Genomic DNA, 72,089 nt, shown 5'->3' with positions numbered 1-72,089 from the left:
TTTATCTGGAGTAAGGATTTAGGGACAGGGGTCTGGGGTTGAGGCTTCTAGGGCTGAGCTTCTCTGAGAGTATCTCAGGAGGCTTCTTAGGCAAAGCCCTACTCAGTTCTCCAGGGTCTTTCTCAGGGTCAAGTTTATGAAGAGAGCATGAGGTTCTTGGCTGAGACTGATCTCCTCCTGCTGAGCACCTCCCCCATCAGACTGTCCTTCCTGTGCAGCAAGTGTCTGCAGGCTCTGGAGGCAGGAAAGGAATTCTGATCTGTTGAGGTTTGTCTCCTCTGTGTGTGTCCTGCACTAAATGCCGAAACGCCAACATGGGACATAATGCAGAGAGGGACACAGGCACAGCCTAGGCCTGACCATCCTGTGTGTGCAAAGTAGAAGTGACCCCCACCCCCCAACACCCAGGGATCATGTGGAATCACTCACGGTATAAGGTGAAATGTCCAGTTACTCCTTTAATCTTATCACCTCGCTTTATAATTTCTATGGTGTAGGATCCTGTGTCATTCTGGGTGACATTCTGGATCAGCAGGGATGCATTGGAATATACTGTTTCTCGTCCACTGTATGCAGGCCCAAATATAATTGTTTCAGTGTCTATCGTATACGCTGTAATGAATTGGTGGAGGTCCATTATTTGCCCTTTGAACCAGACGTAGCCAGTAAGATTCTGGGGCAAATTCTGGACAAGTAGAAGAACATCCTTCCCCTCGTAAATTTTGGTTGGCTGAGCTTCAATCGTGACTTGGGCAGTGGTGGGCGGGTTCCAGAAGATGAAAAGTAATCCTAGGAGTTGGAGAGAACATCAGTCAATATTGAGACCTATGTATTGGGGTGAAAAGATGGGGCCTTGGGTCCTGAGAAGATCTCTTCAATCATCAGCCTTGAAGACACACACAAACACACATACACACACACAGAGGCCCCTTTTGTGTGTGTGTGTGATTGTGTGTTTGTGTCCTACTGTCCTACTGAGTCAAGGTCAGTGGCACGACCCTCATTCCTTCAACGCTTCTGACCTCGGCATTTTTCTCTTTGGAATCCTCTTCCCCAGAGGTCTGCACGGCTCCCTCCACACTGCCCTCAGGTCCTGCTCACATCAGGGCATCCTTAGACTTCTTTCCTGACACCTCCTTCAGAGACCCTGGGTCTTCCCTTTCTGACTTTTCCCTGCTCTGCTCCCTCCGGAACTCTGGTCAACACCTGACCTCACATTCTAGATCATTTGCATGTCTGTCTTCCTGCCCATGAGAGCATGAGTTCCGTGAGGACAGGGACTTTTGTGATCATGGTTGCACCCCAGTGCTTCAGAGAGGCTGTAGACTCCTGTACATGTGAGAGTTCCCAGGGCCCTCCATGCCCGGGGTGTTTTGTTTGTTGTTTTTTTTTTTTTTTCTTTCCCCAATTGTTGAGGTTTTTTGCTGAGGGTAATGTTTCATGCCCTGCTTATATTTTCATTTGAAGTGTCATCTGATAATAGTTATTATTATCATTTTTCAAAATGTGGTGACCAGTGATGATCAACCAGCAAAACAGAACACTGGAGATTTTCCTACCTCTTACCAATACCAGTTCAATGTGATTTTCCTGTTCTGACCCCTGTCTCTCTCTGGTATATTTTCCCCTATCCAGGCTCCAACAGAGCCTTCTTTACTTTTTTTTTTTGAGACAGAGTCCCGTACTGTCACCCAGGCTGGCATGCAGTTGTGCGATCTCGGCTCACTGCAATCTCTGCCTCTCAGGTTCATGCAATTCTCCTGCCTCAAACTCCCGAGTAGCTAGGATTACAGAAGCACACCCCCACACCTGCTAATTTCTTGTATTTTTTGTAGAGACTGGGCTTCACTGTGTTGAGCAGACTGCCCTTGAACTCCTGACCTCATGATCCGCCCACCTCAGCCTCCCAAAGTGCTGGCTTAGTTTGTTTTTTGGAACCCCATCCTCTCCAGGAGACCCCATCCAATCATTCTGCTTCCTCCTCCTGTCCTCTCCCAGGAAGTTCTCTCCTCACCTGTGAGCAGGAGCTCCTTCCAGGTGATGTGCAGTGTGTAGGGAGGGGCTGAGAGGGGCCCCATGGCCTGTGCTGCCTGCATGTTCTCCTCTGTGGAGATGAGCCTGGGATCCAGAAACTTTCTGAGCACAGCTGTCAGCTGTGCTGTCCTTCCTCCTTCTGTGCTGAGCCTCTTCCCGGGGCAGGAGCACTTCTCAGGCTCATGGGTGGGATCTGTGTCCAGAGCATCTTTCTATCCCCTCCCCTCTCAGTCCTGCCTCCTTGTCCTTCCTTCTCTTTTTTCTTTTGTCTGTGTGTCAGGTCCCTGGGAATTGTGGAAGCCTCTGTCTTTTTCAGCACTGATTCTGTCACCAAACCTCGGCACATACTATGTGTAGAAACACAAACACACACACAAAAGAGACACGCACAGACACACACAGTCACACACATACCCTGTAGGTTGGGCAAGCACATTCCTGGGCCTCAGCCTCCTGCTGTCCCCATGGCTCTGGGTTGGGTGGACATTCACGCCCTTTGCCCTCTTTCATCCCCATCTGGCTCTCCCCTTCAGTGCAGGAGGCTGGAGCTGTACCAGGTCCCTGTCACAGGGACACCCCATTGTGCTGTGGGTGAACTGTGTGTCGTCTGATGAGAGGGACCCTTGCTTTCTCTAATTATGTCTAGTTTGGCTGCAGCTTCCAAGGATGGACATTCAGGACCTGGATGTCCCAGAGGAAAGTGTCCTTCCTGGAGGTGTGCAGGGTGAGTCTCTCATGCCTCTTGGGAGGAGAGGCCTGTGATGGTTGCTCGGTGGGGGCTCTGAGTCCCACAGTCAAAGGGACAATTCTAAGTCACTCTATTGCTCCCTGGGGTCTGGTGGCTGAGCTGGGGCTCAGGGTTTCTCATTTCTTCCTGACCATCTTTGGTGTCCTCTCTTCTCTGCCCATCTGATTGTCCTGTGGTCACCACACCTTCCCCGTGGTGGTGCAGGAGGAAGTGGGGAGATACCCAGGAACCCCATGGAACATGGCTCCTTGAGATACAGGAAGGGGAGACTAGGACAGAGCAGGGGTTCAGAGCTGGAGAGATTCATCCCGACTTACTCCGTGGTCGTGATGGGCTCAGCCCTCCATGTGCTGACATACCCAGGGGTCTGTCCTGAGGGTTTTCACCTGACCAAGCTGCTCTCTGTAGACGAGGAACAGGCAGTCACCAGAGAGCCTGTCTGGAGGGACGTTGCTCACACCTGAGAAGGCGGGTGGGGGTGAGTTGTGTCTCGGAGCAAAGAGCAATAATACCCCCTTCTCCTGGCAGAGACACAGGAGAAGTCTGTCTTCCCAAGGGACAGCCGGGGGTAGGTGGACACATCGTATGTGGTGCCTGTGTGTGACCATCACACGCGCTCTGAGCCCCACGGGGTGCAGCGGGCAGGCAGGTCACAGGGTGCCTCACTGATTCCCGGGGAGGCTGTGGGCCCTCAGGCAGCCACTGTCCTATGTCAGCGCTAGGCTTGGCCTAGGATGCCCCACAGAACAGGACAGATGGAGCAGAGGCGGGCATTTAGGGAGCAGTGACAGAAACAGTTGATGAGGATGGAGGGAGGTCACGAGGGGAAAGCGCGCAGTGTGGCGTCGCGTGCACCAGAGTTGCCCTGGGAGATGTCTTTTTAACTGAGCCCAGGGAAGGAGCAGGTGTGTGGGGCAGGAGCTGCCTGCAGAGGGAGTGGTGTTAGGTTGGCGGCCACCAAGTCAGGGAGGAGCTGACAGGGTCCGTGTGGGGAGCATGGAGGACGTTGAGGACTTGGGCCGAGGTGACCCTGGTGAGGGTGGACACTGCTTGGCTATGGGTTCTCCTGAGGGAGGTCGGCAATCCTTGGGAAGACTCCAGGCTGGAGGGACTCTGCCGCCCTCTGGTGGACTGGAAGGGAAGTGTGGGTGGCCGAAGTCCCAGGCCAGGCTGTGTGTTATTCCACAAGGATTTGCACGTTTCAAACGAGGTCACATATGTGCTATATTACAGCTCCATCACCTTCCAGCCCTGTAAGTCCCAGTCTCTGTGGCTCTACGTTCACTGTTCTCCCTCTTTCACGATCGGATGTCCCGAACGCAGATTTTCGTCACCTTCTGTGAGTTTGTGTGTGTGTGCAGTAGGCGACACTGTGTATGCCCTGGGGGCAGTGATGTCTGGGGCTGAGCACTGCACATGGGCTTGGGAACAGAAGACGGAGCAGCAGGGCGGGAGGATCAATGCCAGGGGAGCAGGGACAAGTCCTTTTCATTTTCTCACTCCCAGGGACCAGAACCCAGGATTCTGACTCCAGGGCGCAGTACCACACCCTGCTGGTGTCCCTGGATGTCATGAGTGCTCATAGTGTCATGTTGCCTTGGCATTCATTTTTTAAGGTGTAAATTTATTTGTCTCACATCAGAGACAGGCCTTGCTCACCATGGCACTTTTCAATACTGTATCTGGTTCAAGTGGCTGCAGTTGGTGGCCAGCGATAAAATCTAAGAGGCATCTCTCTTGCTTGGTGTACTGGGCTCCTCTCTCTCCATCTACTTTCTTTAAGGTGATATTCTGACATTTGCCCTTACATTTAAAGTGACCACTTCTCAATCACAGCATGATCTCCTGGTCCCAGTGTTTGCTACTTGCTTTAAACACATCCATTAAAGCTCCCTGCTGGAAACCTGTCAGATAACACCTGGACTTACTAAAGACATTGGCTTACCATTCTCTTCTCTCCTCCCTGCCTGGGCTCACTGACCTCTGTATCTGTGGTCTCCAGGTGTGCCGAGTGCTCCACAGTGTCTATAAGTACTAAAAACACTTACACATTGTGGTCATATCATTATAGCCTCACATGCCATCCAGGGCCTGACATCGAGGCTGCCCTGTGGGACCTGTGCTCATTGAACCCCTGCTGGGGCTCTTGTTTTGGGACCTGCAGTTCTTCTGGGGACAGGAGCTTCCAGCTAAGTTGACTGAAAAAGTGATATGTTTCATGGAAAACACTGGGTCAGATGATGTATTCATGGACTTCAGCTGCCATAACAAACACCTTAGCCTGGGTCAATTAAATAATAGAAATCTATTTTTCACAGTTCTGTGAATAATGTGCTATTTTAACCACTTTAAAATGTGCAATCAAATGCAATTAACCACAAACACAGTGTTAAGTTACCATCACCACTATTTTTCCTAGAAAATTTTTATCATTTTAAACTGAAACTTTGTATCTTTGAAACTATAGTAACTCCCTGTATTTTCCACCCTAGACCTTGATCATCTCTACTCTGTCTCTGTGAATTTGCCTATTCTTGATGTTTCATATAAATGGAATTATATGTATATGTTATTTAGTTCTGACATATTTCACTTAGCATAAATGTTTCCAAAGCCCATGCATCTTCCAGCGGATGTCAGAGCTTCATTCCTCTTTATGGCAGATTAACATTCTGTTGAATGTGTGACCACATTTGTTTATTCATGTGCTGATGAACACTTGGATTGTTTTCATATTTTCTCTTTTGTGAGTAATGCTACAATCAACATTCCCATGCGAGTATCTGTTTCAGTCCCAGGATTCAATTCTTTGGGAATATACCTAGGAATGGATGCTGTTACACATGAGAATTCTAAGATTAGCTTCTTGAGGAACAGCACAACTATTTCACCTAGTGACTGCACAGTTTTATAATCTCACCAGCAATGTATGAGGATTCCAAATTCTATATAAGGCTTTCAATTGTTATTTAACATTTTAAAAGAATGGTAGCCATATTTGTAGGTTTAGTGTGGGATCCCATTGTGGCTTTAACTTTGTATTTTCCTAATGACTAATGATGTTGAGTTTTTTTTCATGTCCCTCTTGATGATTTGCATATCTTCTTTGAAGAAATGTCTATTTGCGTCCTTTTCCCATTTATATAAATTGGGTGGTTTGTCTCTTTGTTATTGAGTTGTAGCAGTTCTTTATATATTCTGGGCATGAAACCATTGTCTCTGTGATTTGCAACTGTTATGTCTCATTCTGTGTTTGGTCTTTTTATTTTCTTGATAATATCCTTTGATGCACAAAAGGATTGCATCTTTAGCCCAATTTATCCATTTTTCCTTTTTCTTTCTCATGCATTTGGGTCATTCCTGAGAATCCATTGCACATTTGAGGTCATTAAGTTTTTCCCCTATGTCTTTTTCTAAGATGTTTTTGTGGTTTAGATCTTATAATTAACTCACTCATCCCTTTTTAGATAATTTTTTGATATGGTTGGAAGTATAGTTCTCTAAGTTTATTGTTTTGCATGTGGTTATCTAGTTGTTTCTGCACCATTAATTGAGAGGATGATTGTTCCTCCATTAAATTATCTTGACACCCTTATGCAAGAGCAATGAACTATAAGGGTAAGGGTTTATTTCTGGACTCTCAATTCTATCCCTTTGGTCCCTATTTGTATTCTTATGCCAGCAGTTTCTGTTTTTAGTACTTGTAATGTTTTGTGAGATTTCAAATAAGAAAGTTCAAGTTCTGCAATTTATTTTGGCAAAATTGTTTTGGGTCTTTCGGGGTACTTTTTTAACAGCAAGGAGGCCAATGATTTGCAATTGGAAAGCTTTTTCTGTCGTATTTCGGAGGGGAATTTTGCAGTCTAGGGATCTTTTCAGGAACTTTATCACAAGTAGGTAAATTATCACCACTTCCTTTGCTGAGGTACTGAGTTAAAATGTGTGTTGCCTCCCGTTGAGGAATTGAGAGACCCTGGAAACACTTGCCTATGTGGTGAGAGACAGTGAGCTCCTTAATGAGGGGCACAGAAGACATTGTCCGGGAGCTGTGTGCCTCTCTACTTCTTTATTTTTTTGTGCAGTTTAGATTTCTGCTGGACACACTAGATATTGAAATCTTTGTTGATTCTCTTGGTTCTGGTTTGGCTGACCTGTCAGCTGGAGCTGGAGGACATGCCTGGAAGGGGAGTGACCCCCACGGGAAAGAGCAGGGCTCAGCAGAGTGAAAGCAGCTGGGACCCAGAAAAGCCAGTAAGGTCTGACTCTTAAAAGCCAAAGACCAGCAGGTGGGTGTCCTCAGGGGCAAATGGACTGCATTGGTACCCATTCAAGCGGACTGGAGAAAGGTAAGAGGCTTTGGATATTCCATTTTCTCTCTCAGCTCTTCAGCAGGAGATTTAGGCCCTGGGCTGGTACTGTCCTGCAGCAGGGGCACGGTGGACAGAAATGGCTGCATATCAGGCCTAAGTCCATGTCATCCTCTCAGGCATTGCCCCTGAAGATGGAGGATTTTGTTCAGAGTCCCAGCCTGGGCACATGGGAGGAACCACCTTATTAAAATTAATTTAAGAAAATAGTATGCATGCTTTATTCTTCTAGAATAATTATTAATGTCATGTTTTACTATATATCTCTTACAGGAATGGTGAGAATCATCTACACAATGTATGTTTTACGTGGTCTTTTCTATAATTGCAGCTTTCACATGTTCTTATAGAATCCATTTCCTTTGGGAACACACAGGCAGTATCTCTGTGTTGATTTCTACTGGGAAACCTTTATGCAGGGTGGAGAGAGTCACATTTCCTAATGAGAGTTGGAAAGCATCTGATTACCAGAAAAAGTGTCCAAATTCTGCTGGTATGATCATGGTGCTGCGGGTGGAGGTCAGTTTAAGGAGGATTCAGGCAAAGCAATTTTGAAAGTCTTCTTCATTGTTTCTGTTTGTTTGTTTTTTGTTTTGTTTTTTGTTTTTTACAAAACCATGGGCAGAAGCCACCACCTGGACCCACCACACGTTGGAATGGATGAGGGACAGAAATGGAGCTCAGTAAATTGAGAATGAAATTCAGGAGTGGGGAAGAGGTTTGAGAGGTCAACAGGTGTGAGAGTTGAATGGGTGAATGATGAGAATGTTCAAAACATCTTCTTTCTCCTATAAAGTTGTAGGAAATAGTCACAAACCTTGGAACCTGGGGGTTTGCATAGCTTCAATTAAAAAGTTTGGCTGAAGGTAACTGAATTATCTTAGAAGCTTAGGGCATAGATACACAAGAATGTAGAGGAGTTTATCTAAATAACTTGTTTACTCAGGCGGTCCTAAAGCCAACATTTAATCTTATGCTGGGGGAAATACTCTTGGGGAGGTCGGCAATGTCAATTACCTTCTGGTGGTGTTTACTCAAGACCTTTGTTATTTAATCTGTGCTAAATAAATGCGAATTTCACTGGCAGATCAGGGCCACTGCTGTTAACTCTTTAACTGGCCCTTCTAGGTATCTGTGAGTTACTTGGCCACCTAGCCTGCTCTTTCACTGGATATTAGTGTCTGTGTGTATTTGTTCATCCATTGCTGGGTCAGGGTCTGCCGGTTGGACCCAGACAGTTGGTGCCCCATGTGAGGACCTGGCATGTTGGTGCCCAGGTCTGAGGTATACCTGCAAATAATTGCGACAGAACCTCTGAAAACTAAGGAGAAGACTGTGCGGTTGGTAAGCCAGTAAGTCGATAAGTCAGTAAGTCAGTAGGTCATCGGTGCCTGCTTGGGATCTCCAATTTCGAGGGAATTGTTCAGGGTAGGCTTTTATCACAGGACAACAGTTATCAGCACAACAGGAGCAGTATCTAAAAGTATTCAAACAGCTGCTTCAAGCCACTGGCGCCTTGGTTTTGCAGGCTTAATTAAGGGACCTAATGCAAATTGTATCACTTAACCCATGGTTCCCAGAAGAAGGTAAGCTAGACATAGAGCTTTGGAAACAAGGGGGGAGAAATCTTTTTGTTTTGTTTTGTTTTGAGAGAGACACAAGAAACAGAAAAGGGGGAGATGTGGGAGTTCAGTCAGGGTGGTGGAAACGATTTTAGAGGAAAAATTATAAAGATAGTTATAGGAAATAGTCACAAACCTTCTTGGAAGGCCGGGGAGGTTGCATAGCTTCAGTAAAACATTTGGCTGAAGGCAGCTGAATTCTCTTAAAAGGTATAGATACAAAGGATTGTAGAGGAGTTTACTCAGGTGATCTTAAGAACAACCTTTGATTATCTGCAGGTGTATAATTGCTCTCTACTCGGGAGGTCGGTAATGTCAATTACGCTCTAGTGGTCATATGTCCTTGAGGACTTGATTTGTGACCAAATCAGAGCACTCACTCTTGGTCTCCACCATCAGGGGGAGGAATCATTTTTGAGTCACTTTAGGTGACCAGCCTTAACATGGCTGAGAACCTGAGGTTTTTTATTTTTTCTTTTGTTTTCCAAATGTGTTAAGCTCCCAGGAGGGCTTGTCATAAGAAATCCCATCCATCTTGGACTTTGGTGATCCCAAGTCTTTTTGCTTGGATAGGGCTGTGGCAACAGGAGTCTTTTGCTTTCCTAAGCCTGTTCCTGAGAGTACATATTTTATTTTGTTGGGGTGGGGGAAAAGATCATTGGGGTTGGTTTTTCACCAAGAGGCTGTTGGATTGAGTCACTTAGAATCAATACATCACTGGAAATTCTAATTGTCCATGACCAGAAGAAGGATTCTTTAAATTTGGACTTCTAAGTTAAAAAATATTTTAGAGCTCTCTTGTTCCAAACGGTTGATCAGAGGATTCAATTTCAAAGAAAGATACCTACCTAATAGTGTTATGGCTAGCCTTAAATTTTCTTTTAACGAAATTACAGAGCAAAAATCTGACCTAAAACAAAGTTAATTGTTTTTGTAAACTCAAACTGCTTGCCTTAGAACCTATGAGAAAAAAAGAATAAAATCCACTTTACCTTATCATCAAACAGTTAACAATTTTATGCTTTTACTGCTGTATCCTGGATTTAATTTCAGATGAAGGAACCAGCCTTATTTGTTTTGATATTTGTGTGATTTTTGAGTTTTTGAAGTGCTCCTTCACCTCTTTGGAGATGCCTCATAGATGCTTGGCTAAGCCGTAATCTTGGTTAAGGCTTATTAGTTTCATTTGGGAACTAATACTTTTGGTTAAAAAAAAAAAAATGAAAAGCCAGAAATATCAGCTGTTTGTCCTACCTAAAATCTGATAATAAGAAATCTGAGGCCGGGTGCAGTGGCTCATGCCTGTAATCCCAGCACTTGGGGAGGCCGAGGCGGGCGGATCACTAGGTCTGGAGATCGAGACCATCCTGGTCAACACAGTGAAACCCGGTCTCTGTTAAAAATACAAAAAATTAGCCGGGCATAGTGGCACACACCTGTAGTCCCAGCTACAGGGGAGACTGAGGCAGGAGAATGGTGTGAATCCGGGAGGAAGAGGTTGCGGTGAGTTGAGATTGCGCCACTAAATTCCAGCCTGGGTGAGAGAGAGAGACTCCATCTTAAAAAAAAAAAAAAAATCTGAAAGTGTTGCAGTAAGTAGCTGGTCATACATGAGCAGGGCAGGAGAGATCCTTCCACCTCCACACACTAGAAATGTCAAGTGTTCATCACCAGGTGATGGTCAAGTAAAGTGGTTGTTAATTCTAAAGTAATATTGGTTGCAGTTAGGTACAGGGAGATATAGTCTCACAATAGATAGAAAACACCTGAAACACGTGATCAGCAGCTTCCTGATAAGTTCTCAGAAGTTGAGGAAGTGGGCTCAAATATACGCATTAAGAGGCAACATAATAGAGTTTCTGGTATATGACCTTCAGGAACTTTTCTTATTTTTTTTATTTTTTTTACATTTTCTAAGAATTTTTTAGTAACTATGTTTTTAAATTTTTTATTGTTTTGTTTTATTTTAAATCTTTTCTTTCCATAGGATTTTGGGGATTTGGTATTTAATTACATAAATTCTCTAGTGGTGATTTGTGAGATTTTGGTGCACCCATCACCAGAGCAGTAGACACTGAACTGAATTTGTAGTCTTTTATCCCTCACCCCCTTCACAACCTTTTCCCCAAGTCTATTTTATCCTTCTTATGCCTTTGCATCCTCGTAGCTTAGCTCCCACTTATGAGTGAGAATATTCAGTGTTTGGTTTTCCATTTCACACACATTCCTGTGTATCTATGCCCTAAGCTTTTAAGATAATTCAGCTGCCTTCAGCCAAACCTTTTACTGAAGCTATGCAAACTCCCAGGTTCCAAGAAGGTTTGTGACTATTTCCTATAACTATCTTTATAATTTTTCTTCTAAAATATTTCCCACCACCTTGACTGAAGTCCCAAAGTTGAGAAGACAGGGAAGGGCATCAAACAAGCATGAAAAAATTAGAACAAGTTTGGCCAAAAGAAAGTAAAATGTTGGTCAGGTCTTTCAACACAGATCCAAAAAAAAAAAAAAGGGAGATTAGGGCCATGCTATGAGGGCACTGAATGGCAGCCTACGTAATGGGAACTTCATCCCACAGATAAGAGAAGTCACTGGAAAGCTTTGAGAAGGTCACAAACATGACAAACAGCATTTCCAGGAAGATTACTGTGACCAGCACTAGGCAAGAGAAGTTGGGTAATGATCTTCAACTTTGGACACTTAATAGAAATATCTAAAAGATCTATATTTCTTTACTTTCCTTTTCATGTTTAATTTTGAAATAATTTCAAGTTTTCTAAAATGTTACAAAAATAGGCAAAGTCCTCATATGCTTTTCATTCAACTTCCCCAAATATTTACATTATAGATATGCACCTAATAATCAAAATCAATAAATGATTATTAACACTGTAAAATGAATACCTGTAAAGACCTTATCCAAATCGCCTCTATGTTCTGACTAATGTCCTTTTTCTGACGAGGATCCAAACTAGTATCACATATTGCTCTTCATTGTACTGTTCTCTCAGTCTTCTTTAATCTGGGAAAGTTAGGATTTACCTTTAAGAGCTTAATTATTTTGTAGCATGACCCTCATTTTGGACTTTTGTAATATTTTCTAACAATTAAACTCAGGTTATACAGTTTGTAGAAGAATACCACAGGGATGATGCTGCACTTTCCCCATCCATTATATTAGAATGCCCTAAGATGTCGTCATCTCTGACTACTGGAGACGTTAAATTTGATCACTGGGTTAAAGTTCCTCCACTGCAAAATGACCCTTTTCCTTCAAGGCATTTTTAAACAACCAATCTCTGGGCTTAGCTCCCACTTATGAGTGAGAATATTCAGTGTTTGGTTTTCCATTCCTGAGTTACTTCACTTAGAATAATAGTCTCCAGTTTCTTCCAGGTTGCTGTGAATGCCATTAATTCATTCCTTTAATGGCTGAGTAGTATTCAATCATATATATACCACAATTTCTTAATCCACTCATTTATAGTTTACATTCCCACCAGCGGTGTAGACGTGTTCCCTTTTCACCGCTTCCACATCAACATCTATTGTTTTTATTTATTTATTTTTGAGATGGATGGAGTCTTGCTCTTTCACCCAGGTTGGAGTGCAGTGGCATGAACTTGGCTCACTGTAACTTCTGCCTCCCAGGTTCCAGCTGTTCTTCTGCCTCAGCCTCTGGAGTATCTGAGATTACAGGCATGTGCCACCTCACCCAGGTAATTATTTTGTATTTTTAGTAGAGACAGGGTTTCACCATGTTTCAGCATGTTGTACACGCTGGTGTCAAACTTCTGACCTTAAGTGACCCGCCCATCTTGGCCACCTTGGATTACAGGTGTAAGCCACTGTGCCTGTCCAACAACTATTATTTTTTTCATTTTTTGATTATGAACATTCTTGCAGGAGTAAGGTGGTATCACATTGTGGTTTTCATTTGCATTTCCCTAATCATTAGTGATATTGAGCATTTTTTCATATGTTTGTTAGCCATTTATATATCTTCTTTTGAGAATTGTCTATTCACGTACTTAGCCCACTTTTTCTTGGGATTATTTGTTTGCTAATTTGTTTGAGTTTCTTGTAGATTCTGGATATTGGTTATCTCTCAGATGTATAGAGTGTGAAGATTTTCTTTCACTCTGTGGATTGTATGTTTAGTCCGCTGACTGTTGCTTTGCTGTGCAGAAGCTCTTTAGTTTAATTCTCACCTATTAATTTTTGCTTTTGTTGCATTTGCTTTTGGGTTCTTAGTCATAAACTTTTCGTCTAAACCAATGTCCAGAAGGATATTTCCAATATCATCTTCTAGAATTTTTATAGTTTCAGGCCTTAGATTTAAGTCCTTGATTCATCTGGAGTTCATTTTTGTATAAGTTGAAAGATGGGGATCTAGTTTTATTCTCCTACTTTCGGTTTGCCAATTATTTCAGCACCATTTGTTGAATAAGGTGTCCTTTACCCATTTTATGTTTTGGTTTGCTTTGTCAAAGATAAGTTGGCTATAAGTATTTAGGTTTATTTCTGGGATCTGTATTCTGTTACATTGGTCTATGTGCCTATTTTTATACCAGTACCACGCTATTTGGTAACTGTGGACTTAGAGAATTGTTTGAAGTTAGGTGATGTGACACCACCAGATTTGTTCTTTTTGCTTAGTCTCAGTTTGGGTATGTTGGCTCTTGTTTGGTTCCATATGAATTTTAGAATTGGTTTTTCTAGTTCTGTGAAGAATGATGGTGGCATTTTAATGGGAATTGCATTGTAGATTGCTTTTGTCAGCGTGGTCATTTTCACAATAATGATTCTATTCATCTTTGAGAGTGGGGTGCATTTTCATTTTTTGCGTCATCTATGATTTCTTTCAGCAGTGTTTTGTAGCTTTTCTTAAGGTCTTTCACCTCCTTGCTTAGATATATTCTGAGTTATTATTTCTTTAAAACTGCTGTCGTAAAGGGGTTCAGTTCTTGATTTGATTCTCTGCTTGGTCACGCTTGGTGTGTAGCAGAGCTTCTGATTTGTGCACATTAATTTTGTATACTGAAACTTTGCTGATTTCATTTATCAGTTCTAGCAGCTTTTTGGAGGAGTCCTTAGGGTCTTCTAGGTATATGATTATATCATCAGCACACAGTGACAGTTTTATTTCCTCTTTACCAATTTGGATGCCCTTTATTTATTTCCCTTGTTTGATTGATTTGGCTAGGACTTTCAGTACTCTGTTGAATAAAAGTGGTGAGAGTGGCCATCCTTGTTTTGATCCCCTGCTGATAGTGAATGCTTTCAACTTTTTCTCATTCAGTATTATGTTGGCTGTGGGTTTGTGTGCCAATTTTGCTGAGCGTTGTAATCATAAAACGACGTTGGATGTTGTCGAGTACCTTTTCAGTGTCTACTGAGAGGATCATGAGATTTTTAAATTCTGTTTATGTGGTGTACCACATTTATTGACTCGTGTATGTGGAACCATTCCTGCATCCTTATTGTGAAACCTACTTGATCATGGTGGGTTATATTTCTGATTCAGTTAGTTAGTCTTTTGTTAAGAATTTCTGCATCTGCGTGCATCAGGGATTTTGGTCTGTAGTTTTCTTTGTTATGTCCTTCTCTGGGTTTGGTATTAGGGTGATACTGGCTTCATAGAATGATTTAGGGAGAATTCCATCTTTTTCTAGCATGTGGAATAGTGTCAAATGAATTGGTACCAACTCTTCTTTGAATGTCTGGTAGAATTCAACTGTGAATCTGTCTTGTCCTGGAATTTGTTTTGTTGTTAATTTTTAAATTATACTTTCCATCTTGTTGCTTTTTGTTGGCCTCTTCAGGGTTTCGAATTCTTCCTGATTTAACCTGGGAGGGTTTTACATTTCTAGAAATTTATTCATCCCGTCTAGGTTTTCTAGTTTATGCACATAAATGTGTTCATACTACTTTTGAATGATCTTTTGTATTTCTGTGGCATTGGTGGTAATAGCTCCCATTTCATTTCTAAATGAGCCTACTTGGTTCATCTCTCTTCTTTTCTAGGTTAATCTTGCCAATGGTCTATCAATTTTATTTATTTTTCCAAAAAGAAAACTTTATGTTTTATTTATAGTGTGTATTATTTTGTTTCAACTTCATTTAGTTCTGCTCTGATCTTGGTTATTTTCTTTCTTCTGCTGGGTTTGGCTTTGGTGTCTTCTTGTTTCTTGAATTTCAACAAATGTAACCTTAGACTGTCTATTTGTGCTCTTTCAGTCATTTTGATGTAGGCATTTAAAGCTATGAACTTTTAGCACACTCTTTGCAGAATGCCAGAGGTTTAGATAGGATGTGTCACTACTGTTCAGTTCAAAGAGTTTTTAAATTTCCATCTTTATTTCACATTTGACCCAGTGATCAATCAAGAGCAAGTTATTTAATTTCCATGTGTTTGCATGGTTTTGAATGTTCCTTTTGGAGTTGATTTCCAGTTTATTTATCTGTTGTCTGAGAGAATACTTAATATAATTTCAATTTTCTTAAATTTTTTGAGACTTGTTTTGTGGCCTATTCTATGGCCTATCTTGAAGAAAGTTCCATGTGCTGATGAATAGAATGTATATTCTGGGTTCTTGGGTAGAATATTCTGTAAATATTTCTTAAGTCTCTTGGCTCTAGGGCATAGTTTAAATCCCTTGTGTCTTTCTTTCTTTCTGTCTTGATGACCTGTCGAGTGTTGTCAGTGGAGTACTGAAGTCCCTCACTATTATTGTGTTACTCTCTATTTCATTTCCTAGTTCTAGTAGTAATAGTTATATAAATTTGGGAGATCCACTGTTAGGTGCTTATGTATTTAGGATTGTAATATTTTTCTGTTGGACAAGTCCTTTTATTGTTATATAATGTCCCTCTTTGTCTTTTTTAACTGCTGTTGCCTTAAAGTTAGTTTTTTCTGATATAAGAGTAGTTACTCCTGCTCACTTTTGTGGCCATTTGCATGGGGTATCTTTATCTACCCTTTTACCTTAAGTTTATATGACCCTTTATGGTTAAGAAAGTCTCTTGAGGGCAGCAGATACTTGCTTGGTGCATTATTATCAATTCTGCAATTCTGTATCTTTTAAGTGGTGAATTTAGACCACTTGCATTCAACGTTAGTATTGAGATGTGAGGTACTGTTCCATTCATCCTGCTATTTGTTGCCTGAATACCTTGGTTTTTTTCATTTATTTATTGTGTTTTTGTTTTATGGGTCCTGTGAGATTCATGCTTAAAGAGGTTCTGTGTTGATGTGTTTCCAGCATTTGTTTCCAGATTTGGAGTTTGAGCAGTTATTGTAGTGCTGGCTCGGTAGTGGCAAATTCTCTCAGCATTTGTTTGTCTGAAAAAGACTGTTATCTTTCCTTTATTTAAGAACTTTAGTTTTGCTGGATACAAAATTCTTGGCTGATAATTTCTTTTAAGGAGGTTGCAGATAGGTATGCATGCCCATTTGAGGTGTTCTTCCGTCATTGAAGGTTACTAATATTACATGTGTTGAAAAGCATATGGGATTATTCACTTAATTGATGAGTACTCATTTCATTTTGCATTAATTTGATACCATGTGCAAACAATATATAAACATAGGTACAGACATATACATATATGTGATACCACATAGAACATATGCATGTACACATAAAGATAGAGGGAGACAGCAATACTTTAGATTTTTGATTTTAAAACTTTATGCCTGGAACCCATAAAACTCATTATTTGAAATAAAAAGTTGAATTTAAATTGTGGTTTTGTAAATAGAAAAAGGTAACATTTATCTGAGGAAGCCCTTGCTGAGTTTTAGAGAAAGTAGGTAGTAAATTTACATCTTAAAGCAGAGAGAGAGAGAAAGAGACAGAGAGAGAGAGAAGGAATTTGGGTGTGTTCAAAGAAGATTAAAAATAGATGCCAAGGTAACACAATAATGATAGAAATTTGTAACAGAATTTTATAAGGAGACTGATTTTATTGACATACATGGCTTTTATTTTGGTCTGTGTTTTCCAATTGTACTCCAGGAAACTTACTACACAGGCTCCCTTCTTAAGTGCTGGTGGGCCACTGCACATGCAGACAGCCCACTTTAAGGGAAGAATCAGGGGAGAAGAGATGCAGACCCCAGAATTATGCCAACATAGAAAAGCCTAAGTCAAAGGTCAAACCACACACATAAAATTTCATCACCGGTTTGGTCCTGTTTTAAGTGTACTTTACTTTCCTTAATTTCTGCTCTAAGGCTTTTAAATAAACTTTCACTTCTGCTGTAAAACTTGCCTCAGTCTCTTCTTCTGCCTTATGACCCTTAGTTGAATTCTTTCTTCTGAAGAAACAAGAATTGAGGCTACTGCAGACTTGTACAGATTTGCTAATATATTTTAGTGCCATGTTACAGAAAGAATATATATATATACTTATATTTATACATATAATATATATAACTTATGTATACATATATACATAACATATATGTATTCATAGAGGCCTTGAATCTACATTCTTGCTGCACTTTCTGTAAACAATCCAGGTATAAGACTAAAACTTACTTTGGAAATACATTAGTCCCATATGATTTCTATTTCATAAAAATGGGACACAGGAGGGGGAAGATTATTTTTCAGAAGAAAACAACAGAACAACAGTTATTAAATTTTAGACGTGTTCATTTATTTTTTGAATTTTGTTATTTACCTACAATTTGGACTTAATCCTAAATTTTTTCCTGGCTACAAGTTTCAAAACTAATGGTTTCAGAATGTTCTTCCATTTTTCTTCCATTTTGGTATATTATAAATTAAAACTCTGCTTTTAATATTTGTATCTTTTTTTTAATTACGCTTTTAAGGTCTGGGATACATGTGCAGAACCTGCAGGTTTGTTACATAGGTATACATGTGCCATGGTGCTTTGCTGCACCCACTAACCCATCAGCTACATTAGTTATTTCTCCTAATGCTATCCCTCCCCTAGCCCCCCACCCCTCAACAGGCCCCAGTGTATGATGTTCCCCTCCCTGTGTCCATGTGTTCTCATTGTTCAACTCCCACTTATGAGTGAGAAGATGCAGTGTTCGGTTTTCTGTTCCTGTGTTAGTTTGCTGAGAATGATGGTTTCCAGCTGCATCCATGTCCCCGCAAAGGACATGAACTCATCCTTTGTTTTGGCTGCATCAAATTCCATGGTGTATATGGACCACATTTTCTTTATTCAGTCTCTCATTGATAGGCATTTGGGTTGGTTCCAAGTTTTTGCTATTGTGAATGGTGCTGCAATAAACATATATGTTCATGTGTCTTTATAGTAGAATGATCTATAACCCTTTGGGTATACAACCAGTAATGGGATTACTGGGTCAAATGGTATTTCTTATTCTAGATCCCTGAGGAATCGCCACACTGTCTTCCACAATGGTTGAACTAATTTACACTCCCACCAACAGTGTAAAAGCATTCCTATTTCTCCACATCCTCTCCAGCATCTATTGTTTCCTGACCTTTTAATGATCACCACTCTAACTGGTGTGAGATGGTGTCTCATTGTGTTTTGATTTCCATGTCTCTAATGACCAGTGATGATGAGCTTTTATTCATATGTTTGTTGGTCACATAAATGTCTTATTTTGAGAAGTGTCTGTTCATGTGCTTTGCCCACTTTTTGATAGGGTTGCTTTTTTCTTGTAAATGTGTTTAAGTTTCTTGTAGTTTCTGGATATTAGCCTTTTGTCAGATGTGTAGATTAAACGTTGCAAGCTGAAACTAGATGACTTATGTAAACTTCTGGAGAAACCATAGCCACTTATACATAAACAACCTTTATGCCTGTTGATGAGTAGACTACACAAAAGGTACACATGAACACTGGGTTCAGACTGCAATTCAGAGAATTGTGTCAGATTGTAATTGCAATTGGAAGATGCTTCAGAAATTCTAGGAAACCTAGTCTATAGACTGCTCCAGACATTACAGGGGAGCCAACATACAACTGAAAGTGTTAGAGCGATGTTTGCCAAACAAATTACTCTAATTGAAGCAGCAGTTGTGTGACTTGAATACGGTTCCAAGACTATACTGTCCCTTTGTTACTGTGACTTCCCTTTGCCCTTTTCTGATTTGTCTTCATCCCCTTTTCCAATGGACATGAATTCTTAAGAATGAGCCTTCCTAGTCATGTAGGATCAGATGAAACGTACAGCCACAGGGGTCTTCTACAATGCTTTCTCTGAGAGCTCTTGAAGAATTGTGGGGCCAGGTGTGCTTGCACAGGCCTGTAATCGCAGCCTGAGAGTCCAAGGCAGGAGGACCACTTGAAACCAAGAGTTTAAGACCAGCCTAAGCAACAAAGGGAGATCACATCTTTACAAAACAAAATAAATCAAATTAGCCAGGTGCAGTGGTGCATGCCTATAGTCTCAGACACTTTGGAGGCTAAGGTGGGAAGACCGCTTCAGTCCAGGAGTTCAAGGCTGCAGTGAGTGCACTCTAGGCAACAGAGCAAGATTGTGTCTCTTTAAAAAGAAGGAGAAGAAGAAAAAGAAGAAGAAGAAGAAGAGGCGGAGGAGGAAGAGGAGGAGGAAGAAGAAGAGGAAGAGGAGGAGGAGGAAGAGGAGGAGGAGGAAGAAGAGGAAGAGGAGGAGGAGGAGGAGGAAGAAGAAGAAGAAGAGGAGGAGAAAGAAGAAAGAAGGAAGAAGAAGGAAGAAGAAGAAGAAGGAGAAGAAGAAGAAGAAGAAGAAGAAGAAGAAGAAGAAGAAGAAGAAGAAGAAGAAGAAGAAGAAGAAGAAGAAGAAGGAGGAGGAGGAAGAAGAGGGAGAAGAGGGAGAAGAGGGAGAAGAGGGAGAAGAAGGAAGAAGAAGGAAGAAGAAGGAAGAAAGAAGAAGGAAGAAGAAGGAAGAAGAAGAAGAAAAAGAATGGGGTAAACATGAAAGCCAAAGATCTCAGGCATCTCCGGATGATTGCCTGAACAAACTGTTATTGCTTGGCTTCTAACCTTTCAAGATGTATATTTCTTTGTAAAAGAAAGACATGCTGATTGTAACTTTAGGTGAACAATCAAACTCTAGCTCCTAAAACTCAGATATTTTACCTCTCATTCTGATAATATTTATTTTCTGAGGCACAGAAGAAAGACAATATTAGATCAATTGTTTTCCTGCCCACTCCATCTCTTCCTACCTGCCTTCTCTCTTTTAATCAAATGTATAAATACTAAGCCTCCTGAAACCTCTTCAGAGAGAACACAAGCCACTGAGGTTTTTTGAAACTCATGTTTTCCCAGGATACAACATCAAGCTCTGGCTCAATAAAACTCGATTGTTCAAGACCTTTGCCTCAGTCAGTCATTCTGGATAACCACCATGAGTCCTGGAAAGCCCTTCAGTAATCTGTTGCCTGCCTAGTTGATGTGTACCTAGGTGAGTCAGGTCTTCATGAGTCAAACACTCTTCTTCCATTTCTGCCTTTCCCAACATTACCACTCAGTGCTGTGTGCTCTGATCTGACCCCAGCTCCCAGGTTCTTTGTATTGGTCTAAGAAAGCAAGACCAGGAAGGGCAGGTTGAGAAGAAAGTAACAGGTCAACAGCCATAGAATGTGGCAAGTGGAGCTGTCATCGCTCAAAGCCACACTCCCTGGGTGCATTTTATGAATTCTTCTGGATTTGGAATCTTTTCCCTGTGTGTCTATCTAGAAACTCACCCTCCTCCTACTTTCTTCTTTTTACATTTTCTGTTTCTACTGCACTTGTTGATGTCCAGAGAATGGCCATGCAAATAGTTGACAATAGAATAAAAAGTGACCTTTTGTGAGACTTGGAACCTGGACATTCTTTTTTCCAAAACAGATTGAGGTTTCTAAAAGCTAGCTTTTATGCAGGGCTGTGCAGTTGTGAGTATAGTGTTAGGGAACAGGTGCATAAGTGAAGGATGAGACAGAAAACAAAATGCTTGCTGTCAAATCCTGAAAGTAAATGGGACAAAAATCATTTTTGAAGGTGGGTGTCATTCAGGAGACCTTGTAAATTTTAGAAAGCCCTCTTACCAGATGAAGTGGAGGATGAGGTTAAATTATGGAGTTAGGTGACAGTGGGCACATACTTCTCTGCCACAGTTTTTTGTTTTGTTTTGTTTTTGTTGTTTTTAAATCTGTAAAAATGGAGATGGTGGCTCTTAGAATTTTTTTGTCAGGACTGTAGCTACATGAAAAGCTCTTAGGATAATGCCTGGTACATAGTGAGTGCTGCATCAGTGTGTGAGCTATTATAATTATGGGAATAGGCAAAAGTGCCACCCTGGCCATCCAGAGTGTGGAGATACTTTCCAGTGAGGGTCCAGGCAGGCCAGCTGGAGATAAAGCTGGTTAGTGGGGAAGCTTAACTTCCAGGAGTAGAAGAATTTAGGAGGAGTAACTCATGCACAACTTTCCCTAAACCACCAGTAGGAATGCTCAGAGTGGGTGTGGCTTCCGTGACAATCATTATCTCCTGGGAATCTAAGAATGTGTCCTAGAGTGGAATGGCTGTGATGTAAGCCAAACCCAGAAATGGGCTTCAGGGCTGCGTTGCAGATAGCATTCATCTTGAAAAAGAAAACATTCATCTTGCTAAAGGAATACCCTCTTTTGGCCCAGGCCATTATTTTTATTTTTGTACTATGCTAATTTTTAAGGTGTAAGGAGAAAGACTGAAGAATAAAATAATGAAGTGCATGTATGAAATAACAGGGTTGAATTGATACTGGTATGCGTAAGTTAAGAGAAATCGTGTATACATTTTGTGCGAACATAAAAAGGATTTCTTGTTGCAAGCAGACCTCTCCATAAAAATAATACTCATTGCCTTTAGTGCATAGCAGACTCTATCACAAGAACACACCCTCAGAGTCATGAGAGAATGGATAGTATGGCTTCTTTAATTGGCAGATTAGACTGAGAAAGTTACTGAAGAGAAAGGAGTTGAAGGAGAAGATGGGTGAGGGCAAGAAAAATAGGATGGTGAAAGGAAAGAACTGAAAGGAATGTTTACCAAGGGCTCATCAGGTACCAGGCTCTGTGACTAATGTCTTACACATGTTAATTTACTCTTCCACTGTCATTTTCTGATGCAGTAAGAGTCAGCCTTACACTGCAGATGAGGAAAGAGGCTGAGGGAGGTCAAATGAGTGGCCTAGGGTCCTCCAGCCACTTCATAGCAGAGCTAGTATGTTTCACTGTGGTTTGTGCAGACAGAAAAGTGAGACATGGAAGGAAGGCAAAACGTATTTTTGTTGTGGGTAATGTTTATGAAAGTGACCTGTATGAGACAGAATAATGGCCTCTTAAAAATGTTCACAACCCGGCAGGGTGTGGTGGCTCATGCCTGTAATCCCAGCACTTTGGGAAGGTGAGATGGGCAAATCACGAGGTCAGGAATTTGAGACCAACCTTGCCAACATGGTGAAACCCTGTTTCTACTAAAAATGCAAAAATTAGCTGGGCATGGTGGGAGGCACCTATAATCCCAGCTACTTGGGAGGCTGAGGCAGGAGAATCATTTGAACCTGGGAGGTGGCGGTTACAGTGAGCTGAGATCACCCCACTGCACTCCAGCTGGGGCAACATGAGTGAAACTCTGTTTCAAAAAAAAAACAAAAAAATCCACATCCTAAGACTTGGAACACATGCATTTATTTTCTTGAAAAATGCACTGTTCAACGGTGATGCAGTTGATTATCTTCAGATGGAAAGCTTATTCTGGATTATCTGGGTAGCGCCCAGTGTCATCATAAAGGTCCTTGTAAGTGAAAGACAGAGGCAGGAAGGTCAGGGTGAGAATGATACAGCCTGAGAGACTCCACTGGCCATTGCTTGCTGTGAACATGTGTGACAAGACAAAATTACAACTAATTTAGTTATATATGTAATTGGCTTTTATTTGTCATTTATGATTTGGGACAGCTCTCCTTCTACAGATACAGTGATGACTCCCCCTGGGCAATACAATAACATAACAGTGGGTTTTGTCAAATGCAGATCAGTAAACAAAGCCATAGAAATAAATTGATTGGTTAACATCAGAGTACTTCAGGTCACTTTTTTTGGTAAAAGGTAAAGCAGAGGAGACTTCCTGATTATGCTCACTCAGGTAGACTGGAATCTGTTTTTTACAGAAAAATATGATCTGTTTTGAGAGCGACCTGCTTCCTTAAATTTTCAGTGGCAGTGTATAACATCTAGCATGTGTGGCTCTATTTTGGAGTGTCTGTACTCTCACTTAGGTGAGAATATGACGAAAACTTAAAGAATTATCATTAGTCTCAATAAAAGTAATTTTGGGCTTCCATCATTTCTTTTCTTTTCTTTTTAATTTTCTTTGACTTTTTAAAATTTTTTTTATATTTGTGTTCTAGGGTACATGTGCACAACGTGCAGGTTTGTTACATATGTATATATGTGCCATGTTGATGTGCTGCACCCGTTAACTCCTCATTTACATTAGGTATATCTACTAATGCTATCCCTTCCCCTCCACCCACCCCACAACAGACCCCAGTGTGTGATGATCCCCATCATGTGTCCAAGTGTTCTCAATGTTCAATTCCCACCTATGAGTAAGAACATGTGGTATTTGGTTTTCTATTCTTACTATGGTTTGCTGAGAATGATGGTTTCCAGCTGCATCCATGTCCCTACAAAGGACAAGAATGCATGCTCTTTTTTATGGCTGCATAGTATTCCATGGTGTATATATGCCACATTTTCTTAATCCAGTCTGTCATCGATAGACATTTGGGTGGGTTCCAAGTCTTTGCTATTGTGAATACTGCCACAATAAACATATATGTGCATGTGTCGTTGTAGCAGCATGATTTATAATACTTTGGGATTATAAATATGTATGTCTCTGCACGTGAGCTAGGTCTTCTGGATACAGCATGCTGATGGGTCTTAACTCTTTATCCAATTTGCCAGTCTGTGTCTTTTAATTGGACCATATAGCCCATCGACATTTAAGATTAGTATTGTTATGTGTGAACTTGATCCTTTCATTGTGATGTTAGCTGGTTATTTTGCTCATTAGTTGATGCAGCTTTCTCCTAGCGTCGATGGTCTTTACATTTTGGCATGTTTTTGCAGTGACTGGTACTGGTTGTTCCTTTCCATGTTTAGGGCTTCCGGAGCTCTTGTAGGGCAGGCCTGTTGGTGACAAAATCTCTCAGCATTTGCTTGTCTGTAAAGGATTTTATTTCTCCTTCACTTACGAAGCTTAGTTTGGTTGGATAAGAAATTTTGGAATGAAAATTCTTTTCTTTAAGAATGTCGAATATTGGACCCCACTCTCTTCTGGCTTGTAGAGTTTCTGCCCAGAGACCCGCTGTTAGTCTGATGGCTTCGTTTTGTGGGTAACCTGAACTTTCTCTGTGGCTGCCCTTAACATTTTTTCCTTCATTTCAACTTTGGTGAATCTGACAATTATGTGTCTTGGAGTTGCTCTTCTCGAGGAGTATCTTTGTGGCATTCTCTGTATTTCCTGAATTTGAATGTTGGTCTGCCTTGCTAGGTTAGGGAAGTTCTTAAGGATAATATCCGGCAGAGTGTTTTCCAACTTGTTCCATTTTACTAGTCACCTTCAGGTATAGGAATCTGATGTAGATTTGCTCTTTTCACATAGTCCCAAATTTTCTGGAGGCTTTGTTCGTTTCTTTTTACTCTTTTTTCTCTAAACTTCTCTTCTCACTTCATTTCATTCATTTGACCTTTCTACCAGTTGATCGAGTTGGTTACTGAAGCTTGTGCATTTGTCATGTAGTTCTCGTTTCATGGTTTTCACTTCTATCAGGTTGTTTAAGGACTTCTCTACATTGGTTATTCTAGTTAGCCATTCGTCAAATCTTTTATCAAGGTTTCTAGTTTCTTTGCGCTGGGTTTGTACTTCCTCCTTTAGCTTGGAGTAGTTTGATTGTCTGAAGCCTTCTTCTCTCAACTTGTCAAAGTCATTCTCTGTCCAGCTTTGTTCTGTTGCTGGCAAGGAGCTGCGTTCCTTTGGAGGGGGAGAGGTGCTCCGAGTTTTAGATTTTCAGAATTTCTGCACTGCTTCTTCCCCATCTTTGTGGTTTTATCTACCATTGGTCTTTGATGATGCTGACATACAGATGGGGTTTTGGTGTGGATGTCCTTTCTGTTTTTGTTAGTTTCCCTTCTAACAGTCAGGACCCTCAGCTACAGGTCTGTTGGAATTTGCGTGAGGTCCACTTCAGACCCTTTTTGCCTGGGTATCGGCAGTAGAAGCTACAGAAGAGTGAATATTGCTGAACAGCCAATGTTACTGTCTGATCATTCCTCTGGAAGCTTCATCTCAGAGGTATACCCGGCCATGTGAGATGTGGGGTGTCAGTCTGCCCCTAGTGGAGATGTCTCCAAATTAGGCTACTCAGGAGTCAGGGACCCACTTGAGCAGGCAGTCTGTCCGTCCTCAGATCCCAAACTCCATGCTGGGAGAACCACTACTCTCTTCAAAGCTGTCAGACAGGGACATTTACATCTGCAGAGGTTTCTGCTGCCTTTTGTTTGGCTATGCCCTGTCCCTGGAGGTGGAGTCTATAGAGGCAGGCAGGCCTCCTTGAGTTGTGGTGGGCTCCATCCACCCAGTGCAAGCTTCCCAGCCACTTTGTTTACCTACTGAAACCTCAGCAATGGCAGGTGCCTCTCGCCCAGCCTTCGTGCTGCCTTGCAGTTAGATCTCAGACTGCTGTGCTAGCAATGAGCCTCCATGGACATGGGACCCTCTGAGCCAGGTGCGGGATATGATCTCCTGGTGTGCCATTTGCTAAGACCCTTGGTAAAGTACAGTACTAGGATGGGAGTGACCTGATCTTCCAGGTGCTGTGTGTCATGGTTTCCCTTGGCTAGGAAAGGGAATTCCCTTCTCCCTTGTACTTCCCAAGTAAGGTGATGCCTCACCCTGGTTCCACTCTCATTTGTTGGGCTGCACCCACTGTCCAAGATGCCCCAGTGAGATGAACCTGGTACCTCTGCTGGAAATGCAGAAATCACCCATCTTCTGTGTTGCTCACGCTGGGAGGCTGGTGCTGTTCCTATTTGGCCATGTTGGTGCCACCCCCCCCCTTTCTTTTTTTTAAATGGAGTCTCACTCTGTGGCACAAGCTGCATTGCAGTGGCACGATCTCGGCTCACTGCAGCCTCCGTCTTCTGGGTTCAAGTGATTCTCCCATCTCAGCATCTAAAGTAGCTGGGATAAATTGCAGGATCTGGCCAGCAGCCCACAATGCAACAGACCTCTTTCTTTGTTTCCAGGTGGATTGGCTGGTCAAGAAATAAAACACGCACACATGATAGTGAAAGCTGGGTCCAGGGGGGTCATTGCCTTCTGGTCCTGTGATGCCAACAATACACTGGATGTACCAGTATTTATTATTAAATTTAGTGAGGGCAGGGGTAGGTTAGTGAGGGATTCAGGGTCATTTGATTATGAGGTGACATGGTCACATGGGGATGAAGTAATTCTTTAACGTAACATCGGTATGCAGAAGTACAGAATACAGAGATAAGAATTTACAACATAGTGTGGGCATCAACAATTTCTAACACAGCTGTAAAACAGAATCACAGTCTATATCCTATGATTAGCAAGATATTAATCAGCAGTAACAGTTGCAGGAAAAGCTGGTTGCAAACAATCAATAGAAACAGGACGTGTAGCTACACAACCGGTTAAACCAAAAAATTCTCAGAAGGGAAAATGCCTAAACCCTAAAGAGACCTAGAAGAGCCGTGGTAAGATAAGTGCGTTTATAACCGTCTTATCCATATGAATATGTGCCCCTCAAGTGTCCATTAATAGGCTCTCCACAAGGGTTGCATTCCATTCCCAGAGGTATGAACATCTGCTTTTCTGGAATAGGAATCTTGGTGATGTGAAACCTCCCTGACTACACGTCCATTTATAGGCTCTCTGCAGGGGGAAGTACATCACGCACTGTTGGCTCATTCTGGCAGCCCATCCTGGCATTGTCTTTACACAATCCTGCATGCAATTTTGTATTTACAATAATCAGGAGCATTTCATCTTTTATTCCATAGCAATGCTTTCAGGGGCTCTCCCTACAGGACTACAGGTGCGCGCCACCACACCCGGATAATTTTTGTATTTTTAGTAGAGATAGGGTTTCACCATATTGACGCGGCTGGTCTCAAACTCTTAACCTTGTGATCCGCCTGCCTTTTCCTCCTAAAGTGCTGGGCTTACAGATGTGAGCCACTGCACCTGGCCCATAAACCACATATCTCCTTGAGTTTTTGAATTCCAGCCCAAGAGAAACAATTTGATATTTGAAGGATGGCTGCACACAAATATTTGCATACAAATAAAAATGTTTGTAGATTGCACCACATGAGGGAGACTACCAGTATGACTATCAGGATGAAAATATCAAGAGTTTGGAATATGCACCTTAGGCAAGATGCAAACCAACTACAATAGAATAGATCAAAGAAGAAGCCAGAAGAGACTAGTCATTTTAACCAGGCAGCACATTTGTTGATTTTTACAACTGAGTCTCTATAATACCCGATGTATTTATCCATGTGCAACAAGAAGTGTCAGAAACTGCACAGGCTCCCACTTGTTAGCTGGTAGGGAGCAATTCTATTTTCTAGCATTGCATGTCTATGTTAAATTAAAACAGGGAGTGAGTAGAATAGGCAAGTATAGAAGTAGTAGCCTAAAAAAAAACTCCATACATTTGAGGAAAAAGTTGAGTTAAAGATGCAGCTAAGGGCAGTTTTTGGGTGGGCTAAAGGATCTCTTGTTATGTAAAAATGTGTGGGCCAGGTGTGGTGCCTCACGCCTGTAATCCCAGCACTTTGGGAAGCCAAGGCCTGTGGATCAGCTGAAGTCAGGAGTTCGAGACCAGCCTGACCAACATGTAGAAACCCCATCTCTACTAAAAATACACAATTAGCCTGGTGTCATGGTGCATGCCTATAATCCCAGCTACTAGAGAGGCTGAAGCAGGAGAATCACTTGAACCCAGGGGGCAGAGGTTGAGGTGAGCCAAGATTGTGCCATTGCACTCCAGTGTGGGCAATAGGAGAGGAACTCCATCTTTAAAAAAAAGTGTGTTTGACATGATATATCTGACACTGTTAACTTACTCTCAGAAGCTACTTCTTGTGAAATCCTAAATACAGCATTATTTTGGAAAGCAAAGGAGACAGGCATAAGCAAGGACATATTAAGAGAGGTAAGAGTCTCATCATGATTGATAGTCTTGTTCTGACATATTGAGAAAAGCTGTCCACAGTCTAAAGTCATCAACTTGCTGTCCTGGTTTGCAGTTTAAGTGTCTCTAAGTTATGGTGTTGAACATTTGGTGAGCTCTGAAGGGCCCACACCTCAGACATGAGGGTTTTCCCATGAAATTTACATTGAGTTGTCCACCTCTAGCTTATATGGCTTCAGGAACAGAGCTGTTCCTGTTCTTAATGATTTCATTGGAGATAAATGAACTGGAAGAAATAAAAGAATTCAGGGTCCAGTCCAGTCTACCAATGGATTGTAAATACTCAAAGATAATGAACAGTGGTTCAATTTGGTAAAAGGTGTACTACAGTTTTTCTTTTCAAAATAATTTGTCTCTATATAGGGGTCTCTATTTTTACCAAAGATAATCCCAGTAGGATGAATTTGTTTGCAAAATAGGTTGAGTCTCACCAAACTTGCCTAGATTTTTTACCTAAGTGCAGCAAGAGTAGCAAGGGACCATAGAGGCTCTTTTTAAACTTTGCTTTGCTAGAAGTTTTATAAGACTCTCAGATTAAACTTTCAAAAACCTCTTGAGACTAGGAAGCCAAACCAAGGCCAACTTCAGACTTTGCCTGCATTCCCTATGGGTTTATTCTATGTATATTCTCAAATAGAACATCCCAGTCAAAGCCTTGGTAATATAACCAATGTTTTCAAATGTGTTCTGTTATAAAGAGAGTAGATTCTTACTGAACTTATCCCAATAACTTTATTACCATAAACATGTGAATACTCATGAATAGTTTCCCAATTCTGGGGCACTCAGATTCGGAGCAAAAGCAAATGTTTCCATTTTTGTTTACAAAAGTATACTTTACCAAATTGCTGTAAAGTATAAATAGCTTAAAAGAGAAAGTTCACAAATCTGGAGATTAAAACATTCAAAGAATCAGCACATTCTCAAATAAAAAATTATGAAAACATTATCATTTTGATTATTTAGTCCAATAAAACTGAAGTTTTTTTTCTTCTTTGTCATAAATTTCATGAACGTATCAGACTGTTCATTAAAATTTTGAAAGTTCTCAGAGAGTCCAGTGGTATGATCTTGAAGTTATCAGAAACTTGTATTCAAGAGTCGTTGTCAGAGTCTTTTCCATATATCTCCTCAAAGAAAAAGCAATTTTGGACTGTAGATGATTATAAATACTTCAAGGAAGAATCAAAGCAACTGTCTGGGAATGACAAAGATTTAAAATGACTATGGTTAAAAATCTAATGAGGTTTTTATTAGGTTGATTATGGTAAAGACACAGCTCACATAGAAATCTACTTACTTCTGTGGCATATGACACTATGACTGATAACATATTTGATTTCCAGAAATTTCATATAGTTTTTAGAATACTAATTTTTTTAAATTTTTTCATTTTTATTTTTATTTTTTTGAGATGGAGTCTCGCCCTGTCACCCAGGCTGGAGTGCAGTGGCACGATGTCTGCTCACTGCAAGCTCCGACTCCCAGGTTCACGCCATTTCCTGCCCCACCCTCCGGAGTAGCTGGGACTACAAGCGCCTGCCACTATGCCCGGCTAATTTTGTTTTTGTATATTTAGTAGAGCTGGGGTTTCGCCATGTTAGCCCGGATGGTCTCGATCTCCTGACCTCATGATCTGCCGTCTCGGCCTCCCAAAGTGCTGGGATTACAGGCATGAGCCACCGCGCCCAGCCTAGAATATTCATATTATCAACATTCCCATAAATATTATTTAGAGAAGGTTTAGCATCCCTTATCACTCATTTGAAAATGCTTTATATATATTTTAACATATCAAATAAGGTGGCTTTTCCATTCAGCTTCTGTTTCCCAACTGGATCACTGAGTTCTTCATGTAGCCCATTAACAATTAGGGCCGAAAAGTATAGTCTTATGTACATTGAAAAAGGTCCTTAGGTAATTCCTTTTTAAGTATTTTTAATTACTTTTTAACTAATTCCTTTAGAAGTAATTCCTTTTTAATTACTTTTTAAGTAATTCCTTTAGAAGTAATATCAGGTACTTCTACCTGAAAATCATTGATTTAGTTTTAAGTTCTACCTATTACAACAAGAGTTATCCATCCTCTTTACATGTTTCTAGTGTCAGGGAAGATTTAAAAATTACCAGTGCCTGGGTCCCTAGCCAGACCTTTAAACTGGAACTAAGGCATGGGGCTCGAGCATCCACTTTTAAAATGTTTTCCAGTGATTCCAATGTGTAGCTATATTTCCCATCAGATTTCTCTGGTTTCTTGTGGCCTTCACTTTTTTTCTATTTTGGTATCATGATTATTTTCAGGTCTCATTTCCTGTCTTAGGCTTTATATCTCGTGGGGTAGGGACCTTGCCTTCTTCATTTCTGTATCTTTTTGGAACACATGAATTGGTCATCAGGAAAAAGTCTCAATCACACATACGTTTTGTTCTGAGTCTCAGGTTCACAGGCTAATCCTAAAGTCTTTGTTCTGCACGAGGTCAGAGATTACTTGTGATGAAGGGTGTGGTTAAGTCTGTAGTGCAGATGGTGGAGGGGAGTTCACCCTGTTTTTAGACATAGCATTGGAACTAAGAGTGTTATGTCTATGTGGGTGAAGGGGCAGAGATGTGTAGGAAGACAGTTCTAATTAGGATGGAGGAATTATACTAGGAAGTAGAGGTAAAGGAAGTGAGAAGGATTAGTAAATAGAAAAAAATGTGAACTTACCAAATAGGCTAGAGTAGATGCCTGGAGATTCCTGATTAAGTGAATTAACCAGATTTTAGGAAGGTAATGAGGCAGTCCTATGCAAGGAAGGTTTCAAAGTCTGGAGGCAAAAAGTCAAGCAACACTTTAAGAAGTGGTTGAGCTTTATGGGAACGGAGAGAATTACACTATTGAGAGATGTGAAAAATAATGAAGAGGGTTTCACAATGTGAAATTGTGTTTCTCATTTGAATGAGCAGAGGCTGGAGATAATTATGTCTAAAAGACAGTGGGGTACAGGGAGCATAAAGGCCAGGGAGAAAGGGAACTGCAGGAAATAGTGTTGAGAAGCAGGAGTTTGGTGGAGGAAGGAGGAGATCCAGTCCCAGATACAGGCAAATAAGTTTTCTCTCTCTCCCAAGCATGGCAGTCAGCCCTTCAGGAAATGGGACAAGAGAAAAGGCCATCATACCTGCCAGTTTTCCCGAAATACAGAAATGACATCACAGCTGCTATATCAGATTAAGGCCAGGATGGACGTCCTAATACTGGACGAGCTGTCATGGAAAGAAAAGAAAAGAAGGAATGGAGTTGATGTTATTTTACAGGGGGGAGCCTCAGGAACAAGCATGTAACATGAGGTACTCTATAATTGTTTCTTCAAGGAATACATTATTTCTGTTGGAAAGTTGATGGGAGATGATTATATTCTTGCAGTTCTTTTCCCCCTCACCATGTTTCTAGGTTAGTGATCAGTCCTCTGTCAATTCTCTACTGCGCTCAGATATTTCAGAAAACTTTCAGATGTGAGAAAGGCTGATTGCTATTTTCTATGTCATTAGAACTTTAGACCTTCCCACCTTTTCATGGTTGCATCTTTTTCTCAGTGTCTCTGTTGTGGCAGCCATGAATCAGACCCTGCCAGGTCTCCATGGCAGGGACCTGATTGACAGAAGGCCCAGGTCAGTGCATTTCAAATTCACCACCTCCTTTGCACAGAAAGCTTCCTTCCCACAGGCTCCCAGCAAGGGTGTGAAAGCAAGCCTAGTTCTCTCAGGCTCTCTTTAACTTTAATGGGTGACTAGTTGGAGGACTCCCCATCAGCCTTGCAAAAACTCTCTTAGAACTGCATTGATACCTAAAACTTCTTTCTCTTTCTTTTTCACAGGAGTCAGCTTTGCATAGTGGTCTGTGGGTTCTCCCATACTACCTTCATGTCTGCCCCACATTCCCTCACAGGTGTCTTCCATGATAAATTATCTCATATGTCCAATCCCAACCTGGATGCATCTCAGTTGGTAAAAAGTAACATACCACTCTTGATTCTTTGCACTTAGCTTTTTTCCTTTCTCTCCCACAAGTAGTCAGTCACCATGTCCTAGTGTTTTATGTGGTACCTCTTTTTCTATATATATATGGAAATAGGTACTGTTGAGGGGCACGTCCTATGTGCCAGGTCCTGTGCTAAATACTTTACCTGTACCTCATTTAATTCACACAATAACCCTGTCAGGTAGACATTATTTCCATTTTGCCAATGAAAAGACACAGCTTAGAGTAGTGTAAAATCTCTCCTGGTGTCATATGGCTAGTAATAGGTGGATCTGAGGTTTGATTCTAGGACTATTTGACCTCAAGGCTAATGATGATGGTAGTAATATAGCAGCTGACATTGGTTCGTCTGTGCGTGGCATCTTCTTTCATTGACTGCATGAAACCTTTAAAAGAATGGTATGAGCAAGCTCTCTCCTACTTCAGGATATGAAAGAAGAACAAACTAAACCCGAGCACAGTGATTGAAGGACACAATACGGATTAGAGTGCATAAAAATAAAATGGAGAATGGAAGAAGAATAGAGGAAATTTATGAAACCAAAGTTGATTCTTCAAAGTAAAATCAACAAAATTGATGACCATTAACTAGACTGACTAAGAAAAAAAGAGAGAAGATTAAAATTACTAAAATCAGAAATGAAAATGGAGTCCGAGAATGGTGGGTCATCTTTTAATCCTAGCATTTTGGAAGGTCACAATGGGAGGATTTCTTGAGGCCAGGTGTTTGGACCAGCATAGGTAACCTGGGGAGACCCAGTCTCTACAAAAAATATTAAAAACCAATTAGCTGGGCATGGTGGTATGCATCTGTAGTCCTAGTATCTTGGGAGGCTGAAGAAGGAGAATTGCTTGAGCCCAGGAGGTTGAAGCTGCAGTAAGCCATAATCACACCACTGTATTTCAGCCTGGGCTGGCCTACAAAGTGAGAACCCGTCTCTCTCTCTTAAAAAAATAAATAAATAAATAAATAAATAAGTAAAGTAAAGAAAAAGAAAAAAGAAAATGAAGTGATTACTACCAATTCTAATAAAATAATGATTATGAAAGTACTGTAAATAATTGTATGCCAATAAATTGGATAACCTAGATGAAATAGATAAATTCCTAGAAAAACACAAAACTATGAATAGAACTATAATCAGTAATAAGATTGAATCAGTAAAAGCATTTGATGAAATTCAGTATTTTTTCATAATAAAAGCATTCTAACTAAGAATGGAAGGAAACCACCTCAACATAAAGGTAATATGGGAAAAACCCAATGCTAACATCATACTCTGTGAAGAAAGACTGATAGCTTTCCCTGTATGAGCAGGAACAAGACAAGGATGCTGCTTTTGACACTTCTATTCAATGTAGTATTGAAAGGTCTAGTCAGAAAAATTAGGCAAGATTTTTAAAAAGACATTCAAATTGGAAGAAAGGAGTAAAATTATTTCTGTTTGCAGGTAACTTGAACTTATATGTAGAAAATCCTAAACATTGAACAAACCTATTAGAATTAATAAATGAATTCAAAATGTTGCACAATACAAAATCAACATTCAAACATCAGTCATATTTCAATACACTAACCATGAACAATCTGAAGGAAAATTAAGAAAAACAATTTAATTTGTGTTAATATCAAAAAGAATAAAATATTTAGGAATAAGTTTAACCAAAGAGGTGAAATGATTATACCTGAAATCCATAAAATATTGCTTAATGATGACATCAATAAAATGAAAGACATTTTGTTTTCATGAATTAGAAGACTCACTATTGTTAGGAAGACAATGCTACCCAAAGTGAGCTGCAGATTCAATACAACTCCTTCAGAATCTCAGTGATATTTTTACAGTAAAAGAAAAATCCATCCTAAAATTTATATTAAATCTCATGACTCTAAATAGACAAACAACTTTGAAGAGGAACAATGAGGCTGGAGGACTCACACTTCCTGATCTCAGCATTTACTCCAAAGCCCCAGTAACCAATACAGTGTGGTACTGGCATAAAGGAGGACGTAGAAATTAATGAGATAGAACAGAGAGCCCAGAAAGAAATACTTACACATATGGCCAAATGATTTTCATCGACTGTGCCAAGATCGTTCAATGGGGAAAGGACAGTGTTCTCACCAAATGATATTGGGAAAGCTGGATATCCAAGGGCAAGAATGAGTGGAACTTTTACCTAACACCATATACAAAAATTAACCCACAATAGCTCAAAGATCTAAATGTAAGAGCAAAATCTATACAACTCTTAGAAGAAAACATAGGAGAAAAGCTTCATGATACTGGATTTCACAATGATTTCTTGGTTGTAACAACAAAAGCATAGGCAACAAATAAAATAGATAAATTGGACTTCATAAAAATCAAAATTTTATATATTGAAGAACATTATCAAGAAAGTAAAAAGGCAACCTATGAAATGAGAAAAATAATTGCAAATTATGAGTGTGAAAAGAAATTAATTTCCAGAATACATGAAAAACTACAAGTCAACAACAGCAAACATCCAGAAACCCAATTAAAAAATAAACAAAGGATTAAAATAGAGTTTTCTCCAAGGAAGATATGCAAATATCCAATAAGCCCATGCAGAGTTCCTCAGAGTCATAAATACATAGAGATATGCAAAATCAAAACCACAATGTGACACCACCTCACACACTTTAGGATGGCTTTGATAAACAACAATGACAGCAACACAAAACAAGTGTTTTCAAATAGATGGAAAAGTTGCAGCTCTAGTGCATTACTGATGGGAATGGGAAATGCTATAGCCAAGTAAAAAGTGGTGTGGCTGTTTCTCAAAAAATTAAACAATAAATTACCATTCGACCCAGCAATTCCACTTCTGGACATACTGCCTATAGAATGGAAGGAAATTTGAACAAATATTTGCACATTGATGTTCAGAGAAGCATTACTCACAATAGCCAAAAAATGGAAACAACAGAAAAGTCCATTGAAAGATAAGTGGGTAGGCAAATGAGGTATATCTCTACATCGAAATGTTATTCAACCTTAACAAGGAATAAAATTCCTATACATCGTGCAAAGTGGATGAACCATGAAGACATTATGCTAACTGAAATAAGCCAGACACAAAAGGATAATTATTCTATAATTCCATTTATAAAAGATAGAATAGCCAGTTACATAGAGACAGAAAGTAGAATGGTATGTGCTAAGGGATAGGGAGAGAAGAAGTGAGAGTTACTGCTCATAGGGTATAGAAGTTTAATATGGTAAAAGGAAAAAGTTTTGGAAATGGATAGTGTGATGGTTACACAACACTAAATTGCACATTTAGAAATAGTTAATGATAAGTCTTAATATTAGATACATATAAAGTGTCCTGGTAGTCTTACACTCTATAAATACACACTTTTTTCATTGCCCCTTTCCTGCCATGCAGAGCCCCAGAGGTGAATCTCCCTATTTCTTCAAGTGTGTATCACTCACTGTCCTCTGTGTTGTGTCCTACATGCAGTGCCCACAGCCTCATACAGCCGGTGTCTTCAGAGCCAGGACACAGCTCAAGAGTCTTCCCCGAGGCTCCCTCTCTTCTTATTTCCCTGCAGCCTAGGCTTCACTTCAACTGGCAGCTCGATTTAGCCGAATTCAGAACAGGCCACCAGGGCTTTTTCTCCACACATGCTGGTCTCACCCCAGGTGGAGTCAGGCAGGGCCAGTCACCAGAGAAGCCTGGAGCAGAGAAGGGAGCAGTCTGAGCTGCTCCTCCCTCATCCAAGGGGCTTCCTCCTCTCATTTGGGGGAAAAATGTGAGCTTGTTTCAAAACCTCGGATGTTCCCTGTAGCTCATGGAGTAGGTAAAGAAAACAAAGACGTGGTGGACAGGGATGTGTGGCTGACAGCAAGAAGCAACTTGATCTTGAGGACTCTCCTTGTCCCTGTGAAGCCTCTTCCACCACATAGGGCTCAGGGCTGACAAAGCCCCCTCCCTACCTTTCTCAGGCTGACCACAAGGTCAACCATGAGAAAACAGAAAAACAAGGAGAAGCGAGTCTGTAGAGACAAATTGGGAGGGTTCAGGAGGAGAATTTAGGATTTGCTTCTACCCATGGGGCACAGGCTGGGAATAAAAATGTTTTCCTGACTCTTCTCTGAAAGCCAGATAGACTCCACCTAAAACCCTGTTGACAATGATGCAGGGATCCACTTACCAGAGACTTTGATCCTCTTGAATGTGGAACGTTCCCTGCCAGTGGCTGAGTTACGAGCAGAGCAACCATAGAGCCCGCTGTGCTCTGTAGTAATTTGGGGGATAGAGAGCTCTTGTCCTGATTGCAGAAACTTCCCATCAATAGTCCAACAATACTCTGCCGGTGGGTTAGAGTCCGCGAGGCAGGACAAGTAGAGGGTTTTTCCTGAATGGTAATAGGTACTTGGAGGGAAAATCCTGGGGATGTGTGGACCATCTGGAGTAAAGAGAATAAAGCCACAGGTGATGTTGTCTGAGGGAAGGGGATGCTCCTGGTCCCTTAAAGGGACACAGTGTCCCTCTGAGTCAAGACACACCCTCAAGGCCCAGCCAAAACCCTTCTGTGTTCACTGAGACAAGGCCTGAGATATTCACCTGTTTCTCCCATCACAAGCTGTAGACCCCAAGTCTCCCATGACAAGAGCAGCCCCTCCCCTTATATTCTTGGTTAAGGCTGTGCCTACTCAGGTTTCTCCAGGGCAGGGAGTCATGGCCAGCTCAGGTGTCCAGAAATAAAATGTCTGTACTTGGACCTGAGAGACTGAGATGCCTGGGCTCTGGTTGTTTGGATTTTAGCTGGTGGCCTGGCCCACAGAGGAACCAAAGATACAAAGGACAACCAGGGTGACTGGGTCACTGCAGATGCTACCAACTCGGTCCCGTATTTCACATTCATAGGGTCCTGTGTCATTTCTTGTGACATTGGCTAGAAAGAGGATCCTGTTTTTACCGGGTTGCTTTAGCCTGGGACTGACCGGGAGGCTGTGACCATTTACACTCCACAAGTAGGTGTAGCCCTGAGTCTTAGGTTCACAAGTTAAGGCTATAACATTCTTATTCTCCATGGGGTTGAAGTTGTTGTTGGTGATGTAAGGCTTGGACAGCTCCGCTGTGTGGATAACAGAGAGAAGTTTGTCCTGTGTGGCACCTTTGATTCCTCCACAGGCATCCTTCAATCAGAGTTGGTATCTCCCACGTCTCAGCCCACCCGAGTCCTTGAAAGTCAATAGCTGGTGTGTGTGTCACAAGACAGATGCATGATGATCTAAGGTCTCAACGACAGAGGCCACCTGCTCTGTCTTAGGGAAGCACAGACTTTCTCATGTGTGAATTGAGCAGCAGTGTTGGGTCATGGACAGACACATCAGTGGGAGTCACAGCCCCTGGTACGCCTCCCAGTCCCACTCTAATCAACTGACTGGCTGGCTCACCTTGGGTTCCTTACCTGGAATGTGTAACTGCTGGATCTCTTCCAAATTCCATCCTACTTTGCCCCCCTAGATGTGATTTCTCTGCAGCTTCCATTTCCAAGGACGTTCTAGAGATGAGTAATAATGGGACTTCCCATTGTCCTGAAACCCTGAAGATACTGAGCAGCCTGGCCTGGGACTGGATGTTTCAGCAGAAATAAGACAGGGGAGACCAGAGTCAAGCCTGGAGGTCAGTTCAGTCATCAGGCCGTGGAGGCACAAGGTGGGGCAGTTTTTTGCAGGTGTTTCATGCTGACTTACTTGAGCCAGTGACCTCCAAAGATAGAGCAGAGTGCAAGGAATGATCTAGAAAGAGTAAAGGGGACAGACAAGAGCTGGTGGCTTTGGAACAGAACCATGTTCCCTGTTCTGGGTTCTTTAAGTTTCCTCTCCTTCTGCAGAGGGCAGGTGAGCACTATGTGGATCTTTCCAGAAATACATGTGGACATTTGCAAATGCAGAACGGACTGGTGGAAAGGGTGGGAATGAACTGCTGGAAATCTGGTCCTCATGGACCATGTGTGTTTGATGGATATGAGACAAATTTGGGGAGAAGTTTTGCAAATATTTTCTTCCATTGGACATTCTACTCTCTGATCCCATGGGTTTGACTACTCAAGGGACATCATGTAAGTGGATTCCAGAGTGAATCTGAGAAGAGACTGCTGGTTGCCAGGAGCTGGGAGTGGGGAGAATCAGAAGTTGTTCATGGGTGTACAGTTTCAGTTATGCCAGATGGGGAGGTTCTAGAGATCTGCTGTACAGCTCGATGCCTACAGTTCACACAGATTGAGTATTTCTTATGCATAAGACTTAAGACAAAAAGTGTTTTGGATTTCTGACATTTCTTGATTCCCACTATTTGTCATATACTTACTGGTTTAGCATCCCAAATCTGAAGGATTCAAAATCTAAAATGCTCCAGTGAGCATTTCTTTTCAACATCAGATTAGTACGCCAAAATGGGAGGTGATAGGCCAAATACATTCTTGCCCTTTATTTTTTTCTCTCACCATGTTTCTAGCTTGGTAATTAGTTTTTGGTCACTTCCATACTGGCCATGCTGCACTCGTATATTTTTGAAGGCTTTGGGATGTGAGAGAGGCTGATTGCTACTTTCTATGTCATCAAAACTTTCCAACTTTTCATGGTTGCATCTTTTTCTCAGTGACTCTGTTGTGGCCATCATTAATAAGAGCCTATCAGGTCAGATTTAATACAGATTTTTGTAATTCCGCAAAAAATGTTACTGGGATTCTGGTAGGGGTTGCATTGAATCTGCAGCTCACTTTGGGTAGTATTGTCATCCTAACAATATTGATTTTTCCAATCCGTGAAAATGAAATGTCTTTCCATACATTGATGTCATCTTTAATTTCTTTTAGTAATGTTTTGGAGTTATCAGGGTATAACCCTTTGATCTTTTTGGTTAAACTTATTCCAAAATATTTTATTCCTTTTGATGTTAATGTGAATTGAAATTCTTAATTTCCTTTCAGATTGTTCACTGTTAGTGTATAGTCTAAAGAATGATCAAGAAAGAGTCAAGGGGACAAGCGAAAGGTGGTGGTTTTGAAGCAGAAACATATTCCCTGTCCTGGGTTTTTGATTTTCCCTCACCCTTAGCAGAGGGCAGGTGGCTCTTCCCTGATAGCCAGATAGACTTCACTGGAAAACATATTGCCAGTGCTCCAGGGATCCACTTACAAGGGACTACGATCCTTTTGATTATGAGATTTGTCCCACCAGCAGCTGAGTTATGGATGAAACAGACATAGACCCCTGTATGTTTTAATGATCTGGGGGATAAAGAACACTTGTGCTGATTGCTGGAACTTCCCATCAATCAACCAAGAGTGCTCTGCCAGTGGGTGAGAGTCTGTGAGGCAGGAGAGCTTGGGGACTTCCCCTGCGTGCTAATAGGTATATGAAGAAGAAATGGTGGGGGCATCCAGACCATCTGGAGCAAAGAGAATAAAGTCACAGGTGATGTTGTCAGAGGGAAGGGAAAATCCTGGCCTGTGGAAGGGCCACAGTGACCCTGTGAGCTAAGTCACAACACTGAAGTCCCAGCCAAATCCCTGCTGTGTTCACTGATCTGGAGCCTGAGACATTCACCTGTTTTTCCCATCGTAAGCTGTAGACCCTGAGTCTCCCATGACAAGAACAGCCTCTTCTCTCTCACTGGTGATCAAGCCAAAGCCTACTCTTAGTAGTCATGGCCAGCTTTGATATCCAGGGGTAAACGTCTCTGTACTTGGACCTGAGAGGGACTGGCGGGCCTGGCCTCTGGCCATGTGTATTTGGGATGGCAGCCTGGCTCACAGAGGAACAGAAGATACTCACAGAGGAGATTCAGGGTGACTGGGTCACTGCGGCTGAAACTCACCGGGTTCTTCATTTCACATTCATAGGGTCCTGCAGTATCCTTTGTGACATTAAATAGAACGAGGGTCCTGTTGTTTTCGGACAGCTGCAACCTGTGACTGATAGGGAGGCTCTGACCATTTATCCACCACAGGTAGCTTACGTCCTGAGTGTCAGGATCACAGGATAAGATGACAGTCTCCGTGGCCTCCCTGGGGTTTAAGTTGCTGCTGGAGATGGAGGGCTTGGGAGTCTCCACTGTGGAGATAACAGAGAGAAGATTGCCCTGTGTGGCACCTTTGATTCCCCCAAAGACATTTTTCAATCAGAGATGGCATTTCTCACCTCTCAGCCCACCCAAGTCCCTAAAAGCCCATGGCAGATGTGTGTGTTACAAGAGTGATGCATGGCAATCTGAGGGCTCAGAGATTGTGAGGCTGCCTGTTTTATGTGGGAGAAGCACAGACTTTCTCAAGTGTGAATTGAGCAGCAGCATTGGGTCATGGAAACACATGGGACCAGCAGTCACAGCCCCTGGTGCCTCTCTGAGTCTCTCCCTCTCCAACTGCCTGCCTGGCCCACCCTGTGGTCCTCACCTGGAGCATGCAGTGCTGGAATCTTCTTAGTTTCAGTCTTACTTTATCCCCCAAGGTATATTTTCTCTGCAGCTTCCCTTTCAAGGACATCCTAGAGATGGATGATGGAACTTCCCATTGTCCTTAAACCCTTTGGGTACTGGGAAGCCTGGCCTGGACTAGGTAATTCAGCAGAAATAACACAGGGCAGACCAGAGTCAAGCCTGGAAGTCAGTTCAGTCATCAGGCAGTGGAGCCACAAGGTGGGGCAGTTTTCCCAGCTGTCTCATAGTGACTGACTTGAGCCAGTGACCTCTAAAGATAGAGCAGAGTCCAAGGAATGACCTACAAAGAGTGAAGGGGACAGGCAAGAGCTGATAGCTTTGGACCAAGACCATGTTCCCTGTTCTGTGTCCATGATGTTCCCTTCCCCCTGTAGAAGGCAGGTGAGCACCATGTGGATCTTTCTAGAAATACATGTGAATGTTTGCAAATGCAGAACTGACTGGTGGAAAGGGTGAACATGAACTGATGATGGAAGTCTGGCCCTCATGGACCCTATGTGTTTGGTGACTATTAGACCAATATTTGGGAAGAAGTCTTGCAGGCACTTTCTCTCATTAGACATTCTAGTCACTGATTCTATGAATTTGACTACTCTATGTACCTCATTTCAGCAGATTCCAGACTGAATCAGAGAGTAGAATAGTAATTTCCAGGAGCTGTGGTCAGGGGAATAGGGCATTGTTCCATGGCTGTGTGGTTTCAGTTAGGCAGGTTGAGGATGTTCTAGAGATCTCCTGCACAGCTTCATGCCTATAGTTCATACAGATAAAGTGTTCCTTATGCAGAAAGCCTAAAACCAAGTGTTTTGGATTTCTAACTTTTTTTTATTTTGGAATATTTGCAGTAGAGGTACTGGGTTAGCATCCCACATCTGAAAAATTTGAAATCCAAAATGCTCCAGTGAGCACTTCTTTTTAGCATCACATCAGCAGTCAGAAGTGTTGGATTTTGGAGCATTTCAGATTTTGAATTTCCAGATTTGGGATGCTCAATTTGTAATACTGTAATTTTCCCAAAAAAAGTTCTCTGGAGTTTAGACCTCATGTTATGTTCTGACTCTAGTAACAAAAACAAACAAACAAACAAAAATTTGGAGGAAACATTAAAATGTTGTCATCAGTGGAAATTTTTACTGATGGTCCAAACATCTAAGATGAATTGCTGGTAGTAGTATTTCTCTTGATACCCAATTAAGGTTTAGGTGTGGGGTGAATTCCAGCAGGATCACATTACGCTCAAAGAAAGATACCAACCGTGATTTGAAATTACCAAGTCCTTAAGTAGAGAGAGTCCCATTAAAAGGACAGAAGTGGTCAGTGTGTCAATTACATAAAGGGAGGAATGATGCCGAATTAAAAGAAGTGATGTGTGTTATGGTAGTAAATATAGAAGGAACTCCCTGTTTCTAATTTCTGTGCAGAGTTAGGAAAAATGGGGAGGAGCCCAGAACAGGTATGTGAAATGCTTTCTTCATTTTCTCTTAACCTCAGGAAATACAACTCGAGTTTCAGTTTGTGTGAATTAGGAAGAGTCTAAGTGAGACGCCAGTGGCTCATGTGTCCCCCACACGAAGAACACCAACTTATGAAAATGGCATCATCATGAGGAAACAGTTGTATGTGGCACAGGCAGTAAAACCACCAGATAGCACCCACCTGGCCACCTGCAACAGCTCCCCGAAACCACCAGTATTCCCATTATATGTATGTTACAGCCTTGGTAGTTGTCCCGCAACTACAAAGTTTTAAAATTGCTATGGTGAATACAAAATGTTGAATATGAAGTAGAATATGTTGTTCCACTTTTTTCCCCCACTCTTTTTGAACTTTCCTGTTTCACTTTTGGAAGGTTTTATCGACACATCCTCAAGCTAGGGATTCTTTCCTCAGCTGTGTGGAGTCTACCAGTAAGCATCAAAAGCATTCTTCATTTCTCTAACAGCACCTTTTTTTTTTTCTCTGAGATGGAGTCTCGCTCTGCTGCCCAGGTTGGAGTGCACTGGCATGATCTTGGCTCACTGCAAGCTCCGCCTCCCTGGTTCACACCATTCTTCTCCCTCAGCCTCCCGAGGAGGTGGGACTACAGGCGCCCGACACCACGCCTGGCTAATTTCTTTGTATTTTTAGTAGAGATGGGGTTTCACCGTGTTAGCCAGGATGGTCTCGATCTCCTGACCTTGTGATCCGTCCACCTCAGACTCCCAAAGTGCTGGGATTACAGGCGTGAGCCACTGTGCCTGGCCATCTCTGAGGGATTTTAACGAGTTGTTGACTTTTGAGATTGTTCAGCTTTTTACTTACTGTTAGAACCGAGTGACAAATTTCAAGCTTCTTATATGCCTGACAGGAAACCAGAAATCTCTAGGAAGTGACTGGGAATGTGAGCTCCACAGTAGGTTGAGGATGGAGTCACAAGTGAAATGGGTGAAATCAGCCCGGGGGCTTTGGAGACTGTAGACCTGTCCAGCCTCTGACACCATGGTGAGTCAGTGCAAAGTTTACAACAGTGACAGCAAACTAGCATGGCTGACTCCATCTGGCATCTAGTCTCAGGCTGGCTGTCCTCACTCATTCCTGGACATAGGCCAGGCTAACCATGGGAGGAATTTAGTTTATGGTTTAACATTGAAGAAACAATGGTAATAGTTCCTCCATAACACTAATTCCCTTATTTTGCCAGGCATTGCCTTTGTAAAACTGGTGAAAGACCATGAGACTAAGATTATAGGAGGGAACTGAATTCTGCTAAAATGTAGGCATAGTTTCTATAATCTCTTACTGCTCAAATGTCATTTGGCCAGAGTTTACAAAATTTGTAACTAATTGCTCCTATAGATAACATCACTATTGTAGAACCTGAGATTGGTCTTTTGAGATGTTTCTCATTCTTTGCATTCTGGTAACCCACTGACCTCATCCATACCCATGACTAATGGCTCAGCCAGTCACGTGGTCCCCACCTAGAGTCAGATTCAAGCACAAAAGATCATTTCCCGTTGCCCCCATGATTCCATCCCCAAACAATCAGTAGTACCCATTTTTTAGTCCTGTGCCCCTGAAACTATCATTGAAAATCTCTAACCCCTGATCCACTAGGGAGGCTGATTTGAGTAATAATAAACCTCCATCCTCCTGTTTGGCAGACTTGGACTCATTAAAATCTTTCTTTACTGAAAATCACCATCGGGATAAATTGGTTTTGTTTGTGCAGGAGGCCAGAAGAACTTGTCTGGGAATTATAAGAGTGGATGGAGGAGCTGCCTATCCTGTCCCATGGTCTTGTCCACAGATCAGCCTCACAAAGGAAAGAGCCCTGGGTGGGGATACAGTGGAAGCTCATTCTCTTAGTGACCTGGGGACATTGGCTTGAGATGAAGCCTGGCAGGAGTGGCAACTCAAGGTGATTTCTATGTCTTTCCTGTTTCCTGGGAGGTGGGCCAGGCCACAGTGTTAGCAGGAAGGGAATAGAACAGTCAGCCTAGTTAGAGGGATTGTCTGGGGAAGGCCTAGGGGTGGAGGAAGAAGCTGTGCAGGACAGGGCTTGCCAGTTAGAATGAAGTGGGAGGAAGATGAGGGACACAGAGAAGCAGAGAGAGGCAGAGACAGCATGGCAGTGAACAGCGGGGGCCACAGTGACTTCAGAGACCCCAGGGACCAGGCGCCCCCATTTCCACAGTCCAGGACCAGGGAGCCCTGAAAACCCTCCAGTGGCCAAAGAGCTTCAGAGTTATACATGAGGTGGGGTGGCTTTAGGGGCAAGAGGTAGTGGGGGGATGAAACATGGGTGTCAGCCTCTGAAGGACAAGGGACACGTGTGGCTAGAACTTTCTAGGATTCTGCATCCAAGATCCAGTCTCTAAAGAGGTTATGGATCATTCATTTCTTCATTCAATTCCTTCATTTGTTATGTGAGAGCTCCTGAGTGTGTGTCTCTCACTGGGCCTGTGCTGGTGCAGGGTGTGAGTGGGGAAGGAAAACAAGGTCCTCTCTTTTATCCTGTCATGCCAGTGACATGGACACTTTGGGAAACAGGATTTTGGGTTCAGTGATGGGGTTAAGATCTGAGGGGGAGGCCTGGACATTTTTTGCACTGACTCTGACAGTTGAGGCAGGTGATTTAGTTCTGGAGTGCAGACCAATCAGCTGACCATTTGCTCTCACTCCTCTGAGGTTTGGATGCCGAAGATGAAAGGATTTGAGCCAATAAATGACTATAGGGTCCTTGGAATCCAATAAGCCCTCACTTCTGGTGGAGGAGAGGATGGGCCTCTGGCTGCAGACAGACCTCATATAACCCTGATCTGCCTTTTGTGTTTGTGTGAGTCTGGTTCAGTGACTGTATCTTCCTGTGCCTCAGTTTTCTCTCAGTCAAATAAGCTAAATGGCAAATGGACTGTGGCTTTTCATGCTATCTGTGAATACATTGTAAATTCTTCACAGTCACCTGACCTAATGCTTGGCACAGTGGAGGTGTTCACACAAACATCATTTATTGTCATTCACTTCCATGAGAGAGCACCTTTAGGTCAGATCCCTGTGGACAAGCTGCTGCCAGATACATTTTCTCTCTTCTGTTTCTGCTTCTGGGGACATTAGACTTTCTATGGAGTGTCCTAAGCCTCGCAAGGCAGTTGACTGATGGCCTACAAAGCTTGTCTTTCTGTCCTCTCCACTCTGAGTCTCAGGTGAAGAAAGCTCTGTGTTTTCCCAGATGAGGCTCTGAGGGCTGAGCCCTGGCTGGTGAGCAGCTCCAGGAGACACAGGCCTCAGACAGCTGGTAAATCCTTGATCCCAGTAAGCCCTGCCACAATTGAGCTGTGGCACAGGCTCCTCAGCTTTATCTGGAGTTGGGATTTAGGGACAGGGATCTGGGGTTGAGGTTTCTAGGGCTGAGCTTCTCTGAGAGTATCTCTGGGGGCCTCTTAGGCAAAGCCCTACTCAGTTCTCCAGGGTCTTTCTCAGGGTCAAGTTTATGAAGAGGGCATGAGGTGCTTGGCTGAGACTGATCTCCTCCTGCTGAGCACCCCCCACCCCCCATCAGACTGTCCTTCCTGTGCAGCAAGTGTCTGCAGGGTCTGGAGGCAGGAAAGGAATTCTGATCTGTTGAGGTTTGTCTCCTCTGTGTGTGTCCTGCACTAAATGCCGAAACCCCAACATGGGACATAATGCAGAGAGGGACACAGGCACAGCCTAGGCCTGACCATCCTGTGTGTGCAAAGTAGAAGTGACCCCCAACCCCCAACACCCAGGGATCATGTGGAATCACTCACGGTATAAGGTGTAATGTCCAGTTATTCTTTTAATCTTATCACCTCGCTTTATAATTTGTATGGTGTAGGATCCTGTGTCCTTCCGGGTGACATTCTGAATCCGCAGAGATGCATTGGAATATACTGTTTCTCGTCCACTGTATGCAGGCCCAAATATAATTGTTTCAGTGTCTATTGTATACGCTGTAATGAATTGGTGGAGGTCCATTATTTGCCCTTTGTACCAGACGTAGCCAGTAAGATTCTGGGGCAAATTCTGGACAAGTAGAAGAACATCCTTCCCCTCAGAAACTTTGGCTGGCCGGGCTTCAATCGTGACTTGGGCAGTGGTGGGCGGGTTCCAGAAGATGAAAAGTGATGCTAGGAGGTGGAGAGAGCATCAGTCAATATTGAGACCTATGTATTGGGGTAAAAAGATGGGGCCCTAGGTCCTGAGAAGATCTTTTCATTTATCAACCTTGAAGATACACACACAAACACACACACACACACACACATGCCCCTTTTGTGTGTGTGTCATTGTGTGTTTGTGTCCTACTGTTCTACTGGGTCAAGGTCAGTGGCACGAACCTCATTCCTTCAACGCTTCTGACCTCGGCATTTTTCTCTTTGGAATCCTCTTCCCCAGGGGTCTGCACGGCTCCCTCCACACTGCCCTCAGGTCCTGCTCACATCAGGGCATCCTTAGACTTCTTTCCTGACACCTCCTTCAGAGACCCTGGGCCTTCCCTTTCTGACCTTTCCTTGCTCTGCTCCCTCCGGAGCTCTTGTCAACACCTGACCTCACAATCTAGATCTCTTTGCTTGTCTGTCTTCCTGCCCATGAGAGCATGAGCTCCGTGAGGACAGGGACTTTTGTGATCTTGGTTGTACCCCAGTGCCTCAGAGAGGCTGTAGACTCCTGTACATGTGAGAGTTCCCAGGGCCCTCCATGCCCGGGGTGTTTTGTTTGTTTGTTTGTTTCTTTCCCCAATTGTTGAGGTTTTTTGCTGAGGACAACGTTTCATGCCCTGCTTATATTTTCATTTGAAGTGTCATCTGATAATAGTTATTATTATCATTTTTCAAAATGTGGTGACCAGTGATGATCAACCAGCAAAACAGAACACTTGAGATTTTCCTACCTCTTACCAATTCCAGTTCAATGTGATTTTCCTGTTTTGACCCCTCTCCCTCTCTGGCATATTTTCTCCTATCCAGACTCCAACAGAGCCTTCTTTCCTTTTTTTTTTTGAGACGGAGTCTCGTACTGTCGCCCAGGCTGGCGTGCAGTTGCGCGATCTCGGCTCACTGCAATCTCTGACTCCCAGGTTCATGCAATTCTCCTGCCTCAAACTCCTGAGTAGCTAGGATTACAGGAGCACACCCCCACACCTGCTAATTTTTTGTATTTTTAGTAGACACTGGGCTTCACTGTGTTGAGCAGACTGCTCTTGGACTCCTGACCTCATGATCCGCCCACCTCAGCCTCCCAAAGTGCTGGCTTATTTCATTTTTTAGAACCCCATCCTCTCCAGGAGACCCCATCCAATCATTCTGCTTCCTCCTCCTGTCCTCTCCCAGGAAGTTCTCTCCTCACCTGTGAGCAGGAGCTCCTTCCAGGTGATGTGCAGTGTGCAGGGAGGGGCTGAGAGGGGCCCCATGGCCTGTGCTGCCTGCATGTTCTCCTCTGTGGAGATGAGCCTGGGATCCAGAAACTTTCTGAGCACGGCTGTCAGCTGTGCTGTCCTTCCTCCTTCTGTGCTGAGCCTCTTCCCGGGGCAGGAGCACTTCTCAGGCTCATGGGTGGGGTCTGTGCCCAGGACACGTCTCTGTGCCCTGCCCTCTCAGTCCTGCCTCCTTGTCCCTCCTTCTCTTTTTCCTTTTGTCTGTGTGTCAGGTCCCTGGGAATTGTAGAGGCCTCTGTCTTTTTCAGCAGTGATTCTGTCACCAAACCTCCGCACACACTATGTGCAGAAACACAAACACACACACAAAAGAGACACGCACAGACACACACAGTCACACACATACCCTGTAGGTTGGGCAAGCACAGTCCTGGGCTTCAGCCTCCTGCTGTCCCCATGGCACTGGGTCAGGTGCACATTCACACCCTTTGCCCTCTTCAATCCCATCTGCCTCTCCCCTTCAGTGCAGGAGGCTGGAGCTGCACCAGGTCCCTGTCACAGGGACACCCCATTGTGCTGTGGGTGAGCTGTGTGTCACCTGGTGACAGGAACCCTTCCTTTCTCTAATTGTGTCTAGCTTGGCTGCAGCTTCCAAGGATGGACATTCAGGACCTGGGTGTCCCAGAGGAAAGTGTCCTTCCTGGAGGTGTGCAGGGTGAGTCTCTCATGCCTCTTGGGAGGAGAGGCCTGTGCTGGTTGCTCAGTGGTGGCTGTGAGTCCCATGGTCTAAGGACAGTTCTCAGTCACTCTATTGCTCCCTGGGGTCTGGTGGCTGAGCTGGGGCTCAGGGTTTCTCATTTCTTCCTGACCATCTTTGGTGTCCTCTCTTCTCTGCCCAGCTGATTGTCCTGTGATTATCACACCTTCCCTGTGGTGGTGCAGGAGGAAGTGGGGAGTTACCCAGGAACCCCGTGGAACATGGCTCCTTGAGACACAGGAAGGAGAACCTGGGACAGAGCAGGGGTTCAGAGCTGGAGAGATTCATCCCGACTTACTCCGTGGTCGTGATGGGCTCAGCCCTCCATGTGCTGACATACCCAGGGGTCTGTCCTGAGGGTTTTGATCTGTCCAAGATGCTCTCTGTAGAGGAGGAACAGGCAGTCGCCAGAGAGCCTGTCTGGAGGGACGTTGCTCACACTTGAGAGGGCGGGTGAGGGTGAGTTGTGTTCTGGGAGCAAAGAGCAATAATACCCGCTTCTCCCAGCAGGGACACAGGAGAGGTCTGCTTCCCAAGGGACAGCCAGGGGTAGGTGGCCACATCCTGGATGGTGCCTGTGTGTGACCATCACACAGGCTCTGAGCCCCACAGGGTGCAGCGGGCAGGCAGGTCACAGGGTGCCTGACTGATTCCCGGAGAGGCTGTGGGCCCTCAGGCAGCCGCTGTTCTGTGTTAGCACTACGCTTGGCTCCACATTCACTGTCCTCCCTCTTTCATGATCGGATGTCCCGAACGCAGATTTTCGTCACCTTCTGTGAGTTTGTGTGTGTGTGCAGTAGGCGGCACTGTGTATACCCTGGGGACAGTGATGTCTGGGGCTGAGCACTGCACATGGGCTTGGGAACAGAAGATGGAGCAGCAGGGCGGGAGGATCAATGCCAGGGGAGCAGGGACAAGTCATTTTCATTTTCTCATTCCCAGGAACCAGAACCCAGGATTCTGACTCCAGGGCACAGTACCACACCCTGCTGGTGTCCCTGGATGTCAGGAGTGCTTATAGTGTCATGCTGCCTTGGCATTCCTTTTTTAAGGTGTAAATGTATTTGCCTCACATCAGAGGCAGGCCTTGCTCACCATGGCAGTTTTCAATACTCTATCTGGTTCAAGTTTCTCCAGTTGGTGGTCAGCGATGAACTCTTAGAGGCATCTCTCCTGCTTGGTGTGCTGGGCTCCCCTCTCTCCAGCTGCTTTCTTTAAACTGGTAATTCTGACATTTGCCCTTACATTTAAAGTGACTGCTTCTCAGTCACAGCATGATCTCCTTGTCCCAGTGTTTGCTGCTTGCTTTACACACATCCATTAAAGCTCCCTGCTGGAAACCTGTCAGATAACACCTGGACTTAATAAAGCCATCGGCTTACCAGTCTCTTCTCTCCTCCCTGCCTGGGCTTGCTGACCTCTGTATCTGTAGTCTCCAGGTGTGCCGAGTGTTCTCCAGTGTCTGTAAGTAGTAAAAACACTTACACTTTCACGTTGCGGTTGTATCACTATAGCCTCACATGCCATCCAGGGCCTGACATCGAGGCTGCCCTGTGGGACCTGTGCTGGTTGAGCCCCTGCTGGAGCTCTTGTTTTGGGACCTCTGGTTCTTCTGGGCACAGGAGCTTCCAGCTAACTTGATTGAAAAACTGATGCGTTTCATTGAAAACACTGGGTCAGATGATGTATTCATGGGCTTCAGCTGCCATAAGAAACACCTTAGCCTGGGTGAATTAAATAATAGAAATCAATTTTTCACAGTTCTGTGAATAATGTGCTATTTTAACCACTTTAAAATGTACAATCAAGTGGAATTAATCACATACACAATGTTCAGTTCCCATCACCACTATTTTCCTAGAAAATTTTTATCATTTTAAACTGAAATTTGTATCTTTTAAACAATAACAACTCCCTGTATTTTCCACCATAGACCTTGATCATCTCTACTCTGTCTCTATGAATTTGCCTATTCTTGATGTTTCATATAAATGGAATTATGTTATTTTGTTTCTGACATATTTCACTTAGCATAATGTTTCCAAAGTCCATGCATGTTCCAGCGCATGTCAGAGCTTCATTCCTCTTTATGGCAGATTAACATTCTGTTGTATGTGTTTATTTGTTTATTCATGTGCTGATGAACACTTGGATTGTTTTCATATTTTATCTTTTGTGAGTAATGCTGCAATCAACATTCCCATGCGAGTACCTATTTGAGTCCCTGGATTCAGTTCTTTGGGTATATACCTAGGAATGGATGCTGTTTCATATGAGAATTCTGATTAGCTTCTTGAGGAACAGCACAACTGTTTCTCCTAGTGGCTGTGCCTTTTTATATTCTCACCAACAATGTATGAGGATTCCAATTCTACATAATGCTGCTACTTGTTATTTAACACTTCAAAAGAATAGTAGCCTTTGTTGTAGGTATAATGTGGTGTCTCATTGCAGCTTTGACTTTGCATTTTCCTAGTGACTAATGATGTTGAATGTCTTTTCATGTCCTTCTTGACTATTTGTATATCTTCTTTGAAGAAATGTCTATTTGAGTGTTTTGCCCATTTATAAATTGGATGGTTTGTCCTTTTGTTATTCAGTTGTAGCTAGTTCCTTATATTATCTGGACATGAAAACTGCCTATGTGTGATTTGCAAATATTTTCTCTCATTCTGTGTCTATTAATTATTTTCTTGATAATTTCCTTTGATGCCCAAAAGGCTCGCATCTTGATAAAGCCCAATTTATTTTTTTTTTCCTGTTTCTCATGCTTTTGTGTCATATCAGAATCCATTGCACATTTGAGGTCATCAAGATTTACCTGTGTCTATTTTTAAGATATTTTTATAGTTATAGGTCTTATATTTAACTCACTGAATCCATTTTTTTAGAGAATTGTTTGATATGGTGGGAGGTAGTTATCGAAATTCATTGTTTTGCATGTGGCTATCTACTTGTTTCTGCACTATCATTTGAAAGGAGAATTGTTTCTCCATTAAATTGTCTTGACAGCCTCTTCAAAGAGCAATTAACCATAAATGTGAGGGTTTATTTCTAGATTCTCAATTCTATCCCGTTTGTCTTTATGTGTATTCTTATGCCAGCAGCTCCTGTTTTAATAATTATACTCCTTTGTGAGATTTCAAATAAGAAAGTTCAAGTCCTGCGATTTATTTTGGCAAGATTGTTTTGGCTATTCAGGGGTACCTTTTTGAAAGGTGAGGAGGCCAATGTTTCACAATTGGGAAAGCCTTTTCTGTCTTCGTCAGGGGGAAATTTGGGAGAACCTTTTAAGAAACTTTAAGCAGGTAAATTGTCACCACTTTATTTGCTGAAATGCCATGTTAAAGTGTGCATTGCTGCTTGTGGAAGAATTGTGAGACCCTGGAAGCACTTGCCCACGTGGTGAGAGACAGTGAATTCCATAATGAGTGGCAGAGAGGACATTGTTTTGGGATACAATGTTGTTGGGGGAGTAGTATGCATCTCTACTTCTTTCTATCTCTGTACAGTGGGCATCTCCACTGGACACAGTAGGTTTTGAAATCCTTGTTTATCCTCTGGGGTCTGGGTCTTGGCTTACCTGTTAGCTGCAGTTGAAGGAAGCGTCTGCTAAGACAATGACACCCATGGGAAGAAGAAAGCTTCAGTAGAGTGAAAGTAGCTGAGGCTCAGAGAAGCCAGGAAAGTATGACTCTTAGAAACTATGGGTCAGCAGATGGGTGTCCTCAGGGGTAAATGGGCCACGCCAGTAGCCACTGCAGTGGACTGGAAGAAGGTAAGGGATGCTGGGTATCCCATGTTCTCTCTCAGCTCTCCAGCTGAAGATTTGGACCCTGGGCTGGTACTACCCTGCAGCAGGGGAAGCGTATACAGGGATGGCTGCATATCAGGACCAAGTCCATATCATCTTCTTAGGCATTGTTACCACAGATGGAGGATTCTGTTCAGAGACCTGGCCTGGACATGTGGGAGGGCCGAGCCCACCCCATTCTTTTACAATTATTTTAAGAAAACAGTATTAGCAAATGTGGTACATGTTTTATCCTGCTAGAATCAGTATTATTGTCACATTTTACAATGTGTCTCTTAGGAAATGGTGAGAGCCATCCACACAATATGCATTTAAAGGGGACTCTACTATAATTTCAGCTTTCATACCTTTTTATAGAAACCATCTTCTCTGCAAACACACAGGCAATATTTCTGTGTTAATTTCTATTGGGAACCCTTATGCAAGGTGGAGAGAGCCACATTTCCCTCTGAGATGTTATGTAAAAGTTTGAGGTTGAGATGACAACAGCTTCTGTTGTTACCCTCAGAAGCTACTACATGTGAAATTCTAACAACTGCATTTTCCTGCCAAGTGAAAGAGGCAGGCATAAGCAAGAACAGTTAAGAGGGGTGAGAGCCTCATCATGATGGGGAGTCTTGTTCTGACATCTTGGGAAAAACTGTCCACAGTGTGAAGTCATCAACTTGTCCTGGTTTGCAGTTTGAGCATCTTTTGTTATGGCATCAAACATTTTGGTGAGCTCTGAGTGTTTCGCACTTCAGGTACAAGGGTTTTCCCATGAAATTTACATTGAGTCGTCCACCTCCAGCTTATAGGCCTTTTGGAACAGAGTGGTTCTTGTTCTTAGTGATTCCATGGGAGAAAATGGAATTGGAGGAGCTAGGAGAATTCAGGGTAATGTCCAGTCTGCAGGTGGATAATATAAAAACACAGAAACAATGAACAGAGCTGCAATCTCATATCAGGTATAATACAGTTTTTATTTTCCACATAATTTTTCTCTGTATAGGCATCTCTATTTTTACCAATAATAATTTCAGTAGAATAAATTTGTTTGCAAAATAGGTTGAGTTTCTTCAAACATGGTCTGATTCTTTACATAAGTGTAGCAAGAGTAGCAATGGACCGTGTGGCTCTCTTTTAAAATTTTCTTTGCTCTAAGTTTTTATAAGGAATCTCAGATTAAACTTTTACAAACCTCTTGAGAATAGGAATCCAAACCGAGGCTGACTTCAGACTTTGCCTGCAGTTCATATTGGTTCATTCTATCTATATTCTTAAATATAACATCTCAATCAAAGCCTTGGTAATATAACCAATGTTTTCAAATGAGTCCTGTTACAAAGACAGCAGACTGTTACTGTACTTGTTCAAAAATCAGTATTACCATAAACATATCAATACTCATGAATAGTTGCCCAATTCTGGGGCAGTCAGGTAGAGAGCAAAAGTCAATGTTTCAATTATTGTTCTCAAAAGTATAGTTTATTGAACTATGTAAGCTATAGATAGATTAAAAGAAAAAAAATCAGTAAATCTAGAAAACAAACCATTTAAAGAATCAGCAAATTTTCAAATAAAAATAATAAAAACATTATCCTCGTTATTATCATCTATTTCAATGAAATCAATGTTTTTCCTGCTTAGTCTAGGCTGGAAATTTTATGAAGATATCAGCCTGTTTGTTAAAGTTTTGGAAGTTCTTAGACAGTTCAGCAGTATAATCTTAAAATTATCAGAAACTTGTATTAAAGTATACTTGCCAGCATCTTTTCCATAAATCTCCTTGAAAAGGAAGCAATTTTGGACTGTAGTTGATTGGAAATGCTTTGAGGAAGAATAAAAACAACTGTGAATGACAAATATTTTAAATGACTATGTTTAAAACTCTGATGAGAATTCATTATGATAATGACACAGCTCACATAAAAATTTAGTTACTTCTGTGGTATGTGACATTATGGCTGATAACATATTTAATTTCTAGAAATGTCATATAATTTTTGGAACAATCATATCAGTAACATACCCATAAATATAACATAGAGAAGGTTTAGCATCCCTTATCACTTATTATTTTAAAATGCTTTTCATATAATTTTACATATCAAATGAAGTGGATTTTCCATGTAGCTTGTGTTTCTCAACAGGATTACTGAGTTCTTGGTGGAGCCCATTAATAAATAGGGCCAAGAAAGTATAGGCTTATGTATGTTGAAAAATTTCCCTAGGTAGTTCCAATACTCCCAGCTAATAATCATTAATTTAGGTCTAAGTTTTACCTATTAGAACAGGTGTTCTTTATCCTGGTTACACATTGGTAGCATCTGGGAAGACTTAAAAATTACCAATTATCGGGGGAACCAGCCCCCAATATTTCAATGTAGGTTCTTTTCTATTTTCCCTAAGTGTCAGCCAGTCTGAGAAATAAAGGGAAAGAGTACAAAAGAGAGAAATTTTAAAGCTGGGTGTCCGGGGAAGGCATCATATGTCGGTAGGGTTCCATGATGCCCCCGAGCTGTAAAACCAGAAAGTTTTTATTAGCAATTTTCAAAGGGGAGGGAGTGTACAAATAGGGTGTGGGTCACAGAGATCACATGCTTCAAAGGCAATAAAATATCACAAGGCAAACGGGCAGGGCAAGGTCACAAGGCCAGGGTGAAACTAGAATTGCTGATGAAGTTTCATGTCCCACTGTGCACGTATTGTCATTGATAAACATCTTAACAGGAAACAGGGTTCAAGAGCAGAGAACCGGTCTGACTAGAATTTGCCAGGCTGGAATTTCCTAATCCTAGCAAGCCTGAGGGCACTGCAGGAAACCAGGGTGTGTTTCATCCCTATCAACAACTGCATAAGGCAGATACTCCCAGAGCGGCCATTTGAGAGGCCTCCCCCTGGGAATGCATTCTTTTCTCAGGGCTGTTAATTATTAATATTCCTTACTGGGGAAAGAATTCAATGATATTTCTCTTACCCGTTTTTGGCAATAAGAGAAATAACCCTGTCCTGCCCGGCTCCCAGGCAGTCAGAACTAATGGTTATCTCCTTTGTCCCCTGAACATCGCTGTTATTCTGTTTCTTTTCTAGTTGCCCAGATTTCATATTGTTCAAACACACATGCTCTACAAACAATTAGTGCGGATAACGCAATCATCACAGGATCCTGAGGCGACATACATCCTCAGCTTATGAAGATGACGGGATTAAGAAATTAAAGTAAAGACAGGCATAGGAAATTATAAGAGTATTGACTGGGGAAATGATAAATGTCCATGAAATCTTCACAATTTATGTTAAGAGATTGCAGTAAAGACAGGCGTAAGAAATTACAAAAGTATTAATTTGGGGAACTAACAAATGTCCATGAAATCTTCACAATGTATGTTCTTCTGCTGCGGCTTCAGCTGGTCCTCCATTCGGGGTCCCTGACTTCCCACAACAACCAATGCCTGAGTCTCACTTTAGACCATAAATTGGATCCTGTGGGTGGGGCTTGGGCATCCATTTAAATAAATGTTTTCCAGTGATTCCAATGTGTAGCTATATTTCCCATCAGATTTCTCTGATTTCTTGTGGCCTTCACTTTTTTCTATTTTGGTATTATAATTATTTTTTGGGTCTTATCTATCTTGGGCTTTATGTTCCTTGGGGTAGAAACTTTGCATTCTTCATTTCTGTATCTTTCATGAACATATAAGTTGGTCATCAGGAAAAAGGTTTTCAATCACATGTAGGTTGTGTTCTGAGTCTCAGGTTTACACATTAATGCTAGAGTCATTGTTTTCCAGAAGGTCAGAGGTTGCTTGTGATGAAGGGTATGGGTAAGCCCATAATGCAGATGGCAGATAGGAGATCACCCTGTTTTTAGCCATAGCATTGGAACTAAGAATTCTATGTGTATATCAGGTGGAGGGGAAGGGATATGTAGAAAGACAGATTTAATTAGAATGGAGGAATTATACTAGGGAATAGAGGGATGGAAGCAATAAATATTAGTAAAGAGAAGAAATGTGAACTTATCAAATAGGCAAGAGTAGATCCCTGAAGATTTTTGATTAGGCGAGTTAACTAGAATTTAGGAAGGTAATAAGGCAGCCATACACAAGGACGATTTCAAAGACTGGAGGTAAGACAAGCAGTACCTCTAGCACTTGTCGAGGTTGTGGGAATGGAGAGAATGACAAAAGTTGAGAGATATTAAAAAGGATCAAGAGGGTTTTATAATGTATTGTTGAATCTGGGAAACAAATGAGCAGAGGCTGGGGATAATTATGTCTAAGAGGCATTGGCAGGTACAGGGAGCATGAAGAACAGGGGAAAAGAGACCTGCAGGAATAAGTGCTGAGAAGCAGATGATTAGTGGGAGGAGGAGGAGATCCAGTCCCAAATATAAGCAAAGAAGTTATTTCCCTCTCCCAAGCATGGGAGTCAGCCCTGCAGGAAGCAGGACAAAAGGAAAGGCTGTCATACCTGCCAGTCTTCCTGAAATAAACTACACCAGGGCTGCTATATCAGAGCCACACTGGCAAGTACTCCAATCATGATGCCAACAGTGCCTCTAGCTGAGAGGCCAGGAGAACTTCCTTGTACTGAAGTATCTGCCATGGAAAGAAAAGAAGACAAGGAATAAAGGTGATGTTATTTTACAGTGCGGTACCTTAGGAACCATCACTCAGTATGAAGTAGTTTCTACTTGTTCCTTCAAGGATTATATTGATTTTGTAGGAGGGTTGCTGATAGATGATTAGCCAACTATGCTCTTGCAGTTTTTTTTTTTTTCTCTCAACGTGTTTCTAGGTTAGTGATCAGTCTTCTGTCAATTTCATCCTGACCATGCTGCACTCAGATATTTTTGAAGGCTTTATGATGTGAGAAGCCTGCCAGGCCAAATCCACATAACCCGAGGCCAGGCCTCTGAGTCCCTCTCAGGTCCAAGTATGAAGACACTTACCCCTGGACCCCAGGGGTAAGTAAAAGAGGATACTCATAGAGAACATCCAGGTCACTGGGTCACTGTGGCTGGTACTCACTACATTCTTCATTTGACATTCCCAGAGTCCTGTGTCACTCCTTGTGACACTAAGTAGAGCAAGGATCCTGTTGTCATTGGACATCTGCAGCCTAGGACTGACTGTGAGTCTCTGACCATTTATCCACCACATGTAGATTGTGCCATGAGTCTCAGGTTCACAGGTTAAGACCATAGCCTTCTCATCCTCTACGGGGTTGCTGGTGACATAAGGCTTGGGCAGATTTGCTGTGCAGATAACAGAGAAGATTCCTCTGTGTGGCACCATTGATTTCTCCAAGAGCATTTTCCAGTTAGAGTTGACATCTCCCACCTCTCAGCCAATCTAAGTCCTTGAAAGTCCACAGCAGGTCTGTGTGTCAAAAGACAGATGCATGATGATCTGAGGGCTCAGAGACCATGGGGCTACCCGCTCTGTGTGGGAGAAGCACAGACTTCTGAAGTGTGATTCGAGCAGCAACACTGGTGAAGCATGAATTGAGCAGGGTCAAACAATTAGAGTTTGATTAACTTTGTTTAAATTGGGCAGAGTCTAAGAGAGGCAGCAGTGGCTCATGTATCTCCCCACCCGAAGGACCCCACCTTATGACAATGTTGTTGTTATGAATACACAGATGTGCATGAAACAGGCAGTAAATCAGACAGCACCCATGGTCCTAGGAACCACCAGTATTCCCATTATGTGTATGTTATAGCCTTTTAGGCTACAAAATATAAAATACAACTACAGAATATAAAATATGCTTTTGTCAATACAAAATATTGAATATGAAGCTGAATATGTTGTTCTACTTTTTTTTCTCTTGCTAAACTTTGCTGTTTCCATTTTGGAAGTTTCTACTGACGCACGCTTAAGCTGGAGATTCTTTCCTCAGCTGTGTGCAGCCTACCAGTAAGTCCTTGGAGGGCATTCTTTATTTCTCTTAAAGTGTTTTTAATCTCTAGTATTTCTTTTGGTTCTTTCTTAGAGAACAGCCATCTCTGCTTAAATCATCCGTCTATTCCTGAAAGGTGTCTACTTTTTCCATCATAATCCTTAACCAGAGTTGTTTTAAATTTCCAGTCTGATAATTTCAACATCCCTACCACATTTGTGCCTGGTTCTGATCCTTGCTCTGTCTTTCAAACTGCATTTTCTTTTGCCATAGTCTGTCTTGTATTTTTTTGAAAACCACACATGATGTACTCGGTAAAAGCAGCTTGAGTGAGCAGGCATTCAGTGATATGGTGGTGAGTGTGGGGAGGGAAGTGTTCTGTGGTTCTGGGTGAGGTCTGTGTCCTGGGCTGTGAATGTCACAAGTGCCTCTCGGGATTTTCTTTCCATTAGGTGGGATATGATGACTTGAGGAGGCTGGAGTTGGATAGTTCCCCTCCCCCTGGCCAGTTAAGCTCCCATCAAACCCCAGCTAATTAGGCTGCAGTAAAATAGTTTCTCTTAAGTATAGGTCTTTCCGAGAAGAATATAATTCACTGACAACTTTCCAAGTGGTTTTTTTGTCTTCTTCCTACAAGAAGGATGTGGGGATTCTTTTTGGACATTGACTGTGAGAACCTGGTAGAGCTCCAGGAGCTAAGAGTCATAAAACTGTCCCCCTACTCCCAAGACTAATCCATCCGCTGGTGTGTTTATCTCTGCACTGTGTCCACATTGAGCCTCCAGAATTTCCTCAATTACAGTTCAGGTTTTCTGACCCCAGCACTGGTTCCCGCTGGGGTTTCTGTGGCTGTGTTTCTGCTCAGGTATGGTGTGCTGCTCTGTATTTGCCTGTGGGTCTCTCCAATATGTGGGCCAGTTAGCACTGAGACCTTGCTTCTCTGAGAAATCTAAACGAGTTGTTGATTTTTCAGTTTGTTCAGGTTTTTACTTGTTAGAACTGAGTGAAAATTTTTAAGCTACTTACATGCCCGACGGAAATTAGAAGTCTCTAGGGCATGACTGGAGGATATGAGCCCCACAGCAGGTTGAGGATGGAGTCATGAGTGAAATGGGTGAAATGAGCCCATGGACTTTGGAAACTGCAGATCTGTCCTTCTGCCTCTGACGACCCCCTGGTGAGTCAGTGTAGAAAGTGAAACCACCTTTGCAAAGCTTCGGATGGTGAGAGAAAGCTAGCTTGGCCGACCCCATCTCACCTCCAGCCTCAGGCTGGCTGTCCTCTCTCATTCCTGGGCATAGGCCAGGGTAACTATGGGAGGAATTTATTGTTTAGTTTTGAAGCAAGGATGATAATAGTCCCTCTCTAAAATTAGCTCCTTCCTTGTCAAGGACTACCTTGTAAATCTTGTCAAGATTTGGATTATGGGAGGGGCCCAAATCTTGTCAAGACATGGATTATGGGAGGGGCCCAAATTCTGCTAAAATGCAGGCATAGTTTCTATAATCTCTTACTGCTCAGGAGTCATGTGTCCAGAAGTCACAAGATTTGTGACTTTCCTAGTTGCTCCTAGAGATAGCAACACTATTGTTGAACCTGAGATTTGTCTTGTGAGATGTTTCTCAGACTTTTGCATTCTGGCAACCAGCTGACCTCATCTAGACTCATGACTAATGACTCAACCAGTCATGTGGCCCCCCACTCAGAAGCACGTTCAACAAATACAGACCATTTCCCCTACCTGCATGATTTCATCTCCAGCCAGTCAACAGTATTTATTCCTTAGACCTCTGCCCCTCAAAGTTTTTGAAAAACTCTAACCTCTGAACCATTGGGGAAGCTGATTTGAGTCATAATAAACTTCTCTTCTCCTGTTTGGCAGCCTTGGGCTAAGTAGAACCATTCTTTACTACACATCACCTTCTCAATAAATTGGCTTTGACTGTGAAGAGGGCAAGAACCTGTCAGGTGATTATAAGAATGGATAGAGGAGTCACTGATTTATTTCTGGTGGCCTATTTCATGAGCCAGCCTCTCAGAGGGAAAGAGCCCTGGACTGGGACACAGTAGAAGCTCATTCTCTTGGTGACCCAGGGACATTGCCTCATTATGGAGCCTGGCAGGGGTGGCTGCTCTGGCTGATTTTGGTGCATTTCTCATTTCCCAGAAGGCAGGACAGGCCTCAGTGTAAGCAGGGAGGGAACGGAACAGTCAGCCTTGTTAGAGAGGATGTCTGGGGAAGTCCTCAGGGTGGAGGAAGCTGTGCAGGACAGGGCTTGTCAGTTAGAATGAAAGGGGGATGCGCTTTTTTCACTGAACACCTTTCAGACACCTCACCATCTCTGGCCTCACTGGATTCTGCCTTTCCTCCTGAGCCCTGAGCCCTGCTTCCTGGGAGGGAGGGAGGGAGGGAGGAAGGGAGGGAGGGAGGGATGAAGGGTGAAGCTGGAATGTGTGCTGTCCAGGTTTCTCCCATCTTTGGAATCTTGACAGTGAGGGACCCTAATGTGTTACCACAGAGGAGACTGTGGGAAAAAGCTGTTTCTCAGGGGCGCCTGGTTTATGAAGTGAGGGGAATTCAGACCGGGTTGGACTCGTGAACTACAAGGACCCTGTTCCATGTCAACAACCAGCTCCTCTAGCTCAGTGTTTCCGTGGCTCATTCTCTTGTGTGATTTCTGAGCCCATGCTAGAGTCCTCCTCACAATGCCTGATGGTCAGACCTGTGTGGGGAGACCTAATGGGGGGGTCTTGTGTGCTCACAGAGTGTCCAGGGAACAGGCTTCGTGACTTCCTCTGCTCCAACCCCACAACAAGATCTGGATAGTGGGCTGGGTCAGATAAAGTCAGAAGCCATGGGGGAGGGTATGTGTCCTGGCAGTGCTGAGGTTCATGCCTCCAGGTTAGCTCTCAGTCTCTGCAAAGACATTTATGTTGTGCATGTGCTGTTTGCTGGACTGTCTCATGTCCCTAAATTCTTGAACCTGCCTGCAGATAATATCATGAGGGGTCTGCATATAAGTGTATGAGGGCTATCTGATTAGGGTGGGTGTGTTTCACATAGTGGGCTTTTTTCCACCACTTTTCAAAACATTGTGCTTGAGTGTATATATAGAAACACATACATAGTTATATTCATTAGATGTGAATATATATAAATTAATATATAGATACATATATCTATAAATATACACACATATGTATATACGTATATACATATACATATATGTGTATACATATGTGTATGTGTATATACACGTGTATATACGTCATGTATATACACGTGTATATACGTCACGTGTATACATATATTCACATAGATACATGTGTATCTATATGTTTATATGTATAAATTCTTAGGGTGGGTGTGTTTTACCTAGTGGGGTTTTTTCCACCACTTTTCAAAAAATTGTGCTTGAGTATGCATATAGAAACACATACATACTTAGATGTGAATACATATAAATATATAGATACATATATCTATAAATATACACATATGTGTATATGTATAGACACATATGTGTATATGTATATGTGTCTATACATATACACGTGTATATGCATACATGCACATATATACACGTGTATATATGTATGCACATGCACATATATGTGTATATATGTATAATGTGCCATTTTAACCACTCCGGGAAGAAAGAGAGAGAAGAGAGTTTCTACTAATACCAAATATACAAATCTATGTATACCAAATATACATACATACACATATATACACGTTTATATATGTATAAACATGCACATATATGTGTATATATGTATATACATGCACATATATGTGTATAGATGTATAATGTGCCATTTTAACCACTTCGGGAAGGAGAGAGAGAGAAGAGAGTTTCTACTAATACCAAATCTCCTGGGTTAAATAAGGGTGGTACTATATCCTGGGGTTGGGCTTTTGCTAGTTGTGTCAATTCCTGTTGGAAGTGAGCTAGAGAGGTTACATGCTCAACTAATTTAGAGATTTTCTATGTGAAAATAATCTGTGAGCGCACTGATAAGTTATCCTTTCCTAGGTGAAAAGCTCGGTGAAGGATTTTAAGGACTTCCCATTGACTGAAGGCTGGCAAATGGAGTTTGCCATTCTCTGACTGCAGCCATTCTGAGGACTGGAAAGAATACCCTGAGAAGTGGCCTATTTTATTCCTGCAGGAAGGTACTGAGGTTTAATTTATCTTATGGAGTCTTCTTAGATTAGAAGGCTTTGAGGTGTGTTGATGCCTTGCCAGTGACTTAGCTGCCTGATCAGCAAACCTATTTCCTTTGACTACTTCATCTGTTCCCTTTTTGATGTTCCCTATAATGTACCACTCTTATTTCTGAGGATAATAACCTGTTAATTTCTTGGTGACATTTTATAGGAGATCCATTAGTGGTAAGAAAATGCCTTTTATTTTAAATGGCAGCATGAGCATGAAGAACGAAAAAAGCATACTTGGAATTGGTGTAAATGTTAGCTACGTTTCCCTTGCTTAATTTGAGCGCTCTTGTAAGAACTGTTTGTTTAGCTGATTGGGCACCTGCACCTGAAGAGAGATGTTATTTAGAGTGACTGCTGCTTATCCTGCCTTACGTATTGCTGGCTTTACCAGCTGTTTGTTAGGTAAGAGCTCCCTCTAGAGGAAAGTAATTTTACCACGTTAAGTGAGGGTGTAAACAGTTTTTTCCTAGGGTTAAGTTGGAGGCTTTTCTGACTGGTAGAGCTATTGTGACAGTGGTTTGGAAGCAGGTGTCAACAATAGGTCCTCCTAACTGCAAATAAGAGGTTGAGAAAAATATTGGATTAGAATTTTTCTTGAGACACCCCTTATGGTTCTGCTATGGGAAGAGGGGAGGCCTGGATAAGAGAGGAGAAAAGAGAGAGACTGGCTCTAGTGTTTTAGAAGGAGATCTACTTTCCTTCCTATAATTTCCAGAATCACCTGTGTCCCCTGTGCTGTAATGGCAGTTTGCTGCTGGACCCGGGGGTTTGAGCCCCAGGACCCATCAGTCTTTCTGGACCACTGTGAGACTGGTTCCGAACCCAGTGACCTCCATCTCTGGGAGCAGTTGCATCTCCAGTGGTCTCCACTACAGGCTGGACAGGGTCAAGGTGGCTTCCCCTTGCTGTTTGGACACTAGAATGCCCTATCTTACCACACCAAGATTGGTGGATGCACCTCTGGGATCCTGGACTTTACAACTCTGCAAAGCTACTAGAGGCTTTATCATTCTCTTGAGCTTTCTCTCTTTCTTCTGGGCCTCCTCCTGGTTCCCATTATAAAAGACTGAAGTGGCTACCCTCAGGAGGTTTTCCAAGGTCCTATCTGCTACTATAGCTTGCTTCTGTAGGTTCCTTCTAATACTGGGAGCTTTCTGTATAATACATTGATCTTTTAGAATGGGTTGTCACTTGACTGAATCAGGAGATAAAAAGGTGCGTGCTAATAGTGCCCCTCTCAACATATCCATAAAGGCTGCAGGATTCTCATCTGGCTTTGAGTCTATTATAGACAGTTTAGAGGAATTAAGAGGTCTGGCCTTAGATTTTCTTTTCCATTCATCTGCAGAGCTATTGGGGTTTCAATCAGGGTTGTCAAGAGGTACTGCTTCACTTCCTATTTGGAATGGTGTTTCTGCTATTTCTTCACTTTCCATATTTCCTTTCTTCTCTTTTGGTGTATTATAGGAGATATGTTGCTCATCTCCAAAATTCTCTGCTGCTTGCAGAGCTGCCTGTTTTTCAGCTGCAGTTAGGGTTTGGTTTAGGAGCAGCATGACATCCTTCCATGTGAGGTGAAACATCTGAGTTAAATTCTGGAAAATTTCTATATACCTATCAGGATTGCCTGAAAATCGGCCTAAGTCTTACTCTATTTGCCTAAGGTCCTATAATGAGAAGGGAACTTGGAGGGGCCCCAAATTAGGGAGATTCTCAGATGGTTCCCCTGGAAGTTGCTTTTCTAATTCTTGGGGATTATTCTCTATAGGCCTGCCTGATATGGCTGTTTAAAAAGCTGGATTGTTGTTACAATGCTTGTAAAGGTTTAGTAAAAATACCTGTCACTGTGCAAAATAGAATGAGTTGCTTTTCTCTTCAAAGTCCTGAGGTTAAAAGAGTTCTAGTGCCTCAGAGTGCACTTCAGAGGGGTGCAAGCTGAAGATGCTCTGTTAGCCATGTAAAAAAAGAAGTGAGAATAAAAGTGTCCTTATAGTCCCCCTTCTTTCATTGTGACCCAGGGTAGAGTAGAAGACAATGGGAGCGTCCCCCCAACTGTTTTCTCTCCTTTGTTCCTAAGTCCTGGCACCACGTTAAATGTGCCACCCTTGGTTGTAGGCATGGCCCTCTAAGCCATGGAACTGGATAAATGAAGTGATAGGATTAGCCACACTTTACCCACACAACCTTAGCTTATCTGCTTGTGATCTGCCTGGCTTCCTGAAAAATGGAGCTCTGAAGAAACTGTAATGGTTGCCTTTGAGCAAGCTTTCTTTAACAGAGGGAATGTGCCAGTTGCCTGCTATTATGGCCCATGCTAAAACATTTACCCTTAGAAAAGTGGTCCTGGTTAACTCTGTTCTTAAAATGTCCTTACTAATTAAGTACTGTTCTAATTGGAGATAGAATAGGTACCTTAAATTAACGTAGGGACCTAATGGCAGGTTTTCCTTCTGATGGGACAGTATCGGAACTAAAATTTGGCTATGGAAGACATTTTATTCCTAATTGTTGAAAGCAGAACTTTCCCATTCACAAAAAGGGCTTTTCTATCAGTGCAAAAAGAGAGAATTGGAAAAGTGCAGTGTTATGGCAAAGAACCAACAATGTGCCTCATGAGGAGGATCTCTATCTCCACCAGGTGGCACTGTTGGCTGGGAAATACCATGTGCTCAGCAGAGGCAGGATAGAGCAGGGAGGGGAGAGAGAGAGAGACGGAGACAGAGACAGAGACAGAGAGACAGACACCTATTGGGTTAGTTATTATGTCATTTACCGATCTTTCCTAACAGATCTGTTTCCCTGAACTGTAAAAGTTTCCACACATTACATACACAAAAAGAATAGGAGACATAGCAACCATGGATAGAAAGGAAGAAAAAGGTTGCAACAGGATAGCAAATTAGGAGACCCATTACCAACATCTGGATGGGCTGCCAGAGGCTGTGTTCAGTCCAGAAGCTGTTGAATAACATCAGGGCATGTACTGGCCAGAAATTCTCAGCTGCTCCAGGACATCCCCCAGCTTCATGTGATGGTAAGGTTCTTCATGAAAGGAAACTGGTTTGAAGAGAACCTTGAAATTAAAAGACAGATTTGAGGTTTGCTCCATGCCCACCATTCTGATGTTTCTATCTTCTGTTCTGATCACAATGCCGGATGAGAACTCCCAAATAAAATGCCTCTGTTGTCTGGGAATCCATGGTTCTTTGTCTCGCACTGAGAAAGAATTCAGGACATGAATTCAGAAACACATGAGGAGTGGGTTTAGAAGTGGAAAATTTAATAGACAAAAAAGAGAGAGAGAGAAAGCTTCCTCATACTGAGAAAGCAGTCACCCAAGAGAGGGTCTTCAATCTGGGGTGGAATGCAATTGATTTTGTACAGAGACTTGAGGAGGCAGTGATTGATTTACACAGGGTCCAGGGGATTGTTTTGACTGGGTGTGCCATTTACATAGTCAGAGAAAAGACTGGCCCTCCCACCCTAATCTTTTATTATGCAAATGTGGCTCTTACCTGGTGGTCGCCATGACACCTGCACATGTAGTGACTAGGAAAAAAGAGTGGGAACCGCCGTTTCCATTATACCTGGCTCTTAGCTACCTGCATTTACATATGCATGTCTATGCTTGCAGCCTGATTATTCAGTTTGTTTTCTGTTAGAAATGGTTTGGGGGCTGCTTTTCATTAAAGGAAAATTCCACCAAGAATTCTTTTACCCTTTCTAGCTGTCTAAAAATAATTTCTCATTAACTCTTGTATTAGGATCCCTTTAGGAAAACAGAAAAGATGACACAGACTCTCCTTTAGGGGAGTAACCATAGTCTTTTTTTTTTCTCATGTAACCCCAAGAGTTGCAAGTGAATGGATTTCTCTCAGGTCTAAAAGTCTGCTGTTTTCTCCATTGTGTTACCTGACCTCTTTGCCTTTTACATTACTTTGTACTGTAAAAATATTTGACCTTGTGTGTGTAATGGTCTCTGGGTCAGTGGTAAGAGCTATGGTTTTGAAGGCAACTAACAGTAGTTATAATAAATTATTCTAGCTTCAGAGGGCTACTCATTTCTTTGCATGTTTAGATGCAAAAGACACAGTTTAAACAATTAGGAAAATGCCTTTGTAGCAAAGTACTCTGTGGAAGTGTTGCACAGTATGGTCCCCATTGCATTTCCTCTTCTTGGGGACCTGGGATTCAGTGAAATTCTTGATTTTTAATGTCTAAATGTTGTCCCTTCCAACTGGTTCTCTTTTTTACATATTTAAATGATTAGAATCTAAAAATTGTAAAGACTTTTTTGGCCCTCTTCCTTAACGGGCTCTATCTTGAGCTCAGTGATTCAGTTGAAGAACAGAGACCAAATTAAAAGCTACATCTCTAAATAAAGTCCCATGGTAAATTTCTATTATTTTTGTGTTACCTTGGCATCTATTTTTAATCTTCCTTGAACACACCCAATTTTTTCTTGAAAGAGCTTAAGTTCTCTTTCTCTCTTTGCTTCGAGATGTAAATGTACTACCTATTTTCTCTAAAACTCAGTAAAGTCTTCCTCAGATCAATGTTAACCTTTACCATTTACAAGAAAGCAGTTTGAATTCAACTATCCTTTAAAATGGTGGGTTTTACTGATCTCATGCCTGAAGTCTTAAAATCAAAACTCTAAAATATTTTTGTCTCTCTCTATCTTTATGTGAACATGTATATATGTTTCATCACATATATGTATATGTCACACATGTTTATATACTGTTTACACGTAGTGTCAAATTAATGTAAAAATAAATGAGTACTCATAAATTAAGTGAACAAGCCCAAATGCTTTTCTATACATGTGATTTTAGTAACCTTTGATGAATATAGATAGTTTTAAAATTGTTGGTAAAATAAAGTAGAAATGTCTTCATAATTTAATTTATACATTTTTGCCTAGGTCTGTTGGCCGGCAGGTTTATATTGTCTTTACTAGATGTTTTAAGGTCATCAAACAGTTGTTTCTGTGTATATACATTTGCTTAATTTGTCTGTGAGCTTATGTCTTTATATTTGAACCTTTAAATTCTGAGTTCTAGATCAGTGACCATAGCAAGAACTGGGGACAAAATCCATCCCAACCCCAAGTTGTACCTTTTGGCCATACTGGGAGAGATGAGATTCTCCAGGCATTTTCTTCATAGCTCTGTTCATTGTCTTGGGCTTTACATGTGGTACATAGTTAGAATGGTTTACTCCCTAGTTTTTTTTTTTCTACTGAAAATAAGGCTGTATAAGTCTGTTTTTACATTGCTACAGACAAATACATGATCCTGAATCATTTATAAAGAAAAAAGGCTGAATGGTCTCAGGATTCAGCAGGCTGTACAGTAAGCATGATTCTGGCATCTGCTCAGCTTTTGAGGAGGCCTCAGAAAACTTACAATCCTGGTGAAAGCCAATGGTGCAGGAAGACATCTTATATAATGGGAGCTGAAGGAAGAGAGCAAGGGTTGCACACTGGTAAAACTCACTGTTGCTACAATAGCACCAAGGAGAATGGTGTTAAAATATGAGAAACCACCTCCATGATCCAATCACTTCCAACCAGGCTCCACCTCCAACTTTGGAGATTATAATTGGACATGAGATTTGTGTAGGGGCATAGGTCCAAAAAAATATTATTCTCTCCATGGTCCCTCCCAAATCTCATGTCTTTCTCATATTTAATAATATAATAATGGCTTCCCAACGGTCTCTAGAGTCTTAACTCATTCCAGCATTAACTCAAAAGTCCAAAATAGCAAGTTTCACCTGAGACAAGGCAAGTTCCTTTTACCTATGAGCCTGTAAATTCAAAAACAAGTTAGTTACTTTCAAGACACAATGGAGGTGTAGGCATTGGGTAAATACTCCAATTCCAAAGGGAAGAAATAGGCCAAAGGAAATAGGATACATACCCCACGGAAGTCTGAAATTTGCAGCGTAATCTTTAAAACTTAAAGCTCCAAAATAATCTCCTTTGACCCCCATATCTCATATTCAGGGAACACTGATGTAAGGTTTAGGCTTCTAAGGTTCTGGGCATCACAAGAACATTCCAAGAGAGTCACAAAAGAATTTGTAGTGTGGCTTTTTTATGCTAAACAGCATGTTAGACTGAATAAGTCACTGAAGAGAAAAAAAGTCAAAGGAGAAGATGGGCTTCCATCATTTATAGGTTAATGATGTCTTCCTGATCACACATTTCTTTGAGTTTTTGTAATTTCAGCTAAAGAGAGACCCTCTGGTATTTGTTGATGGCTGCACACAAAACATTTTTTAAACTTTTATAGAATTCACCACACGAAATTGTAGAATTTAAAAGCTTTTGTAGAATTCACCTCACCAGAGAGACTACTATTAGGAGGATAACACCACAAGTCTGGAGTATGCACTTTAAGCAAGATGCAAGCCAACTAAAATAGAAAATATCAAAGAATGAGACAGAAAGTCTAGCAATTTTAACCTAGTAACATGTTAGTTAACTTTTGCAACTGAGTCTTTATAATACTCAATGTATGTATGTATGTGCAACAATCCCTGTCAGAAACTGCACAGACTTCTCCCTGTTCAGCTGGTAGGGAACAATTTTATTGTCTAGCAGTCTATGGCTCATTAAATTAAAACAGGGAGTGAGAACAAGTGAGTCTGAAAATGTAACTTTAAAAGGGACTACTGTACATTTGAACAAACAATTGTGTTAAAGATGCTGCTAATGTCAGCCATTGGGTGGACAGAAGAATATCTTATGTAAAAATTTGAGGGTGACATGATATATCCGTTACTCTGTTAAGCTACTCTCAGAAGCTACTTCACGTGAAATTCTAATGATACCATTATCCTGCCAAATGAAAGAGGCAGGCATAAGCATGGACAAATTAAGAGGGATAAGAGCCTGATTTTGATGTGGAGATTTGTTCTGACAACTTGGCAAAAGTTTTTCACAGTGTGAAATTGTCCAATTCTTGTCCTGGTTTTTGCAGTTTGAGTGTCTGTAGTTAACGGTGTCAAACATATTGGTGAGCTCTGAGTGACTCATACTTCAGGCACGAGGGTTTTCCTGTGAAATTTACATTGAGCTTTCCACTTCCATCCAGCTTATAGGGCTTCAGAAACAAAGCAGATCTTGTTCTTACTGATTCAATAAGAGAAAACTGGATGGGAGGAACTAGAAGAATTCAGGGTCTAGTCCAGTCTACCGGTGAATAATAAAAACTCAAAAACCATGAACAGAGCTGCAATTTCATAGCAAGTATACTACAGTCTTTATTTTCAACATAATTTTTCTCTATATAGGCGTATCTATTTTTACCAAAGATAATCCCAGTAGGACAAATTTGTTTACAAAATAGGTTTAGTCTTATCAAACTTTGCCAGGATTCTTTACATAAGTTCATCAAGAGTAGCAATGGTCCACAGAGGCTCTTCCTAAAGTTTGCTTTGCTAGAAGTTTTTATAAGGAATCTCAGATTAAACTTTTACAAACCTCTTGAGACAAGGAAGCCAAATGAGGGCCATCCTCAGACTTTGCCTGCAGTACTTATGGGTCCATTCTATGTACATTCTCAAATATAATATCTTAGTCAAAGCCTTGGTAATATAACCAATGTTTGCAAACATGTCCTCTTGTAAAGAGAGAAGATTCTTACTAAACTTGTGCAAATAACTGTATTAGCATAAACATATGAATACTCATGAATAGTTTCCCAATCCTGGGACAGTTAGGTAAAGAGCAAAAATAAATGGGCTTCAATTATTGTTTCCAAAAGTATACTTTACCAAATTGCTTTAGATATAGATAGCTTAAAAGAAGAAAAATTCCATAAATCTGGAAAAAAAAAACATTTAAAGAATCAGCAAATTTTCAAATAAAAATTATAAAAACATTATCCACATTATCATTTACTTCAATGAAATTATTTTTGTTCTGCTTGGTCTAGGTTGGCATATTTCATGAAGGCATCAGCCTGTTTGTTAAAGTTTTGGAAGTCCATAGACAATCCAGTGGTATAATCTTGAACTGCTCAGAAACTTGTATTCAAGAGTACTTGTCAGCATCTTTTCCATAAATCTTTTGAAATAGAAGCAATTTTGGACTGTAGCTGATTGCAAATGCTTTCAGGAAGAATCAAAACAAGTATCTGTGAATGACCAACATGTAAAATGACTATTGTTAAAACTCTGATGGGAGTTTGGTATAATAAAGACAGTAACTCCGGCCAGTACTCCAGTCATGATGCTGACAGTGGTCCCAACTGAGAGACCAAAAGAACTTTCTTGTCCTGAAGCAGCTGTCATGGAAAAAAAAAAAAAAAAAAGGAGAGAAGGAATAAATAATAAAGACAGCTCACATAGAAATTTAGTTACTTCTGTGGCATATTACATTCTGACTAACTTCTGTGGAATATGACACGATTATTATAATAACATATTCAATTTCTAGGAATCTAATAATTTTGGGGACACTCATATCAGTAACATACCCATAAATAAAACTTAGAGAAGGTTTAGCATCACTTATCACTTATCATTTGAAAATGCATTTTATATAATTTAACATATCAAATCAGGTGGCTTTTCCCTTTAGTTTCTGTTTCTCAAGTGGATTACTGAGTTGTTGGTGTAGCCTATTAATGAAGAGGGACAAACATTATCAAGAATGTGAAAAGCCAACCCATGAGATGGAAAACTATTTGCAAATTATACATCTGATAAGGGATTAATTTTCAAAATATTATATTCAGAATATTTCAGAAGAACTATATATCAAAAACAGTGGGGGGAATGGGGAGTTGTTCAGTGGGTCTGCAGTTTCAGTGATGCAGGCTGAGAAGGTTCTAGAGGTCTACTTTACAGCTTGGTGCCTATATTTCATACAGATTGAGTATTTCTTATGCATAAGACTTAGGACCAAAAGTGTTTTGGATGTCCAACTTTTTTTGATTTTGGAATATTTGCAGTATACTTAGTGGTTTAGCATTTCATATTTTAATAATTCAAAATCCAAATGTTCCAATGAACATTTATTTTAAGCATCACATAAGTGGTCAAAAATGGTGGATTTTAGGGCATTTCAGACTGGATTTTTAGATTTGGGATGCTCAATATTTAGTACTAAAATTTGCATTTAAAAATTCGTCATGAGTTTGGACCTCACGTCATGTTCTGAAAATAGTAAAATGAAAATTTGTAGGAAACATTTTTTTTCTATAAGCGTACACTGTTATTAACGGTCCAAAGATCTAAGATCGATTGCTGGAAGTAGTATTCATCTTGATAACATAAAAAGGTTTAGGTCTGCTCTGAATTCCAGCTGGATCACATTATGCTCAAAGAAAGATGCTGAAGGTGGTTGGAATTAGCAACTCCCTGGGTAGTGGGAGGCGTGTGCATTCTGTTGGGAGGACAGGATTGGTCAGAGAGAAAGTCTTAAGTGTGTCAATTACATAAATTAAGGAATGATGCCCAATTAAGAGAAGTGATGTATGTTATGTTAGTGAATTTAGAAAGAGGTCCCTGCTTCTAATTTCTGTGCAGTAAGGCAAAATGGAGAGGGGCCCAAAACAGGCATGTGAAATCCTTTCATCATTTTCTCTTGATCTCAAGAAACACTAGAGTTTGATTATGTTTGTTTAAATTGGGCAGAGTCTAAGTGAGATGCCAGTGCCTCATGCATCTCCCCACCTGAAGGACCCCCCACCTCTTGACAAGGGTGTCATGATGAGGACACAAGTGTGTGTAATACTGGCAGCAAACCCATCAGACAGCACCCACCTGGCCAGCTCCACCCTGTCCCAGGAACCACCACTATTCTCATTACGTGTATGTTACAGCCTTTGAAGTGGCCCCACAACTACAAAATATAAAATATGCTATTGTCAATACAAAATATTGGAAAGAAAGCTGGATATGTTGTTCCACTTTTTTCCCACTCTTTTTAAACTTTGCCATTTCAGTTTTAGAAGTTTCTGTTGATACA

General features: G+C 41.8%; 1 protein-coding gene and 1 pseudogene across 1 annotated transcript; both read right to left on the bottom strand.

The window, feature by feature from the left end:
* LOC103247675 (pregnancy-specific beta-1-glycoprotein 7-like) overlaps positions 1-2,078 on the bottom strand; it is a 21,217-nt pseudogene extending 19,139 nt beyond the window's left edge.
* Positions 2,079-32,753: 30,675 nt separating this feature from the next.
* On the bottom strand, positions 32,754-47,452 carry LOC140711961 (pregnancy-specific beta-1-glycoprotein 7-like). The gene is made up of 6 exons (XM_073017250.1): positions 47,389-47,452; positions 45,810-46,169; positions 39,879-40,157; positions 36,893-37,171; positions 36,245-36,499; positions 32,754-32,821 (listed from the first exon to the last, which is right to left on the bottom strand). The coding sequence occupies exons 1-6, from the start codon at positions 47,450-47,452 to the stop codon at positions 32,754-32,756; spliced, it is 1,305 nt and encodes a 434-aa protein (XP_072873351.1).
* Between the last annotated feature and the right edge of the window lie 24,637 nt (positions 47,453-72,089).

Source organism: Chlorocebus sabaeus, chromosome 6, assembly GCF_047675955.1.
Source record: "Chlorocebus sabaeus isolate Y175 chromosome 6, mChlSab1.0.hap1, whole genome shotgun sequence".
NCBI classification, from domain to species: domain Eukaryota; kingdom Metazoa; phylum Chordata; class Mammalia; order Primates; family Cercopithecidae; genus Chlorocebus; species Chlorocebus sabaeus.
This window is presented reverse-complemented; position numbering and strand designations above follow the sequence as displayed.

What these genes read in the sequence shown, in the direction of transcription:
- LOC140711961 (XM_073017250.1), bottom strand. Translation starts at nt 47,452, where the DNA reads ATGGGGCCCCTCTCAGCCCCTCCCTGCACACTGCACATCACCTGGAAG. An exon ending in TGGACATTACACCTTATACC is followed by an intron (nt 40,158 to 45,809) that starts GTGAGTGATTCC and finishes TTATCTCCACAG; the next exon opens with TGGAGACTCCCAAGCCCTCC. An exon ending in AGTCACCCTGAATCTCCTCT is followed by an intron (nt 37,172 to 39,878) that starts GTGAGTATCTTC and finishes TTATCCACACAG; the next exon opens with CGGAGCTGTCCAAGCCTTAC.